Source organism: Anguilla anguilla, chromosome 1 (assembly GCF_013347855.1).
Source record: "Anguilla anguilla isolate fAngAng1 chromosome 1, fAngAng1.pri, whole genome shotgun sequence".
NCBI lineage: Eukaryota > Metazoa > Chordata > Actinopteri > Anguilliformes > Anguillidae > Anguilla > Anguilla anguilla.
The window spans coordinates 41,747,441-41,819,529 of NC_049201.1; the positions used below are offsets into that span (position 1 = coordinate 41,747,441).

The 72,089-nt window shown below is 37.5% G+C and overlaps 1 protein-coding gene across 1 annotated transcript; it reads left to right on the plus strand.

Moving 5' to 3' along the window:
- Positions 1–2,743: 2,743 nt before the first annotated feature.
- Positions 2,744–43,788, plus strand: LOC118221536 (restin homolog). Its single transcript, XM_035406688.1, has 19 exons — positions 2,744–2,874; positions 34,896–34,957; positions 35,270–35,371; positions 35,544–35,565; positions 35,693–35,769; positions 35,848–35,925; positions 36,173–36,345; positions 36,676–36,808; positions 36,963–37,040; positions 37,186–37,358; positions 37,716–37,815; positions 37,931–38,008; positions 38,150–38,322; positions 38,672–38,783; positions 39,024–39,059; positions 39,159–39,226; positions 39,615–39,646; positions 43,252–43,295; positions 43,559–43,788. Exons 2-19 carry the CDS (start codon positions 34,928–34,930, stop codon positions 43,631–43,633), a joined length of 1,584 nt encoding a protein of 527 aa, XP_035262579.1. The 5' UTR covers positions 2,744–2,874; positions 34,896–34,927; the 3' UTR covers positions 43,634–43,788.
- Positions 43,789–72,089: the final 28,301 nt, after the last annotated feature.

Consider the following 72,089-nt stretch of genomic DNA (forward strand, 5'->3'; position numbering starts at 1 on the left):
GGTTCATTTAAAGGATTTTCCTCCATTTTCTTCCCAGTTTGGATGCCCAATTGCAAACAGTCACACTCATGCCACAATCTCTGCAGCCAAAACAAGGGATAGTAGGCAAGCACATGCTTTTCTCAGAAGCGTGATGTCATCGCTGGTTCTTTTCACACCATAGCCCACAAGTGAAGCTCTTGAATCTGAGGAAAATGATACATGTGCAGCTTTCGCAAGCAGCCCACAGGTGTCCGAGTGATCAGTGGGAGTCACTAGAGAACGATGAGCCATGGATCACCGCAGACTGATCCCTCCCTAACCCTGGGTGATGCTGTCGCCAATTATGTGTTGCCCTGCGGGACTACCAGCCAGTCGGCACTGGCATGGTTGGGATTCGATCCCGGCCCTTCCAGTGCCTTAACAGGATGAGCCACAAGTAAGCCACTTTGATGCTGGCATGGGGAATTTTTAAATGTTTGATGTTACCGTGGGGGCTTCTTTAATTGGTAATCAGTCCTGAATTACTACAGTAATTACTGTAACAAAACCTGTGTTTAATTAGCCAATTAGTTAATGTGTTGTCTTTTCCATCCACTTGCCACCCACTGTGCCACAGTACATTAAATATTTTTTTTGTTTGGTTTTGCATGTCATAGACTCACAATGCTGAACTCCTGCAAACCCTGCCAAGAGGGTCCTGTGTGTCAACAACCAGAGCAGGTTCTTGTCATTTGGATACCACATCCTTTCAATGCTGGTACTCTGCTATATGTAGCTCATGGTTTTAATTCACATGCATCCAAGTCCAGTTGCACAGTCTTTCTTGCATGCACACATGTATGCACACAGTTTACACCTTTCAGCAATCACATCCATGCTTAGGTAGGAGGGGTTATGTCAAAAGTCTGGTTAATAAATAAAATCTGGATATTACAGTTCTGCACAATTTGACACTCCACAATGTCAAGTACTTGCTTCTTTTGGTGCAGCAGCTTTATCTCATAAAGTGAATTTTCTCTTGGCAAAGAAACATTCAGCCTCTAAACTGTCAAAAGTTTAAAAAGCTGCCTTGCAATATGCTATCTATTATCGTTCTAAAGAGCAGATTTCTTGTAGAAGAAACAAATGTCTGCCATGTTGTGTGTTAATTTAATGTGATAGTCCTATCTGACTTACAATTTATTGCTCATTTAAATTACATATCACTTTATGCACTGTACATCGGTAAATGGCAGATCTTTTTACATATGTTTAAATATTGTCCACGTAAGTGTGGTAATTGGAATTTCTGAACAGCCTAATGACTCTTCAGTACACCAAAAGTAGTCAGGATAAAATGACATCACATACATTATGTCACTGTATTGACTGCACACATTTTTCTGTTAGTGCATAGACTGTTCATTACTTTGACTTTTATTTTTTTGTAATTCGGTTTAGTAATTTATTTTATTCATGACCAGATTCCAATTTCTGCTCTCATAGTTAATATTTTCACAATAAATACTTTTTAAACTGACAATCTTGTTTTCATGTGCTATTATGACTTATTCCAAGGAACAGTTTGCCTATTTTGTTCAGGGATGATTGTCACTAACTCATCAAAGGGGTGTTTCTTTAATCTGACGTGAAATTACCTGCTTGACATCACAATGACTGCATTGAGCTGCTTTTTTTTTTTTCTTTGCATTTTTCACCTCACTAGATCTGGCCATAAAAGTTAAAGGTCCGGCTACTTGAGACTGCTCTGTTTGGTTTGTCAGATATAAGACTAAGCAGTGACAGATGTGAACAGTAAGCCATCTGGATTTTGATTTTATGTAAGTCGTTACAGATATAGGATGACACCTCTTTTGAAGGCTGTATTTTCTGATAGAATATTATATTATCGGGCCTTATGAGAGTCAATTGGCATCTATTTTGTATTCAGAAAGGTGCTGTAAGTTCAAATGTTCTGTATGCACCACTAACCAAAAAGCCCTTTACAATAAACATTTCTCAGCATATTAGATAAAGAAGTGCATATAATTCAAACACAGACTGATCTGCTGAGAAATAAACCACATTTCATGTTTGTACTCAGGTATTTATACGTGGAGGATGCTTTTTGAACATACATTTCATGTACTATTTAAATTCTACAAATATTACATTACACATGGGCTTTGCCAGAGAGTAGGTAAAGTATGTTTTTTCAAATGATCATGAAACCAATCAACACCGACCAATGATGAGTTTTGTTTGTTGTGTTTGGATGCTACTCAGGCATATTATCAGACAATGGAAAGGAGAGCATCCCATTTGGTATGCTACCAAATAAAACAGAATGTCCCTTCAACTGTCTTCAAGCCCAGATGTTATTTTAATAATAGTGAGTGTTCCCCGGGTGAGCTCAACCTCTTGATACCAGAAGGATGAAAAATAATATCCTCCCTTTGAAAAATAATTTTCAGAAAGGGATTTGTATAAATAGTTCCTTTAAATGTGTGCCATGGGCCAGTGGAATCTGTGAAAGTTCTTATGGGCTTTTTAAATAGCAATGCAAAATTGATGACTACAGGGCCCGCTGTTGTGAGGCAAATGGAGATGTATCCATGCGACGACATCAAGGCGAGTCACAACAGCCGGAGAGCTTTCCTGCTTCTTTGTGTCAGGGAGGGGGTGGGTGGAGGACTTAAAACAGGGGCTTTTGCACACTCTAGTCAGGGGTAAATCTTTAATAGAAATAAGCTTTAGAGGGCAGGAGGAGATGGTCAACTCTGTTCTGACAAGCGAGTAACCCGTTATCAGCACCAGACCACTGCTCTTCAGCTTCTCCATCTTGATGGGTATTGCAGAATGTAAGAGAAGAATTTGCTGATAAAACCGTCTAATGAACAGACAGGAACTTTGGTAAGTTAAGCATCAAAACATTGAATGTTGTTTGAACTTTGACTCCCCTGCATTTGTGAAGGAGCTTATCAGGCTCCACAAGTGAAGAGATTAGAGACCTTCTAATGAAGTGGGGGAATCGGAAAGGTCTTACAGAGGTAGAGTGGATTGCCTCCAATATTTTTCACTTGTTATCTGAGGTACACAGATTGCCATTGTGGGCAGAGCTTCTTAGTTTTAGATTTTTTAAAAAGATGGATCATATATAAAATAATTTTAAAAAACAGCACCCTCAGCCAACAGACTTTTAATAGATGTTTTTGGACAAGTAGAGAGATTTCATAAGAATACATTTTTACATGTGTTAATCTGAGAAATGTGCTAAAACTATATCACTTTTGCCTATTTCTTTCTGATGAGACACGTAAACACTAAGTGCATGACAGACAGGCCTGGATTATGTCAGACTTGACCTTAACTTTATTTTACAAATAAATGAAATGCAAGCAGCGGTGCAATGCATCCAAAATTTTTGAGGGGGTCCAAACTCAAACAAAATGTGGATGCTTTATGTTTTTTCTACAATCATTTGTTTCCCCTACTTTATCACTAAAAGTGACAGCAATACACTTCCAACAGTAACAGTGCACATTCTAAAACACAGGAAATATTTCAACAACATATTATGTGCTAAATAGTGGTGCAATAAATGCATGAGGACAACAATGATAATATTTAGTTCACATTAATTAGCAAAGCTAAGGGAAGAGTAAGAGTGGGTCTGGACTGTACTCTGCATCTCAAGTCCATACTTTCTTTCCAGAAGATAAACAGCTGCAAGAATGATGTTTATAATATACTGTGTGTGTGTGTGGGGCTTAAGTGTAGGGTCTTAGGTGCCTGCCATACCATATGACTGCATCCCTCATTATCTCTTGGTCCTCTCTGCCTCAACTGCAATACTATCACATCAGAAAAAAATAGGAAAAAAGCTAAACTAAGCACAGCATCCACTTCCTCAAGTTTCTCTAAAAACCCCTGCCCTGTCACATTAGCTAGAAAAGCTGCTGCCACATGTGATTCACAACACCAATCCTTTCACACTACTTTTAGAGTGACTTTTATTTGGTCATTGAACATACCCCAAACTTCCAGCGTTGTAGTACTTTGCTTCATCTTGTTGGCATCATTGACCAATTTTTTCTACTTTTCTAATTTTCCACAGTTCTTCATGACTGGAAAACCAGTGTACCAAATTCCAGGAGCCATGCAAAACATGCACATATTAACCCCAAACTAGTAAACCACTTTACCAGAGGGTAGGAGCTATAGTAAGCTCATTTCGCTAACCATATAAGCAGCAATCAAGCCAACTACATTTTTTACAAAGGGAACCAAAAGTTAATTGGATGGTCTGACCACTAAGGTGTCTATTCAACCCTCATTTCTATCTGTTCGTAATGTGTATTTTGGGTGAACGTACCACAATGTCCCACTGAGGTAATATCATGTCACAACAAATTATTTTCTGTGCCATATTTAGAGGAATACTTTCAACTGGTATAATCTGAAATCATCGTGAATTAATATTACAAATTACCCATTTAAATAAAATGTACATGTTTTTGTCTGAGAGGCACAAAATAAAACATCTCTCTCACAATGATGGGCTAAGTGGAAATTGCACAAAAGGACAGGTCTGAATTTGGCCCTTAATATTTATCATGTAAAAATTTACAATCCGATCTTTGGTTAGCATATTCAACTCTGTGGAATAGGCACATTCACTTGCCTAAAAATGACCTAGGCAAGTGACAAAAAAGGGTATTTTACAATTATGCCCTAGAAATATGGCACAAATGTCCAAATACATGACTCTAATTTAATAATGGTTAAAGAATATTAAGCACCTCATCTTAAGGATAGATACAGAACTGGCTAGAGCAGATCAGAAAGAGGCATGTTGAATCTATTTTAGTCATTTAACAATGCAAATGCACATGGCTGTTGGTGAAACTGGGAGGACTTTACAGTATGTGTGTAATGTGTTTGAGCTGAGACTGTATACAGGCAAATATGGATCCATATTAAATATATAGGGAACAGTAATTATTTAAACAGGGAAATGTACAAGGCAGCGTGTAAATATAGTTTCAGTGCAGATTAAATCTGTATTTAATTCATGTTTGGTTAACATAAAGTGTGTCCACAGAAGATTGACACTTCAACTGAAATTTATGGACAAAAATATTTGACTTCAATTTACATGACAGACTTACCTGAAACAGATTGATTGAAATACTAAGGTCACACCTACATTTATTTGAATCCTATCCCCACAGACAGACAAGGTTCCAGCAGTAAAGAAGGAATTCAAGTTAGTCTTGCAGTATGAATGAACCTCCTCACACACACGATGCATTTGAGCATGCACACACACGCATGCACGCACTGAACTCACATTTGTCGCCACACATTAAAGTTCCTATACTGTCTAAATACCACTTCAAAACCACTACTTTAAAACCCTATAATCTGATTATAAATGGCCTTTCTGTGCCTTCTTGGTGATATCACACTTTTGTCATCCTGAGAGTAACACTGATGGGCTCCTTGTTTTTAAGTCACTCTACATGAGAACATCTGCTAAGTGAATGTAATATGTCTAATAACCAATGTCTAATAATCAGACAAGACAAAGACCATTGCAGTGCTATAAAGAATTAAATGACCTGTTCTTGAATTATTCCATCCGCAAGAATAGTCCCCAAAATAATCCCCAGTGGCCAGACTTTGCTGTCTAGATGTAACTAGAGGTTTGTTGAAATGATGCATATCACTCTTTTGTTATGATCTGACTTTTTATTAAAGGTGTAAAGGAATCAGTGTTACAGTATTATGTATTATTTTTGGGTTTGAAATTCAGGTCTGCTACCTAATAACATATTTACTAACATTTATTACAGTTGGACAATGCATTGCTTACATCTTTATACAATTATCAATGCTGTTATAGCTGGGCATATTATTAAGTGTTAACCCCATTTTATGAGGATGCACAACGATTTAAGTAAAAATGTTATTTTCTCTTTTAAAACTTTAGAAGAATAGATTTATTTTCAATAGTCTCCAGATCCCACCACCATCTTTCCTCTGCAAGCCTAGTGCCCACACCATGTACAGAAGTACAAGCTATTTTGTCAGTCCAGACTAATGTACAACACATATTCAAATCTGTGTGATAGCGACACACACTCCATTATCTGGCACATCTTAATAATTCATTGTGAAGTAATAAATTCCTCTCAAGCATGAGAAATAGCAGGAACTATCATGAATTTGAAAATCCATGCTATAATTTATAAAGATGTGTGCGATTAGTATAAAATTCTCCAAAGTTTTTGAATTATTCATAATGTAATATGCAGCTTTTCAAAATACTACCACACCAATATTTGACAAATGTAGAGTTCATGTGTCTGAAATAAAGTTTGTGTTAACCTTTCTGTGAGACACAATAGAAGCAAAAGGATTATGTTTACTGTAATGATAATATTCATAAAATTTATTTTGATGATGATTATATATATATATTTATATTCATATAATATATGAATATCATCTTTTATTTAATAGTCTTACTTCAATTAAGTAATTATATATTGCATCAGTCTACTTTTATTGTTGAGTGTCTGTGCTATACGTTCTATTATACAAGGACAGCATCAACAGAAAATGTAAAAGGTGTAATTTTGGTATGTTTACACAATTTTCAATATCATTTTATATGTTGTTGCCTGCATGCAATAGAGCGATTCACATCTTAATGACAGACTTTGGTGGAACTCCTTTAATCTAATTTTCACTGTTAATGTCTTCACAGTATTCTCATGAGAATGGCATGCAGCTTGTTCCTTAACACACTGCAAATGGCAGAAAGCTGTCTGATCTCGTTTAGGTCTCATCCTCCCAGAGCCATTCATTATCAAGAGGTGCAGTTTCAATATTCTTCAAACCATATATTCTGAATAGATGTTACTTAACATTTCATTCAAAATAACCCTCAGGATAGCCAGCAAGTCTCATTCTTTAAAGTATCAAGAGGCCTAACAAGGCTTTTATGGGATTCTGAGCAGCGTCATTAGGTTTTTATGAGTGATCATGCAATCCAGACGGGTAGACCCAGGAGAGGACTCACAGTTGCACGAGGACCCTCTCTTGAGAGTTCTAAAGATAACCTTCAGAGAATCAGCCGAGAGCTACCCTTAAGTGTTCATGAATTCAATACTACCCTTAAAAATGCCAGAGGGAATATCACATTCATATTTATTTTTCAAATGGTGCTAAACTCATGAGCTTTGCCTTTTCTCCTCATCCATTTGCGATTAAAGTTATTTTCTTCTGTGTGATGCTTCAGAGGGGCACAGAAAAAATACAAAACTTATTTTATTTGTAAAACTCAAACAGTTTGCATGTGAAAGTATTTTGGTAATATAATTCTCAGATTTCTCCATTCAAATGAGAATAATCACAAACATTATGCTAAGTCATTCAGTGTTCTGTCTGGCTTTGAAATTAGAACAAGAGAGGGCATCTCTACTGTAGAAGTCCCAAAGCTTTGTATTCTTAGTTATTCATCTGTTAATGTTGCACAATACATTTGTTTTTTAAAAATATTTTACATGCTTATATAAATTTAACAAATATAAACAGGTGTTCTTGACAAAGAGTTCCACCTCATCAAAACCAATTGGCATTTATGGAATGCAACATACATACTGTATGACAGACAAACATTTGATATAAAATATATGTTTAATATAGCTTTTTTGAAAAATTAATTTTATGGATAAGATTACAATTTGGTTTTAGTAGGTATATATTATTTTATTAGCAACAGTATATAATTGAATAAGTGGTTTAATATAGTAGAATTAGTTATTATTAAGTTATTTCAGACTGTCTTATTATCCTTCCTTGGTGTGTGCATGTATGAGCATGTGAGTGCATGCATCTTTATGTGTGAACATGCGTATGCGTGTGTTTTTGTGTCTGTATGTATGAACATGTGTATGCATGTGTGTGTGTGTGTGTGTGTGTACACATGTATGCGTGTGTATGTGAATGTGTGTATGCATGTGTTTGTACGTGCATTGTTTGTGTATGTGTTTGGAAAGGCCCTACTCTGATTGCTTGAGGTACTCAGGAGGAAGAAGGTAAAATAGAAATCTCATTGTTATCAATGTTAGTGTTGTGCAGTCTATGCTCCACATATTAAATCCACAGTAACATGGTAGACCACCATAGGTGTGGAGGAGGCTTTTACATAAAGAGCACACAGACCCTGCATAAGCAGTTTATAATTATATCTGCCAGCATTTTATCCCATTGTTAATACTAGTGCATGGTAATTACTCCCCTACCAGAACCCCCCACATAAAAAATAACATGCAAATCTCAGCAAATCTCCACTGTATAAAATAGTCACTATCAGCAGCATTATCTTTGCAGAGGAGTTCAGTTAAATGTGCCCCCCCCCCTTTCCTGACAGTGAAGCTACACAGTAGGCTGCCTTTATTCACCCTGCCCACACAGCAATGTCTTAGTCTCACTTGGCTGCTGTCCAAAGAAGACACTTAAACCCATTAAGGCTATTACTGAAATTATTTTTTTCTTTTGTGAGCTGGGTAAATTTCACAGTTATCATTGTAAATTGGGGAAATGAAAGAATTCAGTGTGTCTTCCTGGCTGGGTCTTAATTACCCCATTTGTCCTGGAGGAGCTGCATCTGAGGAACTGTCATGACTTTAAGTGACCAGATGAGGGCAGTGTTTCTCTATTCCTCTTACATGCCGAAACACGCTAGGGTCACACAGCATCCTTTTTGAGGAGGACTTCCTGTATCGTTTTTAGTTTACATCAAAATGTGTTTAAAATTCATGGCAAAAAGTGATAGATTTACAGCAGATATCATAATCAGTTGATACTTCTGGTTAGGCCAAAAACAAAATTTTCACAAAGGTGGACAGTAAAATCTAACATAATCTAATCCAATCTCAATGTTTGTGGAGTGATTCCAATAAGGTGACACTGGAATGTTAAATACTGCACTGTTTGAGGCAGTGATGGAGACACATTGAGTGGCCAGCTTATATGTCTCCAATCTATGATGTCTGCATATAATACTCTCAAAGGTTTAAATGTAATTTGCTTTCATAGGAAGGAAGCCCTTTATTAGAGACAAAGGATTGCATATGCTGTATGGGTCCTTTCCATAGGGTAGCACATATCTTCTCACTATACTGTATCTAAATTGTTTAATCTTAAAATATGACTTTAATGTTAATTTCCAAACTCCAGTGTGGAGTTCTTTTTTTATGACAGATTTATATGTACAGCTAACCTGCACTTGAGTACCGCACCCACAATTCTCAGTTTCCCATAATGCCATGGGCTTGGGTCTGGCACTGGGCCAAATGGCTGTGAGGCAGACAAAGGCAGACAGCCCTAGTGGAGAAAAGAGCATATGGTTCTGCTGTCATCAAACATGATGAGAAGCCAGCCCTCCAAATAGGAGGCACCATGACATTCAAAACTTTAATCACTGAACACTGAAGTTTAGTCGTCGTCCCCCCCCCCCCCCATAAATAAATAAATATTATCAAAAGCAAAAAAGTTATTGATGTACTTAGATGATATTTTACTTTTTTGATGACACAGACCTATTCTGAATGCTGTGATCAATGATTCACTAATATGCCTTATTAACCTAGAATGACCCCTCTCGATACAATTCAGTCAAAACTGCTAGCCTGCATTAAGGAACTCGCAAATGTGATTTGATCAATCCTAAACACTTTCTTGGATCAATCTGACAGCTTATCGCTATAAACAGACTTTTTTTCCTGCTGTACCAAAATGCGGCAAACGAAACCAGATATTTGAAGGCAATGAAGATGCTTTTGCAAAACCAATGATTGACATCTTGGGTTATGTCTGATAGGACATGCGGTAGTAAACATGCAGAACCCGGAACCTGAACTACTTGTTTGCATTGAAACTTTATTGAATGTGTAGTTATGGGCTACAATTAGGCTACAATTGGCATGGGCTCACCAAAATTGGACAATAGTAGATTGGAAAAACGTTGCCTGGTCTGATGAGTCTCGACTTCTGCTGTGACATTCAGATGGTAGGGTCAGAATTTGGCGTAAACAACATGAAAGCATGGATTCATCCTGCCTTGTATCAACGGTTCAGCCTGATGGTGGTGGTGTAATGGTGTGGGGGATATTTTCTTAGCACACTTTGGACACCTTAGTACCAATTGAGCATTGTTTAAACGCCAAAGCCTACCTGAGTATTGTTGCTGACCATGTCCATCTCTTTATGATCACAGTGTACCCATCTTCTAATGGCTACTTCCAACAGGATAACGTGCCATGTCACAAAGCTCAAATTATAACTGGTTTCTTGAACATGACAATGAGTTCACTGTACTCAAATGGCCTCCACAGTCACCAGATATCAATCCAATAGAGCACGTTTGGGATTGCCACTCACATCATGAGCCCAACTATAAAGTAATGGTCCATTAAAACCATATGGTGGTGCTATAGAGTACAATTCTTTTGATTCATAAATTAATGAAAAATCATTGTTGCCTTTTAGACATTTAAAACTTGCTGTAGTGTTAAAACTCCTCATCTGGAACATATATCTGTACCTTATGTATCATTGCCATTTGGGATTGGTGCCATTTTGAAAATACAATTAGCAATCTCAATTTTCTCCAATTTTGATCTAAACATTTGCTTCGTACAGAGCATGTCCATGTGGCCACTGAGAGATATTGGCACTGACTGGCTACTTGGTGGCACTATAACTGTCATTTGAAGTTGAAATATTGAAGCAATCATAACTCTTACCCTTTTTGAGCAAGAGACTTGTATTCAACTTACATATGTCACTCCTCATGGACAACTCAAATGCTTTCTCACCATTCAGAATATTTTGAAAATCATTTAAAAGACAAGTCCTCCTAAAGCAATTGACAGATCACCACAAAATGTGGCATTATCTTGAGAGTAAAGTGACCAAAAGCTATTAAAAGACACTAGCCAAGTCAAACATTATGGCCACTGTAAACAAGCACATTTAAATGTGAATGTGCCAGAAAGTGAGCCATATCTCTGCAATACTTTGCTGTACTGATGCCTAACTCTGTACTCTTTGTCCAAGGGGCCTTCGTCCAAATTTGGCCACCTGGGGGCCCTACATATGTAAAAATGTATACGTTGATTACTGTGCAACAACAGCAGATATTTGCCAAGATATTGATGAATTTAATGGTGAACGCACTATAAAGGAAAAGTAGTCATATATCTGCGACCATTTTGTCTATTGGCATCAAACTTGGTAAACATGCTCACCACGAATGTAAAGGTGAGGCAAATGGCTCAAAAAATGAGATAATGAATAAACACTGAAACACATATTTAACTCAACACATAAAGTGTATTACACACAACATATTGCACTATATATATATATATATATATATATATATATAATGGGTAGCTCAAATCAAGCAATCTGATTGGTTCATAGCCGTGGTATATTAACCATATTAACCACTTCAGGCCGTGATTAATTAATTATAAAGGGACACCTTATGTTACCCTCCCCTTTTCAATGTCCAATTTCGCAATTGATGGGAACGTTGAATCACGGTTCTAGTTACTGGCTTCATTTAGGAATGCCAACCATACCGCAAAATACGGAATCGTCCCTTATTTTGACAGTAGAATAGGCCTTCCGTATTTAAGTCATAGCTACGGGATGCATTTTCACCCGTATCTTTGTAAACGATTGCGTTTGTAGTAAACCCTGTTTTGAATACAATTCAATAGTCAGCTAGCTAGCTAGCTAGCCGGGATAACAAGCATGCCGTGAGACCATTTTGACCTAAAACCCAGAATTTTAATATTGGCTAGGTGACAAGTGATGGTGAACTTATCATAGCTGACATTCAAACCCGGTTTCAGAGGGTCTTGGAGAATCGCTCTGTCTACACTGCGAGACAGCAACATTTGAAAAAGCAAGACAGGGCTAGGGAGATTAATTTGATTGATTTGTTATGGTTTCATGCTGTTTTCTTAAATAATGTAATGTAAAAAAAAATGACAAAAATCGGTGCTAATTGTATGGTATAAAATGAGAAGGAACTGTTTTTCTCGATGGAATCGTTGTTTTCATAGAATTAACAACCAGAGGTTTTTGAATAACAACGGTCCAAATAGAACTACCAACCAGAGTTTTGCTTGACAACGGTAAAATAATTGTACTTTGCACAATTCAGAATTCAGTATTTAAAAACTATTTAAATTGGAGTGTGCCATACTTGGTGACCGTTTTATAAAAGCAATAGCTCACTTCAGGCCGTGATATATGGTTATTATATCACAGCTAAGGGGCGTTGTTCGGCCCGACGCAAAGCGGATATAATAACCATATACTATGGCCTGTCGTGAGCTATTGCTTAAATATAGACACACACATGCAAGAAATATGGACAGATGAAGGCTTAGATGTGTGGGGCCAAGTAAACATATTGTGGCAAGGTTATTCCTTTCAAGAAATTTCAAAGAAGCTTAAGATTTCCAGGTGCAGTGCTTAGTACACACTCAGAAGGGTCCAGCTGATGGGCAGTAATGTTAACAGGAAAAGATCAAGAAGATCAAGTGGCAGTAGACAAATTATTGTGGTGTCTAGCATTAGAAATCATTGTAAAATTGCACCACAACTACAGAAACAACTCGACAGAAACCAGTTTCCCTGACTACAGTGAAACAACAACTATAATTTGCTGGTCTAAAAGTATGTTCATCTGCCTTTCCCCAATCTTTTTGGTCCAGTATTGATGGTCCTTGGCCCATTGCAAATGCTAGTTGCTGTTTCACTGTACCCCTCCACCTCCCTCCCACAACTCTACCTTCCAACCTACCATGTCCATGACACATTAACAAGACACCTGTTCACAGAATGTTTCATACCCTGTTGCCTAATAACAATGGAACTTAATGTTTTCTAATGGTTCTTAAGCCACATTGCTACAATGTTCTAAATTTGAACAAGCATTTCTGAAAACACCATGCAGAGTACATTGTAGGAAGCTGGAGTTAAGTGTGTCGCATCTAGATACTGAATAAGTATAGAAAGGTGAAGATGTTGGTAAGACAATCTATAAAATCTAGACTCAATGAGCAATACATCGAAAATACAATAAAACATTCAGGACAAGTACATACTTGAGTGAGATGTATACAAGATATATAAGAATTTATGAGGAAGTGACATCAGTTAAACCACTATAGGTGCTGTGGTTCTCAGTTATATAGCAGTTATGACATTAGCAGATGGCATACAGTATGTGCCACACATACACAGCATTGAATGTTTGCCACTTTTTAGAGTTTCCCACAGGAATAAGTGTAATGACCACAGACTCTCACTTACAAGCGTTAACTCAGTCAGGTACAACTTCACTAGGCCACACAACACTTGGTTTATTACCTGTTCTGTCTTACCTTTCTTTCCAAATGGAACACATGCTTGCTTTCTTTCAAAATGTGTTATTAAATGTACAAGTTCTGGAGAGGTGGTGAGATTAGGTGCAGCCACATTACCTTGGGGCGGACAGTTGTGCTTTGTAATCTTTGAGTGTTTCATTCGTGAATGAGGTTTAGTTTTATGTTCTATCCACGGGCTACGCTGTTCCTCATTTGATTCTGGTTTTGGAAACAGGAAAAAATCACATCCTCCTCCAAATATGGGGGTATTTGCAAAATGTCACCACTTGCTTGGGTTTATAACACTCTAATAGAATGAATAGTACACTCAGGAAGTGCCCTTAACACGCCTGAAATGGATTTCCTTTACATTTCAATTAAAATACAAAAACAAATGAATAAAAAACAAGGCTTCTACGTAGCAATGCCTTTTACAACTGGGTTTTGCAAACTAAAATAATGTTGTTTTTTTGGGGCCTGGTTATCTTTAAAATACAAGTAATGAATTCTGGGCAATTAGTGGAATTGAAATTTATTGACATGGTAACAGTGCGCTATAGTCTCCTGTCCTGAGTGCTCAGGGCATATGCTATTGAGCTGCTGAGTTGCTGCTGTGCCTGTCGGCTTAGGCCTCGTTCAATTATATCAATGGCCCAATTACTCTGTCTGCCCGATGGGAACACACATGCTACCCAGTGAAAAGGGACTAAGGGAGCAGGTCACTGGAAGAGCAGAATTAAGTATGCATGTACCCACTGAGTAATTCTAAAGTAATTGCCTCCTTTAAGAAGCTCTGACTATGTAACCTGTTAGAATTCTTTAAATAATGTAAGTAGTGAGTCTGACTAAAACATATACTTACTGAAAAAATTAAATATACTTAGCCAGAAAAAAAAATTTTGTTTTTTGTCAATAAACGCTTCCGTCAAACCCTGTACCTAGCCTGTGGAATCTGGTAATGTCCACAATTATCTTAAGTATTTTCACCAGGTGCCTGTTCATTGGCCTATATATAGCTAGCTGACTGGGTAGGTGGAGGAGCTTTCCTTTGTTTGAAGCTGCTTTCCTGTCACCACTTTATGGGCTTGTTAATGGAAGGTATTCATGAAGAAGTGGTGGTACCTTGATGGTGATCCTTAGCACTTTAGCTGAGTGAGGTTCAATACCAACTGCTGTTTTGCCTATTTCTTTGATTTTGCTTACTTCCGAAATTAATGGTTGCCACTTGCCAGATCATCTTAGTGTAGACATACTCATGGGAACCCTGTCTAGACTGCTGTTGCAGGTCTCAGCGATAGTGGTGCACCATTGTTCTACCTGTCATTCTGTCCGGGCGGTGTGGTGCATGTGCATGTGTTGAACAAAATAGTTCTGAAGTTCAGCTTGTTAGAACTTAGTTACTTTGAATAACTGCTCTGATTGTTTTCATTGTAATGCCCATTCTTTTATTTCATTTGTGGTGAACCAACTGACTGACCATTTTATCTTTTCATGTTTAGTGTGTACGTAATGATGGGTGGGAGCTTCTGGAGGGAACCAAGCTGTATATGCAGTGGGTGACATGATACGTGGTTTCCCCTCCCCCTTCTCACTGTGATATTTAAATTGTCCACCAAACACTTGTCACGTGTGCGTCATATCTGGACACAAGCATTCATGGTGTGGTAAGTAGCTCTGTTCTTCCCTGTTGATGTGCCCTCTTGTGTAGTCACCTCTCCTTCCCAATGCTTCCTCCTGTTGGAGGTATCAGCAATTGTCCTTTGAAATGCATTTACAATTGGTGCATTTAATACAGGGACATTATAAACTTGGACAAGATGGTGGTTCCTGTGCAGAATGATTTAATGTGAAATTAAATAAAGTTAATTTATCTGAAATCCATGTCACTGCTCCTTTATAATATTGCACCTGTGTAGGGGTTTTGTGTTCTACTTGGGTGCAATGTCCAAGGTGGCATAGTTGTATTTCCATAGGGCATAGTGCTCCAGGCCACAATAGCTTGGCTTAAAATAGAAATGAATACTTCCAGAATAGTTTGGCTGCTTTCTCATTGCTATTAAGATTGAACCAGTTATTTTTTTCAAAACGCATATTAGTATTGAAAGATTTGAAAGCTCACTTTAAGAATGAATGTGTTATGTGTGTATGTAACTGTTTACTGTAACACAAGAGTTGCGTGCAATATACAGATGTTTCCATGTTTGACATTTCAGCTTGTACCCTAAAAGAGTACTGTATTCAAAGAGGGTTCCTGAAAAATAATCGTACATAACCAGAGTTAATCAAAGTTACTCCAATGTAGCCCTATACATGGAAGACATGCCTTGGTTTGTCTTATTCACAACAGATGAGTCCAGGTGAGTGTTCACTGCTCTTCCTCACCTGATTTGTATGGCACTGATCTATGATTGGATTAAAATGTGAATATAGCAACTTTGTCTGTGTGCATCAAATATCTTAGAGTAAATGCCTATTAGCTTTGCAAGTGGAAATAGACTCTCTTACATTTTTGAGATTATGTGGCTTAATGTACCTTTTCTAGACATGACATGCTGTAATCTGACTATGTGCACCCAATTCAGACATATAATTCACATATAATTTAGTGTTGCAACAACTAAATTTGATCATAGAATGAAGATGGTTTGCCAGCAGGAGCAGGCTGTGGTAGTTAGGGTTCAAATGAAACAGAGGAGTAGAGGGGAATTTTTGAAAAATGTTTAGATGTTTAGCAAGATTTTAATTTTTAAGTTTGACCTAAACAGCCATGCATTTGCCTTTTGCAGCTACATCCGGGTACTTTCCTGAACTTGTTCAATGAGAACCGTACATGCAGTTTCTACTTCCTTTAAGGTCCAATCTAGTTCATTTCTATCTGTAAATTAGTAGCCTAGGCTAGGAAGTAAATTAAATTAACTGACGTTAAACATCAAAATATTCAGATTTCTTACTATGTGGACTGCTCACACAACTGTAATATGAACTAGAAAAGAAACAAGACAGCTTTTGTTAATCTGGTGCGGTAACACACTTGTCAACAGGTGTGTTCAACACAAACCCTTCACAAAACTAATTATCTTTTGTATCGTCAATGCACTCTCATATGGCTTGTCTCTCTGCTGTTATTTTAATGCCCTGTACATGCCCTTTGCATGGTTTTGCTGGTTACAGAACATAAGCAATGTTTCAAATGTGAAATATGTTTAGATCATTTCATTTTTAAAATGTTAGCAATGTAAGGATTACCAGCAAAACATGCATGCCAGTCAAAATTGCAACTGAGGTAGGCTGTGAGGAGGACATTGCCGCATGATTTCTTGTTCTTTATTAGATTACCATACTATGTGCAAAGCAAAGATGGCCCAAGGAAGCCTGCAGTCAGGACAGGACAGAAATTATATTAATTCTGCAGCAGTAGCTGAACGAACAAATAAACTGATGGAGACGAATCCATAGCCCCCTCCCCCTCTGATTTAATTGGGTGAGAGGATAACTAGCTGCTCTACCGCAACTCTGTAGGTATTTGTGAAAGGAGAGAAGGGGGCCTCATGGTAGAGTTTTGAAACGGGCCCTCATGGGCCACGGAACATCCCTGTTTGCCTGTGTTCACAGTTTGTGAATGGGGAATAAGATGGACTGACTGGGGCAGTAAGCTCATTGACCAGACAATCTGGCTGGCTAGCTAGCTAATTAGCTGACCAAGCTATCTAGCTAGCTGCCAAGGCTATTTAAACATGCTATTTCCAATAGGAAATGCGGTCTACCTTCATGTAATTTGTTAAACCAACTGTCAGCCATTCTCTTGGCACTTGCCTCACGTTTCCAGGCCACAATCTACAATAACTTTGTTTCTGCTATTGTAGGTTGGATATCAGGTGAGCTGGCTTTGACTAAAGAGAAACTGAACAATTTTTGTTTCTTGGCGTGACATGAATATATTGCTTGAAATTCATACTGAGCACAAATAATTCCAACGAACTGTTAATGGATTGTAACCAAAATAAAGATCACATTATCATTCACATATCTATATGAATACTAAATAAATAATAAATAAACAGTTTCATTGAAAAAACATTTTAATGGAAAATGAACACAAATACCTCTCTCAAAACAGTTAGGAGTGCTACTGTGGAAATAATCAAACTGATTAAGAAAATGGGTTCCAATCGTTCACCCTCTATGTGTAATACTAGTTAGCCAGTTGTTAACAAATGTGAAATAGATAAACTAGTTAGATAGCTAATTGCTTGCTAAAACTATAGTATCATTAGTTAGCATACTGACGATTTTGTTTGCTAGCTATAAAACTTGCCGTATAAAATGTAGCTGTTTTTTAAATTTTCATTTCATTTGATTTTTGACATTACAACAACAACCCTACCCCACAACAGCCCTTTAACCATCCCATCTCCACCCACTCCAAATAAAATTAAATGAAGGAAAGGGTTAGAAAAGGGCTTTGCTTATAGTCGCAGGGCCAGCAGCAGCTCGAAGCACCAATGGAGTACCCTTTTAGGGAGGATCCGTGTTTTTTCTAAATTAAGCAATTAAATAATGTCACTTTTCCAATATAAAGAGAAGTTGGAAGGTGGCGGGTCACGCCATGTAAACCCACTGAGATAGTTCTGAAATGTTCTAATCGTGGAGTGGCCTCAATATGGAGTTTTATTGTTTTGTAATGAGCGAAACATTTTCATAGACCCAATTCTGCTCATCTAGGGCACCCAAGTGCTGCAACCAATCAAGGCCACACTTTAAAAAATCCCCTTACCTGATTGTCTTGTCTACTGTTACTGTTATACTTTTTGTTTGATTTGTGTTCGTAGAGCTATTCTTCATATTATTGTTGTTTTAATAGTTATAATCAATTTTGTTATTTCAACAAATACGAGCATCTTACTTGAGGGAAATGAAGGGGGATATGGGATGAAAATCCTTTAAATCAGAATACCTACAATAATTTTTCTTGAACTGTGCATAGCAGTCCTGCTTCCTTAGCTGTAGTCAATTGTAGATTGTAACTTATATTTTATCAAACATATTATGCTATAGATTAGATTATTTTTCTGGATGATGGTTGTTGGCATATAAAAATGACAATAGGCTGCAAATTGGTAAAATGGTAGCATAACTTGCCTTTTTGGTCTTATGTATCTATTACTGTGAGTGTGATGCACTTGTCCCCATTAATAACAGATGTGCTTATGCACCCGACCTTTACAATTTTAATTAATTGTCACCTCATTCTTCAATATACTGTTCTTCTCAGCAAAATAAAGGTAAAACGCTAAAAAAGGTGTGTGCTTTTACTTCATGATAAACTTAGGTTGCTCAAAGACCCTCATCAATTTAACACTGCACATTGCTTGAAGGGGTCTCTTGTTTTGTACAAAAATATGAAAAGATGTGTGGTAACATTCGCCACCGTCTTTGTCGCATTCTTTTTGCATCAACAAGCTCGCTTTGTGAAAAGGGGTGATTTATTATGTAAAAGAGAGCACAAGGGTGACAATGACCTTCCTTTAATTAATGTTGATGGAGGCAAAGGTGGGAGCTGAGATGATGAAGACGGATTCTCCCTCATAAATCATCTCGGGTTGGGTAGAACGCAGCACAGCAACAGAAATAACCTTGCGGTTCACAGGTTAAGCGAACGCGCACGGGGGTGCTTCCCCATTATTTATCTGGGGCAGGTCCCATTCTAAAACACTGCATTCTGTTTACCCTAGATCATTTGGATCCTTATTATTCCTTTCCATTTCTAGATTGCTTTCAGGGCAGAGCAACAACACTGTAATGAGAAATATTTTTTTACAAGGTTGGAAAGATAATTAAACAATCACAGTGTATTCTGTCTATTTCCTGTGACTTAATCGGATTTGCTACATGGGTTTGTATAAAACAGGATGACATACCACTGGTGTACTGAATATAAGCCTGCATATTTTGGTAGCTGGTACAGTGAATATGTTAATATATTACTTTCCAGATTTCCTTGGACATCCACCCAGATAACATAACCCATTTGCAGAGCATGGTTTTATTCTTATTTCGCTATGAGATACCATTATGATGATAATGCTCCCCAGCCAATCTTAGAATGTATTTATTGTTCCAAACTAGTTTTCAAGTCACACAAACATTTCATGATGGTTATCATTTAGTCATTAAAAACATAATGAAAGACACGTGACAATAAAATATTAAGAATGTTCCCAGTTTAAGGATTGAAATGCTATATACTGTATGTAAAGATAAACATGAATGACCACCCAAATTCAAATACATTTTAAACTGTAATAGAGTAATACACCCTTGGTCAAATGTGATGGGTTGAGTATTGCCCTAGTCAAATAGTTCAGAAGTAGGGAATGTTGTGTTGGACTTGGAACCTATGTTTGTTGATCATGTTCATGAATTTCATGTAATTGAAAAAGAGGGGCATCAGTGGTCAAACAAAAACTGTTTTATTTATTTTAAGGCTTTTGATCTTCAAATGTTATGTCCTCCAAAAACCTGACAATTCATTTTGTCCCCAATAGGGGACAAAAGTCTCTGGTCTTAATCTCAAGAACCATATTTTGTACTATGCTGAAACCTACACTATGATGGACAGTAAATAAAAATAAAATAATGAATATTTTTCAAAAACATTTTCATTAAAATACTGCAACATGTTTTTTAATCATCCAAGACACTTATTATGTCGCAAATCTGCCTGGAGGATATAGGATAATAGAATATATATTATATTAAGTTCACTCAAAAATATTGAGCAATGTTTTGGAAATTGAATTAGCCTATATTTCAAGAAGCCAATATGTATTTCTCACCCTACTCCTTATATTGTACTTGCTATAGTTATAAACCTACTCCTTAAATGTATTGTGCATGATTCAAACCCTTAATAGCTATTGAAAATGGCATTTTACTGCACCAAAACAACCCCTAATAAAATTACACATGGAAAAATAGACAACTGATGTGGAGTGTTTAGTGCAGTTGACAGGCACACACAAAAACAAAATTCAAATGCAATGCAACAATATGACAAAGCTGAACTGAGAGGACAAGTCAAATGTATCAACTAACAGTTAGCTTAGCAAAGCTTAAATTATATTAAAAAAAGATTGAGAAAATGAGAGAGGTGTATTTTAGTCAAAATATTTTACATTGACTTGTAATGGAGTGTAATTGTACTTTATTATGAGTACAGGCAAACACTTCCTGTGCTTCATACTGCCCATTGGCAGAAATATGGATGGCTTGGTCCACTAAACTGTATGTGACTCATTCTCTTGTCATTTAATACCAATTAGTATGCTAGAAAACATCCACAAATGGTATTGCCTTATTGGTTGTTACCAATTTTCACTGTGATTGGAGGGAATCATCCTATGTTTTTTTGGGTTGGGTGACATCTTAACAGTCTTATACCTATTTTATCACCTCTGCATCATAACTGCAGACCATTTTTCCTGCCAACTTAATGCCTAAGTGTGAGCCAAAATAAGTATTTGTTTCAGTGCCACCATGTTGGTCTGCATTTTTAATTAGCACACTTGCCAACTATTATGAAATGCTTGTGGGTTTGAGGAAACGCGTAGTACATTTTCCCCCTGCTGGAAGCTTGAAGTGTTTCATGTCCTTTTTTCTCACGATTAATATAAATTATGCATTTATTTATCATGAAAATCTGGTTTAGAATTAAAGCATACCACACATCAAAGACAGGAAACCTTTGATATGTTTGAGTCTCACAGAAAATGTAATATATTTATTAAATATATGCAAAGGACTTTAAGGGTAATAAAGGTGGCATTTTGATACATATTCCATGGGACTAAAATTATATAATGAGGGTTTCTACTCGTGTCATTAGAGAAGTAAGCCAAATCCCTCATTTTAATAGATCATTCCATAAAATGAATGCCTCTTCAACTGACAACTTAAGACACTATTGAGCTTGTGTCTACATGAAGATATGGCTTGAATGCACTTGCAATGGAAATTTTTATACACTTTTTCCCCTTACGTAAGTTCAGATGTGTAAGGGGGTATAAAATTGTTCTTTGACTTCTGTGATATACATTCATAAATTAAATATTACTCCATGCAGCATACTCTTAAATAACTTGTTTATATTTAATTCACTTGTGGTTGGTTGACAGAGAAGTGGATGGCAAAGGCACAAAATATCACACTATGTTGATATAATTTCACTTAGTATTATCTAGCAGCCAGTGACAGCTGCTTTTTATTTAGCCTTTCTTTTCTACATTATTCCACATGCATTGAGAAGCTTTGGTGAAGTGACACTTAAAACCAAGCTCATAGCTCACAAACCAGCCTACACAGCCATTACATGTCTTACCTATGACCCTTTTGCACAGTTAATTGTGTTCCTCCACAAACAAGATATTAGTAGGCTGGCTTTGAAGGCTACATTGCATTAGGATTGCATTAAAAAGCACAAGTTAAAAAAATTGGCGGCTTAAACTTCTTTAATTTTTTTAATTAATGGGGCGACATAGCTCAGGAGGTAAGACCGATTGTCTGGCAGTCGGAGGGTTGCCGGTTCAAACCCCGCCCTGGGCGTGTCGAAGTGTCCTTGAGCAAGACACCTAACCCCTAACTGCTCTGGCGAATGAGAGGCATCAATTGTAAAGCGCTTTGGATAAAAGCGCTATATAAATGCAGTCCATTTACCATTTAATTGTAAGTCACTGTTAGGAGAACAAGTTTGGCAGAGTTTTGGTTTCACTAAAACCCTGCAAACCAGTCCTAGCAAGTATATCCAGCAGTGGTTGGTAATTAGTTTACTGATGTGCCACCTAAAAATTCTGCTGTTTGAACAACCACCTCCAATTGGAGCACAGTACCCCAGATCGTTATTCATCAGAAGTACACACTAACCATTGGTTTATTAGAAAAGAACAAACTGAAACTTGGGCAGACTTCTCACATCAGACCTGGTCAGACTCATGGAGCCAAAAGGTTATGAGCCTTAGACACCTCAAAAACCCACAGAGGACAGTAAAAGCCTAGCATATAACTGGCACAGAAGTGCTTTCTTGGAATTAAATAAATACTCTGAAGAGAATTAAATACATACATTAATAGATGGGATAGTTTTGAAGTGATAAGCAGATTATTTAAAATAATGTCCTAGAGTAAATCAGTGTTAGGCAGATATCAGCTCTAAAATTGGATTATTAAAGACTTATAAGAATGTGGAGACCAAGGTTCTCTGTCCCACTCTCCCTATCAGCATGGAGTAGTGTGTGAGGTTTGTTACCCAAGGCAGTCCATAAGCATACATAATACTGTAAACCTTATTTATAGATGCTATTATTTGTCAGGCACATGCCTTTTTATGAGATCTGGGCTCTACAGCATACAGTGTGTTTGTTTTTAAGGTCAAGAACTGTGAAATAAAAGAATTGTTACTTTGGTAGCATGAGACCTATTCCCTTAGCCGTCAACAAAGAAATCTGACATACCTGTTGGGGCACCTTAATTAACCAACTGAAGGCTGTCTAGAGTGTAAACAGCCACCCTAGTGGAATAGAAGGATAAAGAAAAAATGTACCTATTCCCACCTTGGTTTCTAAAAAGCTTTTTCCATTTTCCTCAGCCTGAAAAACCAGTAGATATACAAGGTAGGCAAGATAGGAGCTGTGATATGCACTCATCATAGACATGTAGTGTAAGAAAACCACAACAAAACATATTTTTGACCCCTTCTGTAGCGCCCCCTATTAACACAAGCCTGAATAATGACATACCCCAAATAAAACTTTTTTTTTTACGATTTACTATTTTACCTTTTACCCTACCCTTTTGACTGTAGTCATGACCCTGGTCTCTTCTGAAAGGTTAGCCTCTTAGAAAGGTTTTCCAAATTACTCAAAATATTACTGAATCAAAGTAACAGAAGCTCAAACACAGTGAAAGTGGAGGTTTTTTCTCACCAAAATTATTTTTTGTTTGAGTGGATACAGATGCGTATGGTTGTATATTATATACTATATGCTCGTGGACGATGTGTGCTGAAATTAGGTTGCTTTCCCCCTGCCTGTCATCCTCCCCTCCATTGCCCCCTCTCCTTGCTCTCCCCTCTGACAGCAGCAGGTCTGGAAGAAAATAAGTACATTAGCTATCTAGTTTACTAATCCACAGGTCCATTGATTATATTTTCATCAAGGACTCCACCTGAATCAACATGTAAAACACATCCCACAATTTCTCTTCACATTTATTATTCACATTTATATAAGCGTACCGAATAATAAAAATATTTAGAGAATGTATTTAGATGCTCACCGATATAAAATCCTTCATTGAACATGGGCTCTGCTGTGGACTGTGTCCTCCTCAGAAATATTCACTCAGACGAGGGATTTCTTCCGAGGTCTCCAAATGCAGAGTCTTTCATAGACTTAGGCATTGTAAAATACATCTTATAGTAAAATAATAACCTTTTTATGCATAGTCTCAAGAACTTTTTTTTTGCCAGTGTGTAATGTTTTCATCATGCATAATGAAAAAGTTATGGTTATGCAGGAGAAACAATGTGTATCCTTTTATGCAAGGCTAACAGCCTATACACCATTATAAAAGTAATTTTAAAGGCTGAAATACTTCATGCAAAAAATGCCCAGTTGTCACAATAATAGCTTGCCATTGGCTGGCTGTATACAGTGCAGAATTTATACTGTCGAGTCATTGCAGGTCCTATTGGTTATACTAAGGAACTACTTTTGGCGTGTATGCAATGGTGAAATGTTCAACAAAGGTAATTCCATTGGAGAATTGCTAAGTAAAAAATTTACATTCTATGGATGTTTGGGACAATTTTTGGGACAAAAAATTAAGATCGATTTTGTTTGTTGGATCCTTGCTGTTATAACAATACCGACTTTACTGTGTGTCGTCTGTGAAAAATGCATAGAAGGTGAGGACCCCCAAAGTTTTGCCATTCCACATTACAAAATAAGGAACCATAAAACATTAGCATCATGAAATAGAGATAGAATTTTGAATTTCAACACTTTCAAACGATATATCATGTGAGCACTGAAAATTTTGAATACGGAGCAACTTACACTAAGGGGTTAATAAGGGGTTAAGTAGGAGTTCTATAAAAACACTTGACTAGTTTGAGTTCCTTGATGCCATGAATGTTGAAATTATTCTATTCAATATGAAATTGAACCACAAAATGTTATTACGTAAAAATTACAATAAAAAATTAAACAATGCAATGGGGGTGTGTAGCCTTTATTATATTTCTACATTTAGTGATGGCTATTTTGTTCAGTTGGGAAGTTGAAGTATTGTGAAACATTTACCAATATGAATCCAAGCTGATTCTCAAGTAAATCCTGTCTCTAGGCATGAAGATGGTGAATTTCCATGTGGACAGAGTAAATATATCATGATATAGATCTACCAGACAGTGGTTGGGGCATAAAAGCTTAAAGCAATTATTTTACATGAAATTACTCCAAATGGTCTTGTAAACAGCAAGTACCGTACACACCATGTAATGATATCTTTCTGCAAATTTGGTTGTCATTATTATCTTAGATGTGATTCTTCTATGACGGCTATGTCTAGATGCCTTTCTGAAAAGTATCCAAACCAGTGGATTTGTTCGTCAAATTCAGTACCTGCAAATTAAAAGACAACAGTATAAGATAACTGTCATGGGGATGGTTCTCAATATTGGTGTAAAGTAATCAATCCTGAAGTCAAAAGAATGGTACTCAACTTTATTAACGACCTAACTGAAGTAGAGGTCAATGAATTATCTACAGAAAAGACCTGATAAAATCAGTAAATTCCATCTTGTTGCAACTTGGTTAACTTGAAAACTTAATTTTCATAGAGAAAATCATAGTGTCCGGTCTTGTTTTAACAAGTTTAAGACAGCTGTACAATAAAATGTCTTTAATTTCTTTGCATTCACAGCCAGCAAACCTGAATGGGTGACTTCAGATGTATAACTATGGCTGATGTTTACGAAATGCATTTTTATTATTTTTCCATTAATATTTAATATTAATATTTTTTTATTTTAGTGTTGCCAGTACAAAAATATAATATATCCAGAGCCTTGACTTCTGCATATATTTAAGAAAGTATTTAGACATTAGCACAATTTTCACATTTCACTACCTTCATGCATTCATTTATGACACTTGCTGATGTTTACACTTTCTGGCTTGCCTGGGAGGGAGCACGGAGGGAAGCAATGAATTGCAATAGTCCAGATGGGAGATGATCAGTGCCCAGACTACTGCATCTCCCTCTTTGCTAGCCACCCTGTCTCTGCCAACAGACCTCATCCAGAATGCTGCTGCTCATCTGATCTACAACCTACTCAGACTTAGCCATGTCACTTCCCTTCTCATCTCTCTCCACTGGCTACCTATATCAGCTCACCTCAGATTCAAACCTGGGTGCTAGCTTATTGGGCAGCTATAGGGACTGCTACGTTATATCTTCAAATTATCATCAGACCTTACATACCTATCTCTATAACTAAAGTAGAAAGAAAATGGTTTGCCAAAAAAGTTGATACTAAAAGGTACATTGCAGCAATTAGGGCCAGTGTGTAAACTACCAGCAAACTGGATCCCTCTCGCCATGACTAATGTATCATGTCTACCATTGGTGAGACAGCAGTGGCAGGATGATCCCAGATGGGAAAACAGCTATGCTGGTAACGTTCATACAATATACTAGTTGTAAGCCAGTCACAATCATATAAGCAACCGTACCAACTTGTTCCAAAAGTTAAACAATAATCGCATTAATGACAATGGAAATGGTTGTCAATTTATATTCACAATTGAACAGAAGGAGAATTGTGGTGCATTTTGTCAAGGGCTGTACCAGAAAGAGGTGGCAGAGGTAGCAAAGGTGTCAGGCGTAGGCCTGGGAGATGATAGCAAACAACTGCTGAAAGCTCCTGGAAAGGTACTGCCTTATGTGGTCCAAAAAACTTGAGAGAACACGGTGAAAGAATTACGAAATATTGGTGACTCATTGGTTGACATAAGCAGCACCTTTCAGCCATTTATGTGTTTGTGTCATTGAGCTGCAAAACATAAATGAATATAATATAAAACCAAAAACTTGCTTTACATGAAAAAAAAAACAAACATATTTGGGAGTGTAGTGATTAAGAAAGATGTCATAACCATTAAGCACATCCTCTTTCCTATTTAATTGTTAACTGCTTACCTTTTGTGTCCCACCTGCTGCATCAATGTCAAGCCACTTGACCTTCACCATACATATACCGCCCTTCACAACTGACTGTGTGTGACCACGGATCACATTGTAGTATGACTTCTGCAGTCTCTGGGGTGTTGAATAGGATGAGCAACCACGGCCTCATGAGATATGCCTTATCGGCTAGGCAAAGACAATGTGCACGTCACTGGTGAGGCAAAAGGGCTGCAGTGACATTCCATTAAGAATTTTATTAATTCAAGTCACTCACCAGGGCACTAGCCATCTCTGACAGCCTCAGCCTGGAGATGATGTCCCATGTTACTGTGGTGGAGGATAAATTCATCTAGTGTAGACTCAGGCCATTGGGTAACAACATGTATAATGCCATATGAGCATCGTGACTTTAATTGAATGGAATTTTTTCCAATTCAGATAATTGAATTAATTTGCTGATGGTGCCCAGATGACTTTGGGGAAACCCTGTCAGCTCTGCAGATTATCTCTTCATGACAGCCTGATGCTTGGCAATGCAGTGCAACCCAGCGTATTTTGGTATCAAGTGAATAATGCCCTCTAAGGCCTGTATTCAATTGACATTGATCCTTTTTTTAACTTGCAAGTTAACACAAGTGTTTGACTTTTTCTTGACAAACTCAATTTGGTGAGTTTGTAATACTGATAAAATATTAATAAAATATTCCTTTCAATTGTTAATCAAAATTAAGGACAAAAGTTGATTGAGGCCAGAAGTAAGATTCAGGTGGTATGGAAGACCTTACTGCGGTGCTTAACTTGCATTGCTTTGCAAGCTGTATAAACATATGCAACGTAAATGCTATGTAAAAAGTTTTGTAAGTCATGAGGCAATCTTGGGGTAACCTATAATAGCACTTTGGCCAGATAATGTCCTGATTAGGCTACAAGTGATGAATTTGTGTTTTATTTGAAGTGTACTTCGCATTATTAATTTGTGTTCCTTGCATTAGCCTACCATATTTTTACTTTGTGGTTGTCCACGCGTGATCATGCTTTTATTTCAAAAGATGCATAATATTATGTCACCACACTCTCACTGTGATGCTTGATCTATTATTCATACATAACCATTTTGATTTATGGCTATGTGACATCACACCTTTGTCTGCTGATTGATTCTTTTAACCTGATTTGTTGAAGCAAATTGGCTTCCTTTGAACAACTACAGTTTAGTAGAACAACAATTTCATGAGTTAGGAAAAGAATATGTCTGGCATGTAGTAACACTTTTCAACCAATGAAGCTAAAGTTTAGGTGAAGTTATGTATATTTCTATGTCCAGTTTAATTTGAATAATCATGAAAGCTCATGGAAAGTAGAGCATGCACAATTGATAAATGAGGCAGCAAAATGTGCTGATATTACTTCATTTCCATTTTTGTAAGAAATATGATTGATTTAGTTTTAAGCTTTTCTTAAAGGTCATAATGGTGACTAACTATTTAGTCATTCTGAGACCTTATTACACTTTATGCATTTATTTAATACATTGAAAAGTACCTGCATAAGTGAGTCTATTCATGAATTAAAATACAAAGATACATCCATTCATCAAAATAAAAAAATATTTCTTTATCATTATATTTACCTTTTCAAGGTCCAGTAAATTGGGTTCAAACTGTGGTTATATTCCCCAGAAGTGACAATTGATTGTCTTCTTAATATTTCTTTCAGGTTTTTAACTCAATTATTACCATTACAGTTTTGCATATTGCAGTGCCTGTGGGCATCCAGTAATGAAACCCATTTCTTGTGGGTCTTTTAATTTTTTGGAAAAAAAAAAGAAGCATATTGCTTTTTCTGCATCCAAAGAAGGTACGATGCTTAGGCATTTCCAAGTTAGCTTGCCGGCAAAAAAATGGCAATAGCATCATTTACAAATTACAAGTAGAAACAATTTCACTGGTCACACCATAGTGATGTACATTCTACCCAGTTAACCCCACCCACTGAAAACCTGCTGTTTAGCCAAGGGGGAAGGCAAGTTCCAATTTATTTTTCAAAACTCATTTTTTTAAATTTCTGGGTCATTTGTGAATGCAAAAAACTATTAAAACAACACGCCAAAAAATAATTCACAGATTTCAGTTTCCTAGACCTTTAACATTTTTATTTTCAGTGAAACTACTTATGAGCCTTTCCTGATTCGGAATCGCACAACACCAAATGAAGCCACAATACGTATTTAGCTAGCTTCTGTAGACTTTGCTGTTGCTACTGCCTATAGCCAGTCAGAAATTATAGGATTATTTCATGTTCTAACAAGGAAACATGCTGTATCAAGAATATTGAAAACAACAGTGGAGCGAACTTGAACTAACAGGCTTTAAGTGCAACTCTGCTTCATCCCACCCCCTCCTTTCAGATTTTACGGCATAATGTAATGGACCTTGCCAATTAATCTAGGATATTTCAGTGCATATGAAGTTCTACCCGAGTGACAGTCTGGCTGAAAAAGCCCCTCTCACACCCCTCTAGCCACTGCTATTGATATGCTTATTATCTGGTGTGACTTCTAAGAATATTCTGCTGGGTGGGGGGTTGAGCCCCTTCAGCCTACATGACATATCAAGCTGTGCACTATATAAACTGAGGGAGGGGTATCTGAGCATGTGTGTGTATGTGTGTGTGTGTGTATTATTATTGTCAATTGATTCATTAAGAATTTTCCAGTAGAAACACAAGCACATAATCAGGCACCCCTCCCTCAGTTTACACAGTGCACAGCTTGATGTGTCATGTTGGCTGATTATGTCAAATTACAGGTGTCACTGTTTAGCATACTCAGCTCTGAATCCAGCTACAATCTACAATTAATTGTGCCTTACACTGTAATTGGTGCTGTCTATGAAGGATGACTTCCTAAATGTCTTCCATAAACTAAAATTTTAATCAAATTTAAATACATCAAATGATGATAATTCAGATTTAAACCTCCATCTGTTAATGGGTCAATTAAAGCAGCAGATTTCTAGAATCAATCTACAACTTGCTTACTTGCGGTGAAGTCAGGTGAAGTCAGGAATTTTCTCACTATAACAATAAAACATTTTAGATGGATTAATTGGCATGGGAAAATTACTATATTTAAGTCTTCACAACATCTGTGCCATTGGCAAAATGATTGATTGGCACAGTTTATTCTGCACAGTTTATTCTGCTTTTCTCTATATAGTACAGTACCCCCATACCATATTGGAAATACTACAGAGGCATTATTTGCTCATTAATTGAGCCCATCTGTAGCATCATTTGCTGCTGTTTGCTTCTCTGAGGTTAATTCTGATTTTCACTGTTGTACAGATATATCCATAATTCTGAAGAAATGTATGCTATTTGTGCATTGATTATGGGTCCAGATTGATGACAAAATGAGACTAAGGTAGTCCTTCACAACACTTTTTTATTTTTTGCCATTTTCTTAGGTGTCACCATAGCCTCTACTGTTTACTTTTTCAAACCACAGAAACATAATGAATTCCATTTAATCATTTCAGAGAATGTTTTTAAAAATAATGACTAAAATTTGGTAATGAAGCACCTACAAATCACAAAACACAAATTTACAAATGGGCAGACTCACCAACTTCACTGCAAATTAAACCTTTCATGGATAATTAAGGATACAGAATTAAACATTGAACAGCTAATAAGTTAATTATAAATGGCTGTTTCGTGTTCAAAGCTGACAGTCTTGGTATCAATGAAACAAATCACTAACTGCCACTTACTGTCTGCCACAATCAATATAATCAATTGGCATTACAGAACTGACAGCATATGAAATGCAGAGAATACACACACATGCACGCAAATACACACACACACACACTCTCTCACACACACACAAATATGAAATAAATGTGAAATAACATCTCCTGTGAAACATATACGGGTGTATTTCTAGACACCTCGTTACAAGGGGTGACCCACAGCTGTCTGCACCGAGAAACCCATTAGAAGCAGCAGGCTGTGGTTTCTTCCATAATTCCCCACACTTCCTGCTTGTGAATATTAAGAATAGAATTTTACATGTTATATGTGGTCCAGGAGCTGCTGTGAATGGCGTTTTAGAAATGACAAGCCTTGAATGCTTGTCCATCACTCTATTCAGTGGTTACAGGTGGTCTCATTTTCCCCTCACAGCTATCTGCTGTCTTATGACAGCAGGGCTACAATTTGCATGTTCGACAGACAACAAACGGCCCCATGCATGTCAAAATAGGTGGCGAAGCGTGACAGTTTCTACACAATGCTGTCTCCTCTTGGCTTGACCCCCGACCTCATTGCATGTCTCCTTTCACAATCAGACGGGCAGAGCAAAAAGAAATCACTCTGCCCTCTTTGAAATAAATCTGATCCCAATATGATTATTCTCTCTCTCACTTCAGCACTCAAGTTTTCAAGTGTTATTTTAGAGTTCCTGTTGCAGCTAACACCATGAAAAAAACACTGCAATACTTTTTAAACAGACAGAGGTTAGGAGAGCCATTGTCAAGATTTTGCTTTGTGTTCTGCTCAGATTAATTGGCATTGCTGCTGAAAATTATTCATAATTACGATTTGGAGAGCTCAAATAGTTTTTGATCGCTACAAAAAATAATCAAACCCAGAAAGCTTTAACAGAATACTAAACACAAATGAATGTATTTTTCCTTTAATTATGAAGTCAATGTGTAAAGGACATGCACAGTGAACAAGTAAAATGTTTAAAAATGTTTCAAAATAATTACAGTGAAAGGTGCCAAAGCAATTCATTATCTTCCACAAAATAATGTTCAAATTGAATTTATTAGGCATTTTCGTACATTTCTGCTATGAACGTAGTTCCAACAACAACAGCTTTTTGTGTCCTAGCACCTATAAACAAGCTAGCTCATGATGATTTTTATTCTCATTATTTACAAAAATTATATTGGATATTTTCCATATATTGTGAATGTGTCAACTTAAATGGGACATTTCTGGGATGCTGATTGCCGAGTACGAAGTGTCAGCTGTTGAAGTGTCAGCAGTCCTGGAAGACCAAAGTCTGCTGGTTTTTGGTGTGTTTCAGTTTCAGATTATTCATTTAAATCATTGATTGGCTAAAGAGTCCACACACCTTGTACTCAAGGCCTTAAGTGGCTGCTGATAGAAAGGAAATTTCAAATATCTGCAGGACTGGAGTTTGACACACCTGCCATGGCTTGATCAGATTTGTCCTTCTTTCTAAGCTTTGTTCCCATATCTCCCAGTTAATATTAACATTCGTCACTGACATAATAGGGTGCATCGTGACCAGATTTTTGGCTGCATAGTTGAAAGGCTGAGAGGGACATAATAGGGTGTGAAAGAGAAGTTATTAGGTAAGGGGTAATCCACAATGAGGTGGTCAGCTATTGGGGGGAAACCACCTTGGAGTGGATTATCCCTCTTATTACAGGACTAATTACCTTTCAAATGAAATCAATCAATGATTTTACACAAAACATTGATTTACAGTGATTTTATTAGTTCAAATAAATTTTAATTAATATATAATTTTATTATATTAATTTAATTAATATAATAATAAGTACAAGTCGAAACAAGTGTATATAAGGTTTCAAGATTAAAGAATTAAATTCAATACATAGCGATCAAATAGATTAATGAATTTAAATAATACATTCTTTATTGAATGCAGGCACACTACTCCTAAATTACAAAATAGATGACATACAAAAAAACATTACACAATTGATTATGAAATACCAGAAAAGAGAGAGAGAGAAATGGATAAGCCAGACCTTGCCAAAGTATGACCCACTTCCAATTTAAGCACCACAGGATGAAAGGAAACCAGCTAGAAACACACAACCAAGGAACCACCACCAATATAAAAAGAGAAAAACTCTACTTCTTCAATGCTCCGAAACTAACACAACATACACAACCTTTTTTCCTGTGGAAATCTTAAATACCTTGCCCAGCATGGCTTGAGGATGTTTTGCCCTGATTGGGTGATGCCGAGTGAAGGTGTAGGAGTGAAGGGAAGGGGGATCAGACTAATTTATGACAAGGACTGGCCTACCTAAAGATTGCATTCAAACTTATAGTAATGGGAAATGTTAGGCATGTATCTATGCAGGGTTTCTGACCCTTGATATGGTGTTCTGTGTCTTCTGGTTTGTCTCTTCTGAGGAGGTGAGGAGGTGATGAGGTGAGACCCATAGACTGTCGGCCTATCTTAGGGTATCAGTGGATTTTAAAATGCCCCAATCACATTTGCTATGATGCTTGTTACGGGGAGGCCAGGCCACATTCTTATTCACTGTTTCCCTCTCTAAGGCCATAATCTAAATGCTACATCCTACAACACCAACCAACCAATGATGTGTGCGTATTATAAATGCCTGTGACCAGGTAGCCTTTTATTTTTCATTGATCACTTTGATAATCCAGAAGATGATGTTATGTCAACGCAGCAAGCAAATTAGCTGCGTTAATTAACATTAAACACTAAACCAACTTAAAACGTCAAACACATTGATGAGTAAAATTTATATCCATTAAAGAAATTAAACACCATTTAAAATGCCTAAGGTCTCCCCAAAAGGACACTACATCTAGATGGCTTTCAATACCATCTAGTGTCCCTAACATCCAAATCTGAAGTCCTCTCCATGACCTCCCTGGGTACCAACCCTCATATTTTCTCTTTAGATGGTGTTCTGTGATCATATAACAGTGAAAAAAGGTTGTTTTGTATAGCAACTCAGAGTTGGCATAACTGTAACAGCTGTAACATTTATACAGACGGGGACATCATGTTTTTTATACAAACAATTTTCACAATACGCTTCACAGACAATCCAGGCCTAAAAGGCATAGCATATTGACACTTAAAATAACCATTTCATGATAATGTTAAGTTAAAAATGGTACAACCAGTTTTCTTAGTTACAGTACTTCAAAAAACATGAAAAAACATCCAGATTTCCTTCCACAAAATTACATTTAATTTCTGTTTTTGATCCCAACTTGGCTAGGGCTGTATTATGCCATAGTCTTCAGCCAATCGTGATGCACCATTAACAATAGATGTGATCAGTATGTGTGTCACATGCAATAAAACAAATATATCTTTGATGAAGATCACATGATGAAAACGTCAAATTAACAGAGATATATATGCTCCAAACATGCAGAAAGTAGACACATTCTAAAGTTTCTTCTGAGCAAGACAAATTCCCTTTAAAAGGGCAAATAAAGTCATGTTTTTTAACTGGCAAAAACATCAAGTTGGAAGCCAACAATATCATTTTTTTAATCATTATTGTTACAGTCTTTCAACTTTAGCACCATGGAGAACAATGCTGATATTCCAAGTATAGAATTTCAAGTGCCTAATGGAATACAGTGCATACTGTTGCCTTGGCAACAAAGATGCCAGTAGGTGCCATTTGAAAAATTCTTTCTGCTCTGTAGAATTCCAGTAAATATTATGTTTTAAATGATTATTAATTAGGTTTAGGTCTGTGTATTATGAAATCACAATGGATGTACTTCACTATATATGCAACTCTCTGATTCAATTACACACAATTGCTATTCTTAACAATATTTGAAATATTGTATTGGTTACATAATTGGTTTAATTTGTTAAGTTACTTGTACTTCTTTTTCAGGAATTGTTGTTGAAAAAATATATTTAGCATAGCATGTGAGCATGCCAGCCAATGTGTTTTCACACTGGCGGCTGCTTAGCCTACCCTTTTCCCTTTCCCTTTTCCTTTTTCTAACACCTGTGACCATTTTCAACTTCGGTAAGTTCAGGAGGGGTGAATTTGTTTGAATTTGATGATATCTGTATGATGCTACTTCAGAATATTGAAGGCAATCAATTATAACGGAAACAATCAGAGAAAATTATTTTCCTATCAAGATTATTCGGGACACATTTGTTGTTCATCTTAAATTTGAGTACAGCTGTCATGAATAATAATGTATTGGCATAAGTATATTATACAGAATAAGTTTTATGTTAAATATCTAACCATCTCTCCCATATTGGTTTAAGAAACCTGCCTTTCCAAAAATAACCAGAATAGTAAGATTTCCTCTGAGGGAATGTACAGCACCTTGTTTTGCTTGTATTTGGGAGAAGGTGCTGTTCTCTGAATTGCGATTTCAATAATATTTCTTTCATTTTTTCCCCAGTGCAAATTTCCCCGGTGATCCCTACGTTCTCTATGGAAGAATTTCATCAGCTGTCCGACTCGGTACAATATGCTAGCTTTTAATGGATTTATTATTAATTAGAGCATGTATTTATATTATGTGATATACTCATATTACCAAAAAACAATTGGTGTCAAATGTGCACTCAAATACCAAGTTGCCATGAAATTTCTTCCTCAAAAAACCTTAGTGATGAAGGGTATCAATATTCATTTTAACTGATGGGGATTGGCCTATTATATACCTAGCTTAGGCTATGTAAAATCATTAATGTTGATTCAGTTTGTTGTTGTATAAATTGCATTGAGACTGACTCAGGTTGGTTTTACCTGGATTGTTTTTATCTTTTTCAGCTCATCACCCACCTTCCAGAGGGCTGGAGACCAGGTCATAGCTTGCGAGAGACCATCCTACTCCTGCTATGGGTGTTGACAATATGGAGCACCGGGATAACTGTAAGCTGTTCTTTTATTATGTCTGCTGCCTGCAAATAGTCTCAGAGCCCTTACCTATGACCTTCTCGATGATTACATGATCAAAACTTGTTCAGCTACTGTAATACAGTGAAGTTTATGTCAAGGGTATTGACTATTTTTTTCTCTTCTGTCTCCCTTCTGTTGTCCCCAGGTAAAAAACAGGATATACCAATGTAAGTTCAAAACTATTTATTGAGCACATTAATATATTTTATAACACCTTACAGGATTGATTATATATGTCAGCACTTTTGTGAATAACAAGGTTTGATTTTAACCTTGGGTTTTCATTTTGTTTAGGGACTAAAAAGAAAGTTGCAAGACTATCTGCAGAAAGAAACGCTGCCATGAATGAAATTTTAGATCTGCAGAAAAAGGTGAGTTTCAGAATCTCTTTTGCTGTATTTTTTGGGTATACCTTTAAACTAATTATTTCTTGCACTTGCACATTTTAGAAAGAAGACCTTGAAGACCATTTCAAGAGCATGCAGAACACCATAACCTCCATCATTATGGACAACAGGCTTCTTAAAGTAAAGAGTGAACATTGTGATTTCCAATAATACTTAGCATTGTGCTACAGCAAAATCTTTATATCAGAAATACCTTTATAGCTGTGATTTTTACATGTAATTCATGGCTGAAATAATTGTGTTCATCATTTAGACATTTAGTTGAATTTATTGTATGCATTGTATATTATATGCAATTATATATATATATGTCAAAATTTGAATATCTAATGACCATTTCTTTTTATAAAATTTACTTTTCAAAAAGGAATCGTGCAAGGCGTACGAGGAGAGAACTTTGGCTTCAGATAAGCTGAATCGTGGATTGAAGATCATCATGGAGAACAAGGTGAAAGACCTGGAAACAGAGGCAGAAATCCTGAAAAACAGCCTGAAGATGACTGCCAAACGGCTGCAACAGAGGGAGGGCTTTCTACAGCAGTAAGTTTCAAGCATGGAAGAGATAGTCTTTGAAGTGACAGGATAATGGTTTTATAATTTTTTTATATTTTAGTTGCAATGATATTGGTGATATTGGTAAATATATAAATCTAACTGATAAGATAAGTCTTCATTCTGGATTAAGCCTTACAGTATGGCAGAAACTGTGTCCGTACTGAATTTTTTATTTTTTTATTTGTTCAAATATGTGGTGAGGGATATATACAGTTATTGGACATAATAAAGGCATTTAAAGAATAATCTGTAAAAATAGTCTCAACACTATTTTTCAACACTCTCAACACAACTGCTGTGGTCTGCATTTCTTAGGAAACTTGTTCAGGAGAAGATGATTCGTCAGGAGTCAGAAGAAAAACTGAACTCAGAATTTAAAGCTTCTGAACAGAAGATAAAGAAAATGAACACGGAACATGAAGAAAAAGAGAGTTCATACAAGAACCAGGTGAATAAGTCCAGCTAATCCAAATTCACTCTAGTTCTTTTCCCATTGCATGAATCGCTTGTTTATTTTGTTTTTGTGTTTCTACACATACTGAAAAAGATTTGGGAACAGTGCTGATCATCATGTGTCCTTTCATTTGCTTCTCCAATTCCAGTTTGAGCTACTCAAAAAATGTTTGACTGACATGACAACACTGCTGCACTCCACTAAATTTGAACATGAGATGCTGAAGGTGAGAAGCTGAAATGTGCCTTTAATTCATAAGCCAACATTGTCAATAGCACTTTGCTAACCTTCTGATCGTGTGAATAATGGCTGAAAGTTAAGTGTTTGCCATGCAGCAATTTCTTGTTTCCACAATTTCATATTTAAAACAGGAATCCAGCAAGGCCTTCCAGGCAATGGCCGTGAATTCGGCTAAGGAAATCTTTAGGGTCAAGACAATCGTTGAAGAGGAGCGTAGCGCACACCACGAAGAGATGAACGCCCTCAAGACCCAGCTAAACATGGTCACCATTCAGGCGCAGGAAACGGAGACCACTTTACAGAAGTAAATATCAAGTAAAACTGTTGTAAAAAATGGACTTTGACGTGATAGACATAAAAATCAATCCAGGGTAATGGTGGTGTAATAATAATAGTTGTAATGATACTTATTTAAACCTGTTTGTCCTTATTAAAAGTAACTGATAAAATAGACTTAATCCTAGATTTGTCATGAAAAATTCTAGAAACTGGATCTTCGTATTGTAAATTCATAATTTGTTCAAAAATTTATGGAGGATGTAACTAGCTATGGGACATAATGAAAGTATTTGAGAGTACAGGAGTAGCAATATAACATTGTTAATAATTGTGCACTCAAGGACTTAACTCTCCCTGCTCTGCTGTGGTCTGTGTCTCTTAGCACACTTGCTCAGGAGAAGGCCCTCCTCCAGGAGACAGAGGCCAAATTAAAGGAAACTGATTTGGATTGGGAAGAGAAACAGGGATCAGACAAGGCTCAGGTGACATAAAATGCTAGTGTAGTACTTCTTCCAGTACAAATATCACTTGTGTGTTATTTTGGATTTGATTTAATAATTTATTGGTTTTCATGTTCCCTTTGTTTGTCCAATTTAGATCAAGGAACTGTTAGAACATCTGGCAAGCACACAAAAAATAGCATCCTCTGCCAAATCGGAAAATGAAGGGCTGAAGGTAAGAAGCTGATTTGGGCTTTTTGGCCCACATGCTAACATTTTCAATAATGCTGTATGAACATTGTTATCATGTGAGATGCCCGAAAAGATCAAAAAGTGCTAAAAATGCAGCAACTAAGTGATTTCATATTTTTAAAAGGAGTCTTGCAAGGCCTTCCAGCAAATGGTGAAAGATTCGACCGAGGAGATGCTTGGGCTGAAGGAGAACACCATGCAGGAGCATAGCATCCATCAGAATGAGATTGAGACCCTCCAGAAGAAGCTTGAGACAATGACCATTAAGATGGATGAGAAGGAGACCGCTTTACTGCAGTAAGTATCAAGCAAAAAGACCATGCACAAGATGGACTTTGAGGTGACAGACGTAAAAAAAGGTTTTGGCGTTTTAATAATGTTAGCTGCAGTGACATAAAGAAATTGAGTGAGTATAAAGAAATCTCAGATTTGAGTGCTGCTGATGTTTCTGTGTGAAACTTCCACCGCTAGCTATAAAAGACAGCACCAACTGTTTGGAGGCATAATCCAAATACAAAAATTTGGTTGGAGTAACGTGTACTGCATCGTGCTATTTTAAGGAAATGTGATTCCTTAAAAATGAATTGTACAGTGGAAAGTTGGAATTTGTGCTTTGCTGAATCTCTTGGACTCTTGTATGTCACAGGAAACTGGCTGAAGAAGAGGCCAGAACAGCCCAAGTGAATGGGAAATTCGTAGCGTATAAAGACGACTTAATCAAAGTCACTAAAGAGCGCCAACATTTTCTGAAGAATGAGGTGAGCAAATTTACCCAGAACTAACAGCCGTATGACAGTGTAATAACATTTGTTTCATATTTTCCAGTGTAATAGCAGTTTACTTAACTTTTTCACATGAAATATGGATTTTCATGACCATAGCGTATACATTAACCAAGTGCAGAAGTTTGTATTTCCATATTCATCTCCATGGTTTATGTTCTGACTTACATTCAATCAATCAAGAATGAATTAATCCGGTGAGTTCTCTCTTTTCAGATTAGACATTTTCAGGGCAGAGCACAGGATAATTTGGTAAGACATCCGGACATGATCACATTTTTATGAGCAGGTTAGCTACTTCATGCATCTGACCATAGCCGGATGTTAATTCCTCTCTCTCTATGCCTCCAGATGGCTTATCGAGACGCTAAGAATCAGCTAGCCAGGGAAAGGAGAAAGACAGCAGATCTGCAGAGAAGGTGGGTTCAGTAGAGAATTCCACTGAAATTGTATAGTGACCAATACTGAGACAAATAACAAATGATTAAATCTGTTAATCAGAGGCTGAATACAATCAGTCAGGTGGCGAGTATGAATTGACTAGACTGGGTTCCAAATTGCTGAAAGTTCTTGTAGGGTAAAGACTATTGACAGAAATCAGAAAGAACATAAAGAATCTGAGGCTGAAACACGCAATTTTGCTTCATTGTAATTTAATTTCACTAACAATTATCTCATGTTAACATGCGAAAAAAAACCTTTACATCACATTAGCCAAAACATGGTTTTGATTCATAACTGAATCAATTTTTTCCCCATCCATAGTAAATACTGGGTTTTGCCTGAAATGCATTTGTTGGTTTTCAGACTGGATGCACTGAATGAAAAGTTGGCTCTAGGTGAGTTCTGGGCCCTGTTGAATAGTACATCCTGCTAGGATACAGGATTCCATTGTGTGGTTGTGTCCCGTATAGTCGATCAAGATGGCGCCGCGGATGGCTGCCTCGGTGTGTTGGTGCGCATTGTTTTGCCTTGTTTTGTTTGTAAATTCAGTGTTTTGCGATAGCATCCGGAACTCTTTCACCAGGGAAGAGCTCATGAATATCAGGGTAACAACTCCTGTGGATTTATTTCCGAACATTCTCATCACATCTGCGGAATTACTGGTCACTTTTGTCAAAGGTACGCTCACCCTTGTTCACGCAGTGAAACGCCGGAGGAGAGGGAAACGTGCCGGTGCGCTCGTGCGTCTCCGCAGACGCGGTCTACGCACTCCGTTACCGGGAATATTTCTATCTAACGTGCGATCGCTGTGCAATAAACTGGATGAACTCCAGCTACTGGTGGATAAAAACAGAGACTTTTCAACATCTTCCGTTTTGTGCTTCACGGAAACTTGGCTGTGTGGATCGATACCGGACTCTGCGCTGCAGCTGGCAGGCTTTCAGCTATTCAGAGCGGATCGCGACACAGAGCGCTCCGGCAAAATGAAAGGTGGAGGTATTTGTTTTTATACAAACAGTGGCTGGTGTAAAGATGTTACAGTGATTATGCAGCACTGTTCTCCTGTTCTGGAAACTTTTTTCATCAACTGCAAACCCTTCTACTCCCCCCGCGAGTTCGCTTCATTCATTCTGGTCGGTGTTTACATTCCACCGCAAGCCCTCGTGCAGGAGGCACAGCGTACGCTCGCCGACCAGATACTGTGTGTGGAGCGGACAAACCCGGACTCTTTCGTTATCGTCCTCGGCGACTTTAACAAAGGGAATCTCAGCCACGAACTGCCTAAATACCACCAGTTGATTAAATGCCCGACCAGAGAGGAGAACACTTTAGATCACTGCTACAGTACAATCAACCGTGCCTATCACGCCGTCCCCCGCGCTGCACTGGGACACTCTGACCACATCATAGTCCACCTGATTCCTGCATACAGGCAGAAATTAAAACTCTGCAAACCTGTTGTGAGGACATCTAAGAAGTGGACCAGTGAAGCTATGGAGGATCTTCGCACGTGCTTGGACTGCACTGACTGGGATGTTTTCAGGACTGCTACCATCAGTCTGGATGAGTACACAGAGGCTGTGACATCATACATCAGCTTCTGTGAGGACAGCTGTGTACCATCACGCACCAGGGTTATCTACAACAACGACAAACCCTGGTTTACAGCTAAACTCAGACAGCTAAGGCTGGCAAAGGAGGAAGCATTTAGGAGTGGGGACAAGGACCGGTTTAAAGAGTCTAAATACAGGTTTAGCAAGGCGGTGAGAGATGCTAAACGACTGTACTCTGAGAAACTCCAACAGCAGTTCTCAGAAAACAACTCGGCCTCTGTCTGGAAGGGCCTCAGACAGATCACCAACTACAAACCGAAAGCCCCCCACTCCACTAATGACTTGCGCCTGGCCAACGACCTGAATGAGTTTTACTGCCGATTTGAAAGACAATGGGACAGTCCTGACACCATCCCCCGTGAACCCATTCACCAGCTCCAGACCACCAGCTCCTCCTCCCCCATCTCAGCAGGAGCCCGGGCCTCTCTACAATCACCCACCTCAGAGGCCCCCTCCCCCTCCCCTATCACAATGACGACTCTCTCCCTCCTGGAGAGGGACGTTAACAGACTATTCAAGAGACAGAACCCCCGCAAAGCAGCTGGACCAGACTCTGTCTCTCCCTCCACCCTGAAGCACTGTGCCGATCAGCTGTCTCCGGTGTTCACAGACATTTTTAACACCTCACTGGAGACATGCCACGTACCAGCCTGCTTCAAGACCTCTACCATTATCCCCGTCCCCAAAAAAACAAGGACCGCAGGACTCAATGACTACAGACCCGTCGCCCTGACCTCTGTGGTAATGAAGTCTTTTGAGCGCCTTGTACTGTCCCACCTCAAAACCATCACGGACCCACTCCTGGACCCCCTGCAGTTCGCATACAGAGCCAACAGGTCTGTGGACGATGCTGTAAACATGGCCCTCCACTTCATCCTCCAGCACCTGGACACTGCAGGAACCTATGTCAGGATCCTGTTTGTGGACTTCAGCTCCGCCTTCAATACAATCATCCCGGCTCTACTACAGGACAAGCTCTCCCAGCTGCACGTGCCTGACTGCACCTGCAGGTGGATCACCGACTTCCTGTCTGACAGGAAGCAGCACGTGAAGTTGGGGAAACACGTCTCCGACTCCCGGACCATCAGCACCGGCTCCCCTCAAGGCTGCGTCCTTTCTCCTCTACTCTTCTCCCTGTATACCAATAGCTGCACCTCCAGTCATCTGTCAGTCAAGCTCCTGAAGTTTGCAGACGACACCACTCTCATTGGACTCATCTCTGGTGGGGATGAGTCTGCCTACAGGAGAGAGATTGAACATCTGGTGTCCTGGTGCAGCCATAACAACCTGGAGCTCAACGCCCTAAAGACAGTAGAGATGGTAGTGGACTTCAGAAGGAACGCAGCCCCACCCGCCCCCATCACCCTGCATGACTCCCCAGTCGACACTGTGGAGTCCTTCTGCTTCCTGGGCACCATCATCACCCAGGACCTCAAGTGGGAGCTGAACATCACCTCCCTCACCAAGAAGGCTCAGCAGAGGATGTACTTCCTGCGGCAGCTGAAGAAGTTCAACCTGCCAATGACAATGATGGTGCACTTCTACACTGCCATCATTGAGTCCATCCTCACCTCCTCCATCACCATCTGGTACGCTGCTGCCACTGCCAAGGACAAGGGCAGACTGCAGCGTATCATTCGCGCCGCTGAGAGGGTGATTGGCTGCAATCTGCCATCCCTCCAGGACCTGCACACCTCCAGGGCCCTGAGGCGGGCAGGAAAGATTGTGGCCGACCCCTCCCACCCTGGACACAAACTCTTGCAAACACTCCCCTCCGGCAGGAGGCTGCGGTCCATCAGGACCAAAACCTCACGTCATAAGAACAGTTTTTTCCCGACTGCAGCTGGCCTTATCAACAAGGCCCGGGACCCCCACTGATGCCACTGTCACTGTACTGTTATCCTGACCCCCACGGACACCAACAGACAGCACCTGTACTTAAAACCACTTTATCCCCTTGTACTATTGTTATTGTTTTGCACTATGTTTATGTTACGTTATGTTATGTTATGTCTGTTATGTTTTTTACTGCACTATTGTGTTCATCTTACTCTATTTATCTTATTTTATGTTCACTGTTACGCACCACCTGACCAAAACAAATTCCTTGTATGTGTAAACCTACTTGGCAATAAACCCGATTCTGATTCTGATTCTGATTCTGATTCTGATGTACTGGGATATCCACAGAGCAGCAATAAACTGGGCTTAATGTCACCCAGGGCGGGTTTCAGTCGGCAGGATAATTCTGGTGTCATTGCAAGCATGCAAGTCATCAGGCGGTTGAAGTCTGTTATTGGTCTCAAGTCTTTCCCGTATACTTTAATAAATTGTCATTTAAGATTTATTGTCTTCTCCCTGGTCATTTTATGATCTGTCCCTTCCAGATGCCACTGCTCAGGGAGGTGTTCAGTATAATTCAGAAAGATCGGTGAGTTTTTTTTAACACAGTATCTGTGAATATAACTGTGATTAATTCATATAATTCATCGTAATTGGTGGTGCATCACAACTGGAGGTGCAGTCATCATTTGAACCAACATATTCATTTGAATGGATTTGGATGTCTGAATTAGTCAGTTATTAGCGTGGTCTGACACTAAATATCTGTGAAATGTTTCATTTCCAATTCTTAGTTGATTTATTTGATGAAAAAATAACATGAATTTCCCCTCCTTTTCCTACAATTGAAAGACAGTGGATCGATACCGCCAAGAGAGACAGCCAGCCTTCAGAGCCCGTAGAGGGAATCAGAAATATTTTTATTAAAATGATTAAGAAAGTGAATATTTGTTATTGTGATTATCACTATCCTGCAGTAATAGAAGAGAAAAATGTACTTCAAGAGTGAAATACCATTAGGTTTAGGTAAACATGGCAAATGTTTCTGGTTGTTAAGGATTCTGGTTTTAATATAAAGTGAATATTACTTTACAAACAAAAATGCTTTTGAGAAAAAGTACATGACAATTAAAACAAGGACCAAGGTTTAAAATTAAAGGTGTAAAAAATGAACATGCTTAAATGAATGAAGCTTGAGTAAATTGAAATACAATGTGAAGGCTTCTTTTAAACAATATACACTTTTTGAGAATGAGAGTGAGTGAAATGCACACTACTTATTAGTGCTAAAGTTGTATAAATTTTCCTTGGCTTCTGTCTGTAGGAAAGGGCTGCAGCTCTTGGTCCTAGCAGAAGATGCGATATTATGCTAAGTCTGCTTCAAAATGCTTGCATAGGAGCAGGCCACACCCCCTGAACAGCCCACGTCCCTTGTAGCAGCTCTTCTACCACAAGTCAACAGGAAGCCAGCTAGACCAATAGCAGCCACTTCAGGTGAGACAATTCAGGCCATAACAGTTGAGGTCTTTGTCAACCGACAAATTGAAAAGCTGTGTTAGTTTTGGTGTTTCATCAGCAGATACCCAGTCAAGGAAAGACATTTTTAATAATACCCACAATCATGATCGTATTATATACAGTGAGCTCCATAATGTTTGGGACAGAGACATATATATGTATTTCTGGATTTGGCTCTGTACTCAGTTTCAGAATTGCAATTTAACAATTCCCATGCCACTGAAGTGCAGCTTGTCAGCATTTATTACAGGGTATTTTAATCCATTTTGGTTTCAACATGTAGAACTAACAGCCCTTTTAGCACCTGACTAATCAGAAAACCTGTGAAGTCATTTATCCCAAACACTATGGTGTCCTGAAATGGAGGGACTATGTATAAAAAGTGTTGTAATTTCTACATGTTGAAACATGTAGTTTGATTAAAAATCCAAAATTGTGGAGTACAGACTAATCATGAAAGAATGTGTCACAAACAGTATGGAGCTCACTGTGTGTGTATGTGCATATATGTGTATATATATTTACAGTACAGGCCAAAAGTAATTAGCCACCTGTAGTATTAAAAAAGGAATGCCGTTAATATGTGTGAATTTATTGAATAACAAACCATTAGAGTATATGTACACACATTTATTTTCTAATTTTACTTGCAATAACACAAAAAGATGAGTTTTACTTAAAATATAATCCCAGACATGACTATAGCCACCTTTACAATTGATCAGTATTGTTTTATTGGGAGGTGGAGGGGTGGGAGGGAAGTGGAGAGGTAATGAAAGAGTGAAATGTTATCTACCATTAGTTTTCTTTAAAAAACCATAGGTAACCCAATATCCAATTTAGTCGAGTGCAATTAAAATAGGCCCTACAATTGCAATAAATATAAAAAATAAGGAGCAGTTGTCAGTTGGCTTGATGTGAGTAAGTAAACATATTGTGGCAAAAAAGGTTATTCCCAGAGAGAAATTGCAAAGAAGCTTACGTTTTCCAGGTGCATTGTTCAACACACACTCAGGGTCCAGCTGATGGGCAGTAATGTTAACAGAAAAAGACCTGGAAGATCAAGAGGCACAAAACATAACTTCTGTTGTCTAGCAGTGAAACCATCATAAAACTGCACCACAACTACAGGAAGTCAATGCAACTAAGAGTTAAACCAGTTTCCCCAATACAGCGAAATGGCGACTAATATCTGCTAGTCTAAAAGGATGTGTATCTGTGAAAGAGCCCTTTCTACATGCTGTTAAGAAGAAGAAAAGACTCCGGTGAATCAAGCACCATTAACACTGGACCAAGAAAGATTGTGAAAAGGCAGGTAAACACCCTTTTTGACCAGCAGATTGTAGTTGCCATATCACTGTAGTCAGAGAAACTGGTTTCTCTCTAGTTGCATTGAGTTCTTACTCTGGTGCTGTTTTATGATGGTTTATTTTGCTACACCACAAGATATTTGTGCAACTGGCACCTACTAATGATAAACAAACACAAAGAGCTCAGTTTACCCTGTCTAGAATAGGGTTACCGGGACCCATCCCTGGAGCCAGGCTTGGGGGTGGTGTCCACAGGTGAGTGCCTGGTGCTTGGGCAGCCCGCGTATCTCTGCTGGGCCAAGCTCGAAAAGATTACGTGAGACAACCATGTGGGCCCACCACCCGCAAGGTTCAGAGTACGGATCGGGTGCAATACCTGTCAAGAAGGAGGCAGGAACAGGGTAGATCCAGGGTTTTGTTCCAGAGCCAACACTGTGTGTAGAGGTGAGTCCAACTATATCTAGTTGGCACCTCTCAGCCTCGCACACCAGCTCCGCCTCCTTCCCCACCAGTGAGGTACCAAGAATCAGTTTCCGTCATCTGGGCAGATGACAACAGGATCTACCCTGGTCCTGCCTCCTTCCTGATGGGCATTGCACCCGATCCCTACCCTGAACCTTGCAGGTAGTGGGCCCACACGGTTGTCCCTCGAAATCTATTTGGGCTTGGCCTGGCTGAGGTACGTGGGCTGCCCGGGCACGAGGTGAACGCCTGCGGACACCACCCCTAAGCCTGGCTCCAGGGATGGGTCCCGGTAACTCTATTCTGGACAGGGTAAACTGAGCTCTGTTTTGTTTACCATTAGTAGGTACCAGTTGGACAAATATCTTGTGGTGTAGCAAAATAAACCATCACAAAACTGCACTATATGAAGAACTTAATGTAACTGGAGAGAAACCAGTTTCTCTGACTACAGTGAAATAGCAACTACAACCTGCTGGTGAAAAAGGATGTTTATCTGCCTTTTCACAATCTTTCTTGGTCCAGTGTTGATGGTGCTTGAATTCTTCTTCTTAACAGCACACAGAAAGGGCTCTTTTGCAGATACACATCCTTTTAGACTAGCAGATCAAAGTCGCCATTTCGCTGTAATGGCGAAACTGGTTTAACTCTATTTGCATTGAGTTCTTGTAGTTGTGGTGCAGTTTTATGATGCTTTCTTTTGCTAGACATCACTAATTATGTATTGTGCCTCTTGATCTTTCTGGTCTTTTCCTGCTAACACTACTGCCCATCAGCTGGACCCTTCAGAGTGTGTACTGAACACTGAACCTGGAAATCTTAAGCTTCTTTGAAATTGCTTGCTGGGAATAAACTTGCAACACTCTGCTTATTTGGCTCCACACATCTAAGCCTATTTCTCTCAACTTTAGTGCCTATTTTACTTACACAGGCTAAAGGGTTTAGGCTAATGGTGATTTAAAAATAACAAGCTAGATAAGATTTCAGTCAATTTAACTACCACTCCATCTCTCTCCCACCCCTCCACCTCCCACATTGTAAAATAATTTGTTAATTGTAACCAAAGACAAAGAAGACTATTTTGAGGTCATGTCTTAATATTATTTCTAAGTAAAAGTAATCTTTTTGTGCAATTGTAGGCAGAAATAAAAACAAATGCTAGTACTTTGGTTTGTTATTCAAAAAAGGTACATTAACTGAATTCTTCTCTACTGTACAATATATGTTTAAATATACTATAAAAAAGTCATTACAAGGTCACAGAAAATACACTAAGCATTTAAAGGATGGTTAGATGTCTATTGGGAGCTTTATCTTTATATCTTTTAATGTTCCCATGTTTAGTTTGATTAAAATGATTACTACTGAAAGATTGAAAAAATGCTTACATTTCTGAACCTTTTAAAATGTATATAGCAAAATGTTTTCCCTAATAATAAGATCTCCAAATAATGAGCGATAATTGATCTGACCATATTTCATGTGTATAAGGCCATATAGTTTATTAGACATTATGTAAACCTTATATTTTAATTTTGCCTAAACTTAACCAAACACATTTAAATGTAAATAAAACCAATAAATAAACCAATAAATGTGCAAATGATGAACTAATACCTGCCTATATCAAACCAATATACATCATAATTGAACCAATAGATGCATAAATTAAAAACCAATATATGCGCAAATGACTAATCAATACATGCCTATATTAATGCAAAATGAAAGTGAAGCCAACCAATAAACATAAACAAACAAAATAATGTATGTCTAAATAGGAAACCAATATATGCATGAAGCAAACCAGTATACATGACAATCAAACCAACAGATGTGTAAATAACAAACCAATATAAAAGCAACAATGACAAAACAATATTTGCACAAATCAAACCAATAAATGCGTAAATAACAAACCAATATGCAAGTATCTACGTCAAACTAAAATATATGTAAGCAACAAACGAGTATATGTACTAATTATTCATTCATACATACGTATAACAAACCAATATGCATAAATGACAAACCAATAAATGCGTCAGTGACAAACTGATATAGACGTAATTGACAAACTAACAGATGTGTCAATGAAAAACCAATACATACGCATATCAAACCAATATATATATGCCAAGCAGCCAAAACATTTGTACACAATATGGATTATTTTTTCCCTACATGGCATCCCATAGTGTGTGGAGGTTTTTGTAATATCTGATTAACCGTATGGCCTTGCAAGCTTGAACTGTTTTCAGGTCAACTCTCAGCCATTTTTTGAAAATCTCATCATCAGGAAAAAAAATACTACAAGAATCTCAAAGGGTTCAAAAGTGTAAGCATTTATTTTAATTTTCAAAAGAGTACATTCCAAATAAATGAATAAATAAATAATAAACTCCTCATAGACACCTTAATGTAATATAAAGATCACAATGTGAATTTAGAGATTTTGCATTTTTCTTTATATGAAGAAAAAAAAAATACTATCATGATGGTGGGTATTTTTAATTTGTTATTTATTTAAAAAAAGGTCTTTCCTTGTGTATTTTAAGCTGGGTATCTGCTGCTAACACTGAAACTCTCATGCTCTTCAGTTTTCCGGTTGACAAAGCCCCCAACTGTTATGGCTTGAATGGTCTCACTGGAAATGTCTGTTATTAGCCTAGCAGGATTCTTGTTGCTGTATTGTAACAGAGCTGTGCCAAGGGCTGTGGGGGCTGTTCAGGGGTGTGGCCTGCCCTGTTGCTTCCCTTTTCTTGATGTCCCCACTTAGAGTAGCATTTTAGCTTCTGCAGGGACAACAGCGGCAGCCATTTTTTCTGGACAAAAGCCTTCAGAAAATCCGTGCAACTTGGAACTAGAAGGCATTTTACATCTCACTCATTCTTCTTCTAAAAAAGTATTTTTGTGTCTGAAGTTGCATTCACTGTGTAGAATGAAATATTAAAATTAGGCATCTTTTATACCTTTTGTTTCAAACTTTTACTATGTGGGCTTGTATTAGCTGTATTTAAATTCTTGAAAAAGAAACTCATAAGGCTTGTTGAACTTTCTATTTAGCTTTTTCGCACCTATTCAAATCATTTTTCTCCTAAAGTAGCATTCACTTTGTTTTAAAGCTTCAGACAGAACCAACATCTTTCTGTAACCAATGATTATTTTAATGTTTATAACCCTTTGTGCAAATAAATTCTTTTTCTCCAATATGTCTTCTACCTGGCTTAATTTATTACACACTAACATTTAAGAAGCACCAAAAGAACTTTACCAAAAATGTGTAAATTTTGGGAAACACAAAGGTCTAAGGTTACAGAGTACCTGAATGGAAACCTGGCAACTGGGGGGAATAACTGAAACATAGGTAAAGTATACGTGTGTAAGTGAATAGTGTGTGTGATAAATTGGCAATAGATTGATGTATTCCTGCCTCTCGCCCAATGCACACTGGGATAGGCTCCAGCAACAACCACCAGGTGTTTGCTTCAGAAGGTCTTCCTAGCATCATTGGCATCATTACTATAGTTGAATTAGCAATTAAAGCAGCTTTTTACATTTAAATTGTACATAATAGTTTATGTAAGGCCATGTACCACAAAAAGTGTGCACATATATATGGGAAATTTGACTGTGCATTTCAGAATTATTTTATTGTAGTGTGAAGTCATTTTTTAATGTGTAGTTTTTCATTTTTAAGTGTTTTTATAAGTGAGTGGTAAAATATTAATTGGGCTTAAACCTGTTTGGGGATTAGGATCTGTGGTCTGTCATCATTGTTCAAAATATTTACTTAAGCTGGTGAGTAAAATGTCATAACAGATCATAGACCCCTTTGGGTTCCTGTTCAATACACATACACATTGTTTTATGTCAATTTGATTGACTTAGATCAGAGGCTGCAAATACTGATGATAATGTGAGGGTGAAGTCTACTGAACTTTTAAGTTTCAACTTTGAATGGGTGTTTTTTTCTGAAAACTTAATTAATAGGTTAAAGAAAAACAAAAGTAAGTGGAGAGGAGTAAACTATTTCGAGAGCTGTGAACATTTAAATGTTTTACATTGAAATGTTATGTATTCACTTATGAGTGTTCAGCATTCAACTAAATAAATTGTTTAAGTTATGTCAGACATGTGTTTATATTGTGTTAATCCAACTTAAAAGGTTTAAGGCAATCCGTTTCCACAAATGAATTAAGTAGCTACAACAAAGTTTAAGTTGTCACAACTAAAATGTAATAATTTGCTTTAGTTGAAGAAAACTGAGTAAATGAAACTTAAGTGGTAACATTTATGTAAAGAAGATCCATTTAAGTTAGTCTTACTTAATTCAGATAAATTCTATTAACACATTTTGAATACGTTTGGAGAAATGCTACATATGAGTGTAAACTACTTAGTTTTAAGTTCAATAAACTGAATGGAATTGGTACTGTTAACTTTATTTACCCAAGTTACCTTAATAATAAATGCTTGAGTTACTTGTATGCAAATTAAATAATTTTTCATGCTTAAATTGTTTGAGTTAATAAACTTAAATTGTTTAAGGCAATCGGTTTCCTCAAACAGTTTGAGTTGAACTAACTCATCAGGTTTTACAGTGTTACAACTGGATGACTATAATAGTATTCACTTATTATTCTGCTGATTGTTTGCATTGCCACACATATAATTGTGTATTCTTACTGTGCACAATCACCCTGGTGAAAGCTGTATAGCCACAACAATAGCTTTTGAATATATCCTAACCTGTGCAATAAAGACTTTTTAACATCCATGTGATTTTAAAATTTGGCATTAAAATTTTTTAAACCCATTGTCTGCTTCCAACGAGCACTAGTGGCTATACGCTTTGGCACCCTTAAAGTGTACCCAGTACTTTACCTTTTCTTAATGACAACTTCAGTCCTTTCCCACTGTAATTCCCACTGTCTTAGTTGGTAGCCTGTGAACTTGCACACCCTATGAATAATCAACTGAGCACACACGCACACACATGCACACCTACACACACACACAGGTACACAGACACACTTACAGGAAGGAAACTGTGGACACAGGGTACAGCAGATCAAAGGACTTTCACTAATATGAACAGACAGCAGATTCTTCAGATCTATGTGAATATCTTTTACATTAAAAAGTCTATCCTTCTTGTGTCTACAAGTTTCCTTACTTCAAATATCTGAAGAACTATATCAGCCAGTATTTTTAATCTAACTTTTTAATTCTACTTACAGGATCTTAGGTTTGAATTTTCTCCTGAATAATTAGCACATTTTAACTCTTGGATCAGGCAGTGATTTTAAAAGGATCTCCATGTCGTGCATACCCAAGAGAGGAGTGTTAGATTTAAGCCATGGTATTTCATTGGGTTTTAAATTATATACTTTACATATTTAAGAAGATTGTTATATCAACTCATCTAGTAAAGGTTACTGCTAGAAGTCACTGCAATATTTCTCCAAACCAAACTGAATGGAGATGAACGTCATTTGTAGTTTCTTTTGATGGAAGTCAAGCAAGATGTAATTCAGAGTACTAAGCTTGTCATAAAGTCTTGTTGCTTGTCAGACTTTATGGGCCGTATTTACTTAGCATGCTGCAAATTACCGTCAGGGTCATGAAATTATTCGTTGCCGCATGTTTGTATTTAAGATGCATCTTGTGGATCAGAAAGCAAAGCAATGGAATGTAAAAGAATACAAGTTTTACTCTGCGGAGCTGTAAAAGTCAGTTGATGAAACCACTAAACATATTTCAGAACCGCAGTCATGGAGTGTTGTTCCAGTGAGAAGAAAAGCTGTATGGGCGGAAATTGCAGCTAAAGTACATACTGTCAGCGAAGTGAAAACATCTATCCATCCATTATCTATACCCACTTATCCTGGGCAGGATTACACCCTGGACAGGCCACCAATCTATCACTGGGCACACACATCATTCACTCACACAGTCATATCTATGGGCAATTTGGAGTCTCCAATTAGCCCACCTGCATGTTTTTGGACTGTGGGAGGAAACCAGAGTACCCGGATGAAACCCACACAGACACGGCGGCTGCGTCCGAATAGTCTTTTTTGCTTAGGAAGGTTCCTAACTGAGTGAAATGACCCGGAAGTATCTAAGTGGCAGCCATGATAAGAGCTGGTCGAATTCTATAAATGCTAAGGAAAGTTGCTTCATTGCTTCCTTTCTTATCTCCTTTAGCATAGGGTACACTGGACTATCCTTTACAAAAACAACAACGACTGAGTTGTGTAGTGGTTCTTAAGCTAGGCTATTATATGCATAGGCTTATAATCAGATCATAATCAGCGTATTAACCATAACACAGAAGTCTGTCTTTCAAGAAAAAGGGATATGAGACGTTTTTAGCCAGATGATGTTTTTAATTCAATGTTCAATTTTAATGTTTGGGATTACTAATTGGGATTTACTAATTGGGATTCATGTCGATAAATATGAGTGGACAGGAGGGTGAGCGTGAGCAACCCTCAATTGTTAATGTGACAACCATTTAGTTTCACTTTTGTGACTGGTAGCCTATATTCCTTTTTTTATTTCAATTCCAACCTTGGTAATCCAAGTAATATTTTTCACCGGGTTGTCCACGTTTTTATAACCTGCATGAAACACGGTAAGAACGCACAGGGCGAAGTATCTAAGATGAGCTTTTAGTAGTCCATCTTCGGAAGATTGTAGTTAGGGTTAGGGTTAGGGTTGTCTTTTCCTAAGTCCTTATGAATTCTCCTTCACATCTTTCCTTGACCTCATGACGTGACAGTTTTCTTTAATTTACTCAGAAAATATTTAGCCTAGCACTATGAAATTTTTACTCCAAACAGCTTTGACATGTAAGTAGTCATTAACTATTTCAATTACATTCATAACGTAATAATATATTATTATAATGTTTTTATGCAGATTTTTTCTTGCACATGCTATTAATCAAGGAAACACATTTCCAATAGTAACGTCAGACCAGCTGCATCCTCAGATTATGAAGAATGGGGCGTTATTCACGAAGAAGACTGCGTAAACACAGACACACAAGCAACTTTGTAACTTATCGTGAAGTGAGTTGTGAGAATGTTGTTTGTTTCTTAGCACCCAGATAAGCTTTTACAAAGCAAATTGACTGTATTAACCCAAACACACAAATTTTAGGTATGCTGCTTTTCTCTCACTTCACCAGTGCAGATCTCCGTTGCGGCACTTTAATAAATATGGACAAATGCTATTTGTCTCGCTGGTGTCAATGTAAGTCCCACAGATTCTTAGTAAATACGACCCTATATGTCATGAACAACATTTTGTCTGAGTATTTACAACTGTATATTCATACAAAGTGTAATGAGGATAGGCCTGATAGGCCTATTTCACAAGATGGCGACCAAAACCGGATGTAGGGATACTTTGTTTCCGGTTACCGTTACTACGGACGCAAGTCCATTTCTGACAGCGAAAAATTGAGTCTAAACAGCGACGTGTGTTCTCACAGTCCCTAATAGCTCTGCCAAAGTTCACTGTCCGATGTTATCCGCATTGTCGAAGCATTGCCAGTGAACGTTAAGCGGTCTAAACTAGACAAGGGCTATAAATTCTTTTTTGAGAAGTTTATATTCGGTTATGAAGGCAAGTATAACGTTAGCTCTGGTTCGCCAGAAAGCGAAATAGCTAGTTTGCTAACCACAGCAAGTTAGCCGATTAAAGAGATATTTCACTTTGACATAACATAAATTATTTTCTGGAGGCAACTCCATTGTGTTTTCGTAGCGTGAAGCAACATCTGCTGTTCGTTAACAGCGTCTCTGTTCCTCTCGGTTGTCCAGAAAATGAATGAATAGGGAGCCTGACAACTGTGAGGAAAAGCGATTCTGTTAACGTTGACGGTCAGCAGGGGAGGCAAAGCTATGTAAGTACAATGTGTTAGGCTCCACAAAATTACTTGTTATTCCGAAGTGAAATATCTCTGAACTAAGTTTTGTACTACCGTTACTATTTTGTGACATGTTGTTTGTGCTGTACTTGTTCTAATAAAGATTTTTATTGCTTGTCAAACTGCCTGTGTAATGCCGGTGTTCAGTTCACTACCGAGCTGTTTGTTTTCATCGCTGATAAAAACTACCCACACATTTTTAAATCAGCTGATATATCTTAAGTAGGCTTCTCGCGATGTCTGTCAATACATTTTGTAATTACAATTAACAACTAAAATAAACGTGCATCTGCAGTTTCAACATTGAATATCCAAATATGTGCTTGCTAACAAGCTAGCTGGCTAAAACGTCATTTTCTAATCATAACATAAAATATAGCTAGCTAACTGATTTTATGACATTCTTGAGTAACAAATACCACATGACTGAAACTGCGTTAGTTCTCAATGAATGATAAAAAACAAAGGAGTTGATAGTGGACACAGACTTTTGGACCCAAATGTATGTGAGGAGAAAAGTTCTATATCGAGTGTAATCTTATTCACAAAGCAGTAGCTAACTAGCTAGCTATCGTAATTAGTTAGTTTATGTTAGTTTGCAACATTATGACAGTCATGCTACCTAGCAAGTTTTTTCCTTATTTTGGAGCACATCTGTGGGAAAGCTGTGAAAGGGAAAATAAATTCTTCTTCGAATTGGTACACAGGGGAACGCAACAAAACTGGTTGCTCTACGTTGCTGCCATTGTTTTGGTGGCTGTTAAGATAACCTGAAATGAGAGACCCCTACATCCGGTTTTCATACCCGGAAATGTGAAATAGGCCTATTGCCTGCTTTCTTATGTACTTTTACTTGCCTTCTTCAAGACAATAAAATAGGTCACAAGTAGAAACAGGCCTTGCTCATTTAAACAGTGGCAAAATGGAGGCAGTGGCAAAAAGTTTTAGTTGCTTCCAAAAATAATATTTCTTGTTTGTTGATTGCCTTGTAAGGCATCTTAAACACAAGGATCCCCACTGAGGTGTACTTTTAATGTAAAATGTTGTTGGGTATTTTACATTTGCAAATAACATATACATTACGTAGTACCATACAGTAGGTACAGCAGAACGTAATATCCTGTGATGTTTGTCCCTTTTTTCTTTTCAAAATAAGAAGAAATTGACAAATATCATTGTTTTATATCATAAGAAACAGATGTATATCTGTTAACATCAAAAAAGGTGTTTTGGGTTTCATACCTGAAGGTGTTCATCACATTGCACCTCTTTGTTTTTATCACATTGGGCCTATTTTTGATTTTGTGCAAAGCACTACAAAGTCCAGTTGCAAGAGTAATGGTGATTCTATTGGGCACAACAGGAAAACTAAGTTCTAGTCCTGTACATTCTCTGGGATAGGAAGGGTACTGCTAACATGAATGAGTCCATGAAAATCTCAAAGTGAAACTTTCATCTATTTCACCTGATAGTGTTTTTTTATTTAGTTACCAAATCTGCCTCTGAATGCTGACAATATGGTTTCTTTGCAATTTTTGATAAATTCTCCAAATATTGGTAATTGTCTTCATACAGCGATGAAAGAAAAAAGGCCTATTACAATCCTCTGTGATTAAAATATTTTGTTAGTTTCATTTACATATTCACACATTTTTTCAGATATCTGAAAATAATTTTTATGCATGCGAAAGGCACGTGAAAATATGACTTTTGGTATTTGTTGTAAGTTCAAAGATATTTTTGTTGAGATCACAAATTCTCCATCAATACAGGTTGGGTGCAGACACAATAACAACCCTGCTACATGCTGCAGCCTGGATCAGAATTGAAAACAAGACACAGGAATGTCATCCCTGTACCAATTAAAGTGACCACAGCTCTTCATTTCCATGCACCGAGTGTGATGCAGACAACAGCTGGGGACAGATAAGACAACTTCCAGTCACCCATGTCAAATTTACTGGGTGATGTCACAAATACGTTTTTCCATAGGGCCAGACAATTGATTTCCAACGAGAGATGAGAAACAGAGCCCTGGCTCACAGCACAGTTCATACATCGGAAGCACAATCTTGTTAAGACAATTGGAACAGCTGGCTGTATGTGGAAGGGTACTTCTTCATAAGAAAAAAAAGTGGCAGTGAATAAAAAATTAAAAGTTGGTTTATGACCTGGACATGATTAAAATACCACAATATGATTTAAAATATAAAGATGTCTTATATACAAATGTTAAAATGTAAAACAACTGTTGTAAATTCAAGGTTAAATTCCAACAGTAACTCCTTGTTTTATTTCACAGTAAAATTCTGTATACACTGATACACTGTTGGAGGTAAAGGGGAGTTCTGTCTCTTTTGACAGTAATATGCAGTTAAAATAATAGCCTAGCGCTGCGATAATAAAAAGCCTTCAATTCTATCTTGAGTTTAAACAACTTGTTAAAAGTTAATAAATATGAGAATTAGAGGACATAATCCAGTAGGCGATGCTTTAATAATTTTTTTAAATTATATTTATTATATATGTCCTCATGTTGCAATAAAACAAATTACAGTACCAAAAACACATCAGAGATAGAATGACACTTTTGAATTGTCTAGATCAGTGGTTCTTAACCTTGTTGGAGGCACCGAACCCCACCAGTTTCATATGCTCATTCACCGAACCCTTCTTTAGTAAAAAATAAAATATGACTGCAGACTAGACTGAGGGGTGGACCTCTGCGGCGGAGGCTCCACCGAACCCCTGAGACCGACTCACCGAACCCCTAGGGTTCGACCGAACCCAGGTTAAGAACCACTGGTCTAGATGAAATGCTACACAATCATTGGAAAAATTCAACTGAAAAAAAATAAAATAAATCAGGGCACCATCCAGCTTGTGGGACAATGGATGACAACTATGGGCTTTCATTTGGAAGATCTTGTGATGTGTATGAACAGTTAAAGTTGAGTACAACATTTAAAAAAATATATTTTGTGGCTTTTTTCAGCTATTTAAGGGTTTGTGCATTGAATTCAATGTAGAATTTTGATTGTCTTTATTCAATGTTGCATTAGCATTACCATGTAATGCTTTTGTCAAACAAGACTACTCAAATAACATTACTCATTGCCATTGCTTGGGTTTTACAGTTTTCGGAATACACTTGGAAGTATTCCCTTGATAAACCAGTGAATTTCCAAATCCAACTGATAATTGCTGTATTGCCTAACTGGATGATGATGATGGTGATTGGCTACAATGATAAAATTAGTATGAATGACTCCATCTGGCAACTGGGAGCAGGGTTGCCAGAATTGCTTTTTTAAACCGAACAGGCTAGTTTCACATTTTTGATTGAGATCGAGTGTTTGGCATTGAAAGAAAATGTACACATGTATTTTTTTTGGAAAATGCATAGACACACATAGGTACATAGCCTGGGCCAGAGGTAGCCAATCTTATCTGCAAAAGGCTGTTGCCAGACTCAAATCCTAAACCCCAGGATTGAACACCAGACATATAACAGCCTTTGCCAGCAAACAGTATGTTTCAGAACAGCAAGCATTAACAGAAGTACATTTGAGGCCCTGTTGAGCAGCAATGTCAAGATAAATCATTGCAGACTTGTGTCTTATTCCACAAGGCTTAATGGTTATAAGCTACCTTTGAAAACTGTTAGAAGAAATGTAAACTGAGGCAATATACCAAGGCTCTGGCTGGACTTCTGGAGCTAAGAAACTCATTAAACTCAGTCCTTTGCCACTAAGCAAAAATCATAGCTAAAGAGGAATATATGGCCATGAATTAAATATAAATAAACTTTAAAAAGTATCAAGAACCTTGGAGATATTTTTGTGGTTTACCTTTGTACTAAGGATCATTATATTCAACACAGGCAAGTTTTTACCGCAATTACATGCAACTAAAAAAACAGCAAGACTGCTTACACAATAAATGGTATCAGTGGTGATGCTATTTAAACATTTTATACAGAATCTAAAATGGTATGCAATCCAACATGGACATACAAAAGTACTTTTCGAAAAGGTTTAGAAAGAGGAAATACATATGCTTACCACAATGGCATACAGTATGGTTTTTTAATAAGCGGAACATCTCATTTATTGAAACCATCACAAAGTCTTGTATTGACTCTTAAAGAGATTAGCAGATGATCTTTAGTAGGCATAGCTTCCTCTTCTGCAATATTAGATTGATGTAAAATGATTATGACAACACTTGTTATATTAAAACGTCATTCATAAGCCTTTATAAGTGAGACAATCGATTCACTTGGCATCGATTGGTAAACTTTTCAGCAGCACAGTGAAGGCCAGAGCTCCAACTTACGACGTACCTTCGGAAGTGTCCCACTGAAGTTAAGGCAACTGTTATGGCGGGCTATGGATTTATTTTGTTCATAACTAGCCAGCTAGCTAGGTGTGTATTTTAGCTGAGTCTGACCAATTTCCCGATTGTTACATGCCTAGTTACATGCTAGCCAGCTGGCTTGGGGACATTAAATAACTGAAATTATCGGGAAATTGGCCAGATTTCCCGATCGATGACTGGCTAGCTAGCTATACCGTTAGTCTAGCTCTACCCTTACAAAAATGTCTCATGGTAATCTTGTGGTAGGTTAGCTAGCTACTTCATTTTGGTAACTGTTACCACAGAACTGGAAATTAGCCTGACCACCGGCTTTATACTAATGTAGGCTATCATAGATTCACCACACACTGCATTCTATATGTACCATATGTACTCAAACTGATTAAATAGACATCTCAGAGATACTAGTTAAAGGAGTAACATGGTGGTTGAATGTGACACTTGCCAGTCTTTAGGCAACAACAAAACAAATGTGCATAATTTATTTTATTTTATTCAGTCATTTAAATGTATTTTTAAATGTATTTTTCTAAGCCTAAATTTCCCACTATAAAGGTTCACCCGAACTGTCTGGGCATGGTAATGAGAACTGTCAGTTAGCTATGATTAACAGACCGTGCCCCGTTACCATAGCTACCTCCATGATATGCGCTTATCTTGAGTGACTGAATTTTTACAGGCTAGCTAACTTAGTATATCAAGTATCAATAGCTAAGGATATTGACTTATATCCAATAATAATTTTTGCTAGCTAGCTAGCCAAGTTAAGATAAAACCACAACTATAACGTCCTTATGAAAGCAAACTGGCTAGCTAACGTTATCGATAACATTACATTATAAAAGCAAACTACATAGCTAACTAACGTTAGCTAGCTAGCTATAAATGAATATAACCAACCAGAGATAGTCTAATAGTCCTTAAAAGGCACTCTAATAAGTGAACCTAACGTTAGTCAAATATTTGCATTGTCTTGCCTGTAAGCCAGCGGCACAAATTATGGGTCACAAGTTATCCATGGGTCCCCAAATATGATTTGGAATGAGCTATCACAGCAATCTGACTGAGTAGGGACGGCAAAACGGAGCTTCAGAATGTCGCCAACAGTGCGTGAGCTCGACAACATTTCTCACAGAAAAGGTAGTTTGTCGCCTTTTTTTAGTTCATTACAGTGGCGATAGAAATGACAATAATTAAGTGGAGCTGTGCTGTTAGCCTTTACTGATCGGCGTACAAGGTTAATGTGAAGTAGCTAGCACAATCGGACAGCACTAACCCATAAAAATGTACTTTGAATGGTACTTGCTCAATCGAACGGTAAATCTGAAAAACATTCGATTATAGACAGAGGCACCAAAATTTTCTTTCACACCCTCAATAAACGGCAAAAGTCCCAGTAGAAGATTGAATTAAACCTTTTAATGTTATATATTTTCTGAAAAGTTATCGATTCCGCTTTGCTACAGTAAGTGAAACTAGGCGATCTGAGCGTATAGTTTCCATGTAAATTACGTCAGAAGGATTCAGCCTTGGTGTTTGCTACCTAAACTTCACAGCACACTTGTAGCAGGACTGTGTCCAGTCAAATTTATTTATGGGCGTGGACAGGGGAGTAGTTACTATACTTGTGACGCACTAAGACGATAACCCAGATAGCAAGACGACATCGAAAAAATATTGATTTTCCATCTGAATCGTCATTATGGTTGAGATTGAAATCTCAATGCTAAATAAATGTTGGATCACCATTACAATACCGATGAAACCCGACAGTATGATGACAGTGACGTTGGAATAACATTGATTTATAGTTGTCCTGATTGTAATTGATTGAGCATCGATGTGTAGTTGACCAGGGAATAGCAATGATGTTGAAAAGTCATCTATTTATAGTTGACCGGGAAATGATGGCGTGATATTGAAAAGCCATCGATTTATAGTTGACCGGGAAATAGCCTTGATCGAAAAGTCATTGAATTACAGTTGACCGGGAGACCATCGTGTGGTAGACCAACGTACTGCACCCCACACATCTCATTTGTGAATCCATCAGGTAAGCATGCATTTATTTATCTAATGTTTGAATGTTGAATTGTACCAAATTGAATATATAATTGATTTACATTGTCTAACATTATATGCAGTCATACGTAGCCTACATTCGTGCCTGCCACAGTCATTACGATTATTTAGACACCTCTAAAATGTCGTTGAAACGTTAACATCTGTCAAAGTTGGAAAATTGAGACATCATAGACTAGCCTATAATAAGTTCACTCTACGGCTTCATAAACACCTATACTAAGTTAATTTAGTCAGTTAGCTAACCTTAGTTTACTGTTGTGTGGTAGCTACAAAGTACATTAAATATTTGGGATGTTACTATAAAAATGTCAAGACTGAAAGATGCAGATGTTAGCTCGCTAACGTAGCCTAACTGATAACTTTAAAGTTAGCGTTAGATGACATATAGGCTAACGTTAGCTAGGATCAGTTGAGAGGAAGAGAGGGGCATGCATATATTTCGTAGACAACCCAAAATCTGAACAAAGATAAAATACACGCTATTTTCATGAATTACAGTCCTCAACGCAGGATTATTTCTTCTGACGATAAAGTAGCATTTTGCTTTTATGCTAGCGAAATTATCCTATTACCGATGGAGCTTGAATATTGTGCAATAAAGTAAATATAAAATGGTATCGAACACTTGCCTATATTAATGCCACTATTGGATTATTTTGGTAATTAGGCTACACACTTTAGGCTACAGTAATGTATGTGCTCAGTGCGGCGTTGTCAAGTTGCCCGGCTTCTTACCTAATGCGCCTAAGGCTACTAAACACGAAGGCCTATTCCACTTCTAAGTGCAATTTCTGTTGAACCTTTTTTTAATCTGAAATTTATAACTATTTTTTTGCTTCTATGTTTTCTGTTTTAGATGTCCTGACTCAGCAAATGGGGGCAGGGGGAGTCTCTGAATTTGCCTTTGCCCAGGTAGTTCAAAAATGGCTCCGCTACGCTCCAGACCGGATGGGTGAGGCTGGACGCCAGACAGCTCAGGAGTGAATTTGCAAAGAATAAAATTAAACTAAATAAACATGTTTTAATGAAATAAATTAACTTGTTTTTTTTTTTTTTTAAACTGATGTAAAGTTGTCCGTTGTCATTTGTATAGCCTATTAGAAATGAAGATAAGATATTAGATAAAGCCAAATGTTTAATAGGGCTGAGATATATTTCATAACATTTATCCTGGTCATAGATAAAGCAGGACATATTTGTTTCACAATATTTTGAAGTATTAATAGTAATTTGCTGTGGTTTAATATCGGTTGCAATACAAATGAAGTCCCGTTGATCTTTAGTTACGATATCAATGTTATTTCAGTGTTAACCAAGGGTGCAAAAGTGATGAAGAATCAACATCGGAGTTTGACGTTGATTCAATTAAATTAAGGTTGACAGCGGAACGTTGATTTAACATAGTTTCAATGATTGTTTGCTATCTGGGTAACATTCTCAACCGGTTGAAAATAGGACGATAAATTTAAAACGCATATTTCTCCAAAAATAAAGAACGGAAATATTTAATACTTCACTCATCGCATTCTTCAATGCCTCTTGTGCAATAGCACATAAAACCGAGAAAGTGTGAAAACCACCATGTTACTCCTTTAAGCATTAATGCACCATTCATTATAGCTAGCTAGCCTACTTACCGATCGCTGCATGTAGGTGGCTAGCTCCGAACTTAATGTATATTATGCATTACATGCTCAGTTGGCTTAGTTCTGGGTTCTTTACCCCGTTGGTAGTGCATCCCACCACACAGCAGCTTTTAGGCATTTTTCTGTTGTTTGCTAGCAGACGGAAATGACAAGGAGGCACCTTCACGCAATACAAAGTCAATGGAGAGCAATTAATTGTTTTTCCCTCCGGGGTGGGCGGGACTTAATTGAGCTCTGTCTGTATGGTAGTTAGTCTACACTACTACTTTCTATTCAATATATTATAAAGATAATGTTGGCTAATACATGTAGAGTGAAAGCACATATTATCGAGGGACGTGTATCGATTACCTTAACCTCCAGTGTATTTACTTCGTATTTATCAGAGAGAACTGGACATCGTTACCTATTAAAATGTAAGTCCTGTAAAAATACACACAATACAGTGTCTAAATGTAAAAAACTAATGTCATACATATACATTTAGTTATATTAATACAGCCTTATTTACTATATCAACTTTAAGACGAGCAACACTCTTAGAATTATCTCATCGCGATCCATTAAATCCAATTGCGCAGATGTTGCTTCATAATTTCAAACTGCTTTCCTAACAGCTATTTTGCATCCTGCGACTTGAGTTACTACAGTGAATATGTACTGATTCCTAGACGTGCTGATAGCGACCACCCTTTCCAATATCAACCTCAAATACGCAAGACAGGACACTTATACAGTATGCTAGCAAATTTAAGTTCCATTCATTTATATGGGGTGGTCGATACACGTCCCCTTAGCAACCAAAAGCTAGAGCTGGACCACCTCTGAGTTATATGCCGGCACATAAAAAATCGTGAAAGTAGCCTACTTTAAAAAAAATAACCACTGGAGGACAACGAGGACATTTTTCTAACCGATATTTCGCATATATAGTTGCAAATCAGTTTACGTTTTCCTGTCTGTCGAACGAAGGTGGTCGATAATAGGTGCTCTCACTCTAGTGGCTTTTTCTTCCAAATGGGTTTGAACGTTTGCGGCTCGTGCGCTCTCAACAGGAACAGGCATAGTTCACGCGATATTCTACTGCGCATGGTGGCTTGGTGGTGAAGTGCAGCCATACTGCCATTCACAAAAGAATATGGTGCGTTTAGTTCTTTTGGAAAACATGTTCCTTTTAGCCTATTTATCTTGTTAATGTAAATAATATGCATTTCATTGAAAAATGTGTTATTTGTGATTAAAATAACGGTTGTTGGTAATGCATTAGCGATTCTCACAAATGTATGATTTTACTGCTTTCATGGGAGCTCAGACCCCTCCTTATGGGAGCTCAGCTCCCACATAACTCGAACCCTTTTAACAATAGCTTAGCATTCTTTTAAGAAGGAGGATTTCTTTTTAGAAATAGGATATCTTTTAAGGAGGAGGATTTCTTTTTAGAAATAGGGTTTCTTTTAAGATGGAGGCTTTATTTTTAGAAATAGGGTTTCTTTTAAGATGGAGGATTTCTTTTTAGAAAGAGAATTTCTTTTAAGAAGGAGGATTTATTTTTAGAAATAGGGTTTAAGGTGGAGGATTTCTTTTTAGAAAAAGGATTTCTTTCAAGAAGGGGGATTTCAATTTAGAAATAAGGATTCATTTTTAGAAACAAGGATTTCAATTTAGAAATAAGGATTTCTAATGTGGATTGCACCTCTGGGCCACCGTAACACTTGCATTATAGTAAAGAATAAAAATAAATTAAAATTCAGGTTTAAAATGCAGGTGCCTGTTTGCATTGCACTCTATTGAGAGGAAAATGTTCACCTTTTAAAAGTATAACTTAGCTATTGTGACAACCATGCTCAGACAGTGTTTCTCCTAAAGCTGTCAACATTTCCTGTTCATGGTGGCATAAGATTTTGCTGCAGTGACAGTGAGCTACTTTGACAGATTTACGAGGGTGATGTGATGTGTCTCACCCTACTGAGAGCAGGTTGCAAACTATACTAAGGCACTTTTTTCTACAAAGTGTAATTTCTTACATACACTACAATAATTGCTATTGGAGTAGTTTGAAAATGAGAGCCAACTGGCACGCATTCATATGCTTTGTTGTCAGTCAATCAACAATCTAATTTTTTCATATTCGTATATCTATATGATTAATTCATTTGTGTATTTGATGTTCTAGTTTCTAGTTATTTTTCTGCTGTTTGTTATTAAATTCCAGCACATTGGCACTCATTATAGAATCGCACATGGCTCAAAACACATTTTCCTGAAATTTCAATATGTCACAAAAGAAAAGTTTCTCATTTCAGTTAGCCTTCTTGCAATGGTAAGGGAATGCTGAACTTGCTCTCATACAAAGTTTAGCTCTAGTGTTCTTGCACAGCAAAGAGTAACTTCTTTTCTGTCATATTTCCTTCTGCATCTACCTTGAAACCAAATTCAACACATAGGTTCTCCTTAAGGGTTATGTACTCCAATGTCCTGCCACTGAAATGGACTACTGACAACCAAATGACTTGTGGATGTGTATGATTTCATTATTTTAAATAACAATGTAAAAAATAGACATTAAAAAGTTTTTTTGTTGCCGATATACAGTAGCTCTATGGATAATACATATTTAAGCATTCAAATATCTAATTAAAACTTTACAAGACTTAAAAAAAATAAAATAATGATCAGAAAAACAGGATTACAAGACCCGTATTTACCCATTTAGAATTCAACTTTATTTTGTATGACCTGTTTCTTGAAATCCAGCCAAAAGTAATGCTGTGGATAGGGAACTCTGGCAACAAAAATTATTATGCACACCAGGTAAGAGAACAGATTCCTGCAGTGTATATACAAAGAAGACTCAGTTGTGCAAAATGAATGCAAGAACAACTGAGCTCTGAAATAGGAATAGAGATATCCTTTTCAAATCATCTGTACTGAGCCATGTTGAGCTCCAAAAGGATCATCTCGTCTTGCTTTCTTTTTACACTTTTCCTCAGGTCATACTAGGGTGAAGCTCTGTGTAATATTACATCATGGGATATATGAGGTGTGTTGGGGTGAAATTAAATATACAATGGATAAAAAGCTATAGGTATTCAAAATTTGCTATTGCAGACAGGGCCATGCACAGGCATTTAGAGGGGCAAAAGCTATCAGAAACGAAAGGGGCACTGCTAGAGGCATTCCCCATACAGTCTGAATAAACTTTTGATACTAGAAAAGTATCAATATATTCGTGAAAGGCAAATTACATCTTTGATCCCTGGAAAGTTGCTAAAATTGCATATTAATTCACAGATTTTCTCCTTTTCTATTTGAAAGATGGAGACACACACAACATTGGAGCTGTACATTTTCTGACAAAAAAGACAAAAATACACATACAATATACAGTATATATTAAACCATTGGTAACAGTAAGGATATTTTGCTACTTTCAGCTTTCCTGGACTGGGTCTTCAGTTGAGGACTGGAGTGCTCTGTGGGACTGGGCTGGGAAGTGCTGTGCAGACTGGATCTATTGTATGTACTTTCTGAGAGGGTGAAAATGTGAGGGGGAAACATCACTATAGTATCTAAACTATTCTTCAGAAAACTGACCTGACAATGAGCAACAAAAAACACACACATGCTGCACTCACACCCAAGGTCACCTTAAAAAGGAATAAAAAAACACAGAATATACAAAAATGACACAAAATATACATGATAAAAACCATACCTTTACACAACTTCAAATAAAATTACAAACAGAATGAATAGTAGTGGACCAATCACTGACTCTCAGGAGACACCTTGGGTAGCTGCAGCTAACTTGCGGCTTTTCAGCTGGGCAAACTGTTGTCTCTCTGTCAAGTTAGGCCATTAGCATGGTTAACACTGTGTCCATGACCCTCAGGTAGGCCAGGCGGTCCCGGAGAAGTGGGTGGGAAATGGTGTCAAAAGGAGCACTGAAAGAGAGGAGAAAGAGGGTGATGAGGAGTCCAAAGTCTGCAGTATGGAGGAGGTCATTTGTGATCTTCATAAGGGCAGCCTCTGCGCTGTTTTTGGTTGAAAGCCATATTGGAAAGGTGTAAGGAGGATTGAGTCCAGGCGAGTTTGGAGTTTGGTTGTCACTACATATTCAAGCACTTTAGACAGGGATGGGTGGTTGGAGATGGGACATACATTGTTTAGATTGTTACAATCAATGGCTGGATTTTGGGTATTGATGTGATGGCAGCTAGGTTTACTGGGGAAGAAACAGAGCCAGAGATCAGGGATGAGTTTATAATCCAGGTGACCATTGGAAAGAGGGCAGGGAGTGCAGCTTTAACCAGAGGGGTAGGCATTGGGTCCAGTTGGCAGGTGGAGGATTTACTGTGCTGTAGTAACTGGGTTGAAAGTGGAAAATAGCTTTGGTATGAGGAAGGAGGGATCCATGGGGGTGGTCGTCCAGGTGAGCAGGGCAGTGGGGATGTGGGACAGAAACAGCTGCTGATGGATGTTGTCAATTTTGGTTTTAAAGAAACTCAGGGATGTATTGTAAATGAAACGTATAAATGAAACATGCATGGATCATGTGTACAATTATGTTGATTTATATTTGGTATTGGAAGTATACTCTACTTAAACCTTTATTTTATTTATGGGGTGTATATGTCTGTCAAGTCCCTGCACATACTTTAGAAATATATTCAAGATATATTTCTGTCATACATGAAAGAAAGCTGTTATTTCAGTTTCATCATGGCCTTAAAGAAAAATTCTAACCATATTTGGCTCTACAGTATGTTTTATTTGTAGTGTAGCACAAATACAGCATATACAATATACAAGTTTGAGTCATTAAATCTACATTGAACAAAAATAGTTTTTTTCTGCTGCTTCCCTTCTGAAACTACAATATACCATAATGCATTTCTTTCTATCCACTCCATAATGACACAAAAACCACACATTGAAGTTTGGAAAAATGAGGCAGTGGCGAAACAATAATAAAGGATCACTGGCCATCTTATATAAATGGTAATGGAATTTTGATGTCTTCATTGCAATGTAAATTGCTCAATACATTCAGGGCACATATACTATAAGACCCCACATTGCACTCAAGCTCTCCAAACTTATTGCAGCGAAGGTAAAAGTAGAATACGCATTAAAATCCTTATCTCTTTGCTGCAGTGTAGTGAATATTAACTTCTTTAAATTTGGGAATTTGCTGATTTATGCGTTGATAAAAGATTTGTTTTGGGTAAATGCATCCTTTAAAAACGCAAATGAAAATACCCTGTAAGTGAGAGAACACCTCCATCTGTCTGTTAAGCAGCTTAGCCCATTCTAGTTAACAGTGTCACATCTAACCTTGTGAACCTGAAATTCTCCATACTAATGTGATTGGTTGCAAATTGTGCTTGTTTTTTTCCTGTTTCCCTCATTAAGGAGTGTATTTATTTAGCTCGAAATCCTCTCTCTGTCAGATTCCTCCTTGGGGATGACGCGGCTGTGGCTCATCTTGCCAGGAGTAACTTTGCTGTGAATTGAAACAAACAAATGGGAAAAAAAAACTCTGTATCCCTGAATGCTCCACCCTTTTCTGATCTCTGGGCCTGGGGGATGAGGGCAAGAGGGAACACAAATGAATAATACAAGAAAAGAAGAGACGGTTTGAACGTAAGCTCTTGTAACCTCTGTGTAATACCATACTTGCGTGCCCTGGCACTCTCAGGATTTTCAACATGAAAAAAACAGTGTAAAGGTCTTCTGACATATTTGCAGTCATCCTCTTATTAAGTCCCCATTTGAACAGAGGCACATCAAAAGTAAGCAAAACATATAATTACTGGCATTAATATAATGAGCTCTTTGAGATAAGCCCCTCAGCTAAGCTCCCCCTTGGAGGAAAATGGAAATAGCACTCGCAATTAAATAAATAGTTCTTCTGACATGAGCAAACATATTTAGTAGATAATTAGTAGATCATTTCCCAGGTATATCTGGCTCTGGACACTGGAGGTGGTGTTACGGCAGGTAGTTGTGATGTGGTAGGATACCCAGCTGTGGCCAAAACCTGTTCACATTAATTATTGTTGGGAAGCCCCCCCAATAAAAAAAAAAACCAAAAAAAAACAAAACATGGAAAATATGTTGGGATTACTTCCTTTTTTGGTCTAATTAACAGCTACTGAGTTTTATTCTCAATGTACCTCCTCCCCCACACACTGCCTCTCTCTCTCGCACATACTTTTTAGTCCTCACAGGAATCCAGGATTTTGCATGATGGGTTCCTGTGGGCCTTTGTAGTTGGCAGGAGTCTTTGTCTTTTATACAAGACAAAAAGAATAGGGGTGAAAAAATTCAGGGCCTGGGGCAATTCTTCATATTGTGGGATTAGCCTAACTGCTACACAAGAGGATTACATCTCCTACCAATGCATGAGATACACTCAGATCAAAACAAATTACATTTCTGTAGCTTTGCTGTTAGAAGTTTCATATTACATAAGATTTAATCCTCATTGTGTTAACTGAGCCTGTGTTTGTAGGCACAGGTCGAAATCTTTGAAATGTTAATTCCACAAGGTCTTAGAAATGTGGGTGTCATGCATTGGACCCCGTGCATGACATCATCAAAGTAGATTTAAGTGAACACGTACTGTATGTTTTGCTTTCTTTTTTGTTTCACAAATGTAAGGTTTATCATATCTAGTTTCAGAGCTTAACTGTTTGAACTTTCATATTTTCATTTTTTTAATATGAAGCCAAAAAGCTATTTCTAAATCATTTTGTAAAAGCAAATTCACATATTTAAAAGGCGCACAACATTTGGATTATGTTGAAATCTATTTGTCAGGTTTAAAGCTTTGGTATGGTCCACCATGTTGGAAGGAGTAAAAACTCCCAAAGCAGCTGGGGTCTTGGACTTGCTATGGCACCTACTAGAATAAATACTTTCTATTGATGAGAAGTTTGTGGTAGTTCTCTTGTGTGCTCTCTCTACAAACTAAATTTCCTTCATCCTCTGCAGCCAAATTGCTGTACCAAATGGTGCTGCATCCAGTTAATACAGTCTAGCACAACAACAAAAGTTCAAACAAATCTTGTTCATGCCAAATCTTTTAAGTCTCCTTATAAAGCCAAGACACTGTCGTGGCATAATTACAATGTCCTCTGTGCCAATTTTAAGACCCAAAGGAGGTTACACATTTTCACCACCTGCAATCATATTTGTTAAAAAGTCCAAAAATCAATTGCTAATATAATTGGCAAATAAATAGCTAGCCAATTAATAAAGGTTTATTTTTAAATTATGGTGAATTTCATGGATGCCATAATATTTGAACTCAATTTGAACAGCTGTATGTAAGCTAGAAATAAACATTTCCTTGAAAAAAAATGACTATCTTTCTCTGACTAGATTGGTAGATCTCTTGACAGTTTCCCATTAATGTTATTTAAGTGAAATTTTAGTCTTTTAGTTATTCACTCCATTCTGCATGAAAGATAGAGTTTCATGTAGTCATCTAGGGGCTCATTCCATGAAAATGACATGGATCATTTTCACTCTCAAATTATTTTCAAAAAGTGTTTCAGGGAATTTCATTGATTGCAATTTGCAAATATATCTTCTACAACTTCAGGATTACTGCTAACTGTACAGGTGTTAATGTTTCTTGTAGTGACAAAAAGGTAAATTTAATGGAATGTAGATTAAAGGAAAGTTTTGTGCCCCACCAATTTTTAGCTTACCAGTCGCCGCTGTTTAAAACATGTAATATAATAAACAAATTTTACTGTGATTCAGTGTAGCCTTGTATTTATTCATTGTGTTAAATTGTAAAGACAAGGATAATGGAAATTATTAATGTGATTGTCATCAAGGCAACAACAGTGGTGGCGGTGACAATGATGATGAAAATGAAGATGATAATGCAAAGTTTAATTGATAGGAAAATTATTATCTAGATAGGTGAATAAGTAAAAAAGTGAAATGAAGTGATATTAAGACTAAAATATGACATCTAAAATTCTCAGTTTGTCCAGACTTAATTAAACATGCACAAATCCATAAGTAGAGTTGTTACATACTGTTAAATACAATTATAACAAAATCAATGTCAAAATAGTTTTTGTTCACTGAAAACAATATAAAAGCTGAAAGAAAACAACAATATTATAGTTACTGCACTTTGCTTTTGCATTGCTATTAGAACCATTTAAGGCAATGCAAAGGCAGAGTGCAGTAACTAAATTTTTGGGGCCAAAGGTCAAATCAGCCGTCATCGTTTTTGGGCATAAAAATTACCTCATGAATACATGTACAATTAGTGCACTATCACTTATATACCTATAACCCATTTGGCCAGTCAGTTAAAACAATTTAAAGCCATTTTTTCTCAGTTTTACCCAGGGGCGTTTCTATGCTTCAAAGACATCAGGGGCTTAGCCCCAATGGGAGTTTTAGTTAGGAAACTTTTGGGGCCCATTTATTATATTACTATACATACAAGCATTAGTGTATATTACAAAAAATAATAGTGGCAGTGCTATACTAATCTGGCTAGTATAGGGATATAATGTTGAATGAATATAATATGTATGTATGTGGCTATATTGCAAAGCAGAATGAAGACAGCTAGATGTAGATAATGTAACTGGTTACAGTAGAGAAACAGACTAACAGAGTAAATAGCTACGTGATTCAATATAACTGGCTATACAAACACACATACCAGAATATGTATAAGATATACTGTAACTAAATTAATAAACAAAATACTAGCCATAAATAGCTAGCTAACTGGCTGCTAATCCTATGCACCTGTGAGTGATGATATGTAATGGCTTAAAATTTTTTTTTTTAAATCTTTCATACTAGCATGTAAACTGCCACGGCACTGGACCGACAAGTTAAAAAGAATACATAGCTAACAACGTTAGCTGGCTTAGCTAGCCAGTTACATTAGCTAGCTAGCTAACATTGTTAGCTAACATTAGCTGTACTAACGTTACCGAGCTGGCATCACAAATAATTATTTTGCTGACGTTACACTTCTGAATCTGATTTTAGCTCGCTAATAGCCTAATTTTAGTTAATCACAATTAGCTGCATGTATATAGCCAGTATCATCAATTCTGTGCTGCACAAAACCTGAAGCAATCAGTCAATCAATCAAATTTTATTTGCATAGCGTATTTTACAGCAGTTGTCACAATACGCTTTACAGACAACCCTGGCCTAAACCCCCACAGGAGCAAGCCTAAGGCAACGGTGGCAAGGAAAAACTCCCTGTGGCAGATGGGAAGAAACCATGGAAGGAACCAGGCTCAAGGGGGAAACCCATCCTCCTCTAGTCGGCTCAGGGTGCCGACTGGTGACTAACATGTCAGTCAGTTTTATAAGGTTTATGATGTGGCTCAGATGTTGGGTGGGGTCGGGTGGCGGTGATGGGGAACAGCAGGTGGCGACAGATGTGGGCAGGGTGGAGGCAATGAGGAAAGAGGGGCTGGACCGCAGAGGTGGGGGAGACCAGATGACTCTCAAAACACTCTCGAGGGTTGGGGCAAGAGCCCCGCCGGCAGCGTGGGGAAGAAGGTAGAAACGGCAATTAGGGAATTTGCAATATAGCAGACAGTAGGTAAAGTGGCAGTAGTATGTATTGGGGGGACCCCGCCAGGAGTAGTATATGGCTGCATAGCTACTAGGACAGGGATGGAGAGCCCATGCAGTCATGAGGGGTAGACAACCTTGTGTAATGACACGAATTTGCCCACGCCTAACCCAAGATGGATTATACAAAGGAAAGAGAATACAGAACAAAAAAACTAAGCCCCCCCCCCCCTCAATTTTTCATGGCAGGTCAGAATGTATGGAAGAAAATAAGGATAAAAAAAGATTAGAATTTAAGAACACATTTAATTCAGCTGATTTTTAACTTTTAACTGAATGCTATACATTTGAATTAATTCACTTAGAATTAGATGTTTTTGAATTTGTTGGGTGTGCATTCAAATGTTTAAAAATCATATTATAAAAAATGCAAGTTCTCAAAATTTGCAGTACAT

Excerpts from the sequence above, each read along its gene's own strand:
- LOC118221536 (XM_035406688.1), top strand. The coding sequence starts at position 34,928 with ATGGAAGAATTTCATCAGCTGTCCGACTCG. Across the intron at positions 38,784-39,023 it reads AACATTTTCTGAAGAATGAG|ATTAGACATTTTCAGGGCAG; the intron begins GTGAGCAAATTT and ends CTCTCTTTTCAG. Across the intron at positions 39,227-39,614 it reads ACAGCAGATCTGCAGAGAAG|ACTGGATGCACTGAATGAAA; the intron begins GTGGGTTCAGTA and ends GTTGGTTTTCAG.